The sequence below is a fragment of the Ambystoma mexicanum genome, chromosome 11, assembly GCF_040938575.1.
Source record: "Ambystoma mexicanum isolate Mex_15411 chromosome 11, UKY_AmexF1_1, whole genome shotgun sequence".
In the NCBI taxonomy this organism is placed as follows: Eukaryota; Metazoa; Chordata; class Amphibia; order Caudata; family Ambystomatidae; genus Ambystoma; species Ambystoma mexicanum.
In genome coordinates, this window is record NC_090934.1 from 71,981,559 (window position 1) to 72,053,647 (window position 72,089).

Below are 72,089 nucleotides of genomic sequence, written 5' to 3' on the forward strand. Positions count from 1 at the left end.
TCTGATAGCCAACATAATACATGATATGATATGATATGATATGGCATTTGTAACGCGCCTATACACAAGTGTTTCAAGGCGCGACGAGGCAGGGAGGGGGGAACAAGGGGAAGACAGACAACGATCCTACTATGCCAGGACACAGCCTACCTGAACACATCTCCAAGAGCCAACATAATACATCAGCATGTCCTACCTGGGCACATCTCCGAGAGCCTGCATAACCACATCAGTCTGTCCTACCTGAACACATCTCCAAGAGCCAACATAATACATCAGCATGTCCTACCTGGGCACATCTCCGAGAGCCTGCATAACCACATCAGTCTGTCCTGCCTGAGCACATCTCCGAGAGCCAACACAACACATCATCTGTCCTGCCTGAGCACATCTCCGAGAGCCTGCATACCACATCAGTCTGTCCTGCCTGAGCATATCTCCGAGAGCCTGCATAACCACATCAGTCTGTCCTGCCTGAGCACATCTCCGAGAGCCAACACAACACATCATCTGTCCTGCCTGAGCACATCTCCGAGAGCCTGCATACCACATCAGTCTGTCCTGCCTGAGCATATCTCCGAGAGCCTGCATACCACATCAGTCTGTCCTGCCTGAGCACATCTCCAAGAGACCGCATACCACATCAGTCTGTCCTGCCTGAGCACATCTCCGAGAGCCTGCGTACCACATCAGTCTGTCCTGCCTGAGCACATCTCCGAGAGCCTGCATACCACATCAGTCTGTCCTGCCTGAGCACATCCCCGAGAGCCTGCATACCACATCAGTCTGTCCTGCCTGAGCATATCTCCGAGAGCCTGCATACCACATCAGTCTGTCCTGCCTGAGCACATCTCCAAGAGACTGCATACCACATCAGTCTGTCCTGCCTGAGCACATCTCCGAGAGCCTGCGTACCACATCAGTCTGTCCTGCCTGAGCACATCTCCGAGAGCCTGCATACCACATCAGTCTGTCCTGCCTGATCACATCTCCGAGAGCCTGCATACCACATCAATCTGTCCTGCCTGAGCACATCTCCGAGAGCCTTCATATCACATCCGTCTGTCCTGCCTGAGCAAATCTCCGAGAGCCTGCATGTCACTTCAGTCTGTCCTGCATGAGCACATCTCAAAAAGCCAACATAATAGATCAGTCTGTCCTACCTGAGCACATCTCTGAGGGTCTACAGAACACATCAGTCTGTCCTGCCCGAGCACATCTCAGAGTGCCTATGGAACACATCAGTCTGTCCTACCTGAGCACATCTCTGATGGCCTACAGAACACATCAGTCTGTCCTACATGGGCACATCTCTGAGAGCCAACATAATACATCAGTCTGTCCTACCTGAACACATCTCCAAGAGCCAACATAATACATCAGTCTGTCCTACCTGAGCACATCTCTGAGGGTCTACAGAACACATCAGTCTGTCCTACCTGAGCACATCGCTGAGGGCCTACATGCCACATCAGTCTGTCCTAACTGAGCACATCTCTGAGAGCCTGCATGCCACTTCAGTCTGTCCTACCTGAGCACATCTCTGACAGCCAACATAATACATCAGTCTGTCCTACCTGAACACATCTCCAAGAGCCAACATAATACATCAGTCTGTCCTACCTGAGCACATCTCCAAGAGCCAACACACCACATCAGTCTGTCCTACGTGAGCATATCTCTGAGAGCCTGCATACCACATCAGTCCTTCCTACCTAAGCACATCTCTGAGAGCCAACATAATACACCAGTCTGTCCTACCTGAGAACATCTCCGAGAGCCAACATAATACACCAGTCTGCCTACCTGAGCACATCTCCGAGAGCCAACATAATACATCAGTCTATCCTACCTGAGCACATCTCCGAGAGCCAACATAATACATCAGTCTGTCCTACCTGAGCACATCTCCAAGAGCCAACACACCACATCAGTCTGTCCTACGTGAGCATATCTCTGAGAGCCTGCATACCACATCAGTCCTTCCTACCTAAGCACATCTCTGAGAGCCAACATAATACATCAGTCTGTCCTACCTGAGCACATCTCCGAGAGCCAACATAATACACCAGTCTGTCCTACCTGAGCACATCTCCGAGAGCCAACATAATACATCAGTCTGACCTACCTGAGCACATCTCCGAGAGCCAACATAATACACCAGTCTGTCCTACCTAAGCACATCTCCGAGAGCCAACATAATACACCAGTCTGTCCTACCTAAGCACATCTCCGCGGGTCTATGGAACACATCAGTCTGTACTACCTAACAACATCTCAGAGAGCCAACATGCCACATCAGTCTGTCCTACCTGAGCACATCTCAGAGGGCCTAGATGCCACATCAGTCTGTCCTACCTGAGCATATCTCTGAGAGCCAACATAATACACCAGTCTGTCCTACCTGAGCATATCTTTCAGAGCCTGCATACGACATCAGTCTGTCCTACCTGAGCACATGTGTGAGGGCCTGCATGCCACATCAGTCTGTCCTACCAGAACACTTCTCTGAGCGTCAACAGAACACAACAGTCTGTTCTACTAGAACACACCTCTGAGAGCTTACAGAACATATCTCTCTGTTCGATCTGAACCCATCTCTGAGAGCCTACAGAACACACCGTTTTGTCCTACCAGACCCATCTCTGAGCGCCTACAGAACACACCAGTCTGTGCTACCTGAACACATCTTTGGAGCCTACAGAACACACCAGTCTGTGCTACCTGAACACATCTTTGGAGCCTACAGAACACATCTGTCTGTCCTACCGGAACACTTATCTAAGGTCCTACATGTCATATCAGTCTGCCCTACCTGAACACATCTCTGAGGGCCTATAGAGCACACCTGTCTGTCCTACCTGAACACATCTCAAAGAGCCAACATAATACATCAGTCTGTCCTACCTGAGCACATCTCCGAGAGCCAACACAACACATCAGTCCGTCCTGCTGAACACAACTCCGAGCGCCAAAATAATACATCATTCCATCCTACCTGAGCACATATCCAAGAGTCAACCTACCACATCATCTGTCCTATCTGAGCACATCTCTGAGAGCCTACAGAACACATCAGTCTGTCCTAGCTGAACACATCTCTCAGAACCTACAGAACACACATGTCTGTCCTACCAGAACACTTCTCTGAGCGTCAACAGAACGCACCAGTCTGCCCATCTGAGCACATCTATGAGGGCCTACAGAGCACATCTGTCTGTCCTACCTGAACCCAACTCCGAGAGCATACCGAACACATCAGTCTGTCCTACCTGAAACCAACACCGAGAGCCTACAGATTACACCAGTCTGCCCATCTGAACACATCTCTGAGGGTAAACAGAGCACATCTCTCTGTCCTTCCTGAACCCCACTCTGAGAGCCTACAGAACACACCAGTCCGTCCTACCTGTACCCATCTCTGAGAGCCTACAGAACACACCTGTCTGCCCATCTGAACACATCTCTGTGGTCCTACAGAACACACCTGTCTGTCCTACCTGAACACATCTCCCAGAGCCTACAGAACACATCAGTCTGTCCAACGAGAAGACATCTCTGAGAGCCTACAGAACACATCTCTCTGTTTGTTTGACCTGAACCCAACTCTGAGAGCATACAGAACACACCAGTCCATCCTACCTGAACCCATCTTTGAGCGCCTAGAGAACACGCAAGTCTGTCCCATATGAACACATCTCTGAGAGCTAATAGGATACAATAGTCTGTCCTATCTCAACACATCTCTCAGATCCCACAGAACACATCAGTCTGTCCCATCTGCGTACATCTATGAGAGCCAACATAACACATCAATCGGTCCAATCAACACGTCTTTGAAAGCCTAAAGAACACACAGTAACCAGTGAATGTATCGAAAGACATTACAGAGTGGTGCATTTCACTGCTGACTATAACACAGAAAAGCACTGAACACATTAAACAGATATATATAAAGGGTAGTGGGGTAGGGGGTTAAAATGGGTCGGGGTGGGGTTGGTGTTATAAGAGTGAAAAATCGGGGGATTTGGGGGTACTCCCCAAATAAAATAAAATAAACAAATCAGTGTTTTTACTGTGTTTTGACTGCAATGACATTTCCCACTTTGTAATGCCCGTCGGTAAAATCACATACAACCGAATGCACTATTCTGCTCTGTATGAACCGATTTCTGAGGCCCCACAGAACACATCAACCTGTCTTACATCAGCACATCTCTGGAAGCCTACAGAGCCCTTTAAAGTACCAATGAGTGTGTGGATGGGAGAATACATATTTGTTCTTGAACAGTACAGCCGTTTGATCTTCGAGGAAACGGCCTTGTGAGGACCTGGACAACGGACAGAAAGGAAACAAATGTTGGAGCATTGGCAGGCCTGCTGGCTTAAAAACAGCAGTGTGGACTATGGAGGGTGGGATTAAAAAGTTAACATCCAGAGTTGCCATCGCACTCTCTGCTCCGGAAGGCTGTGTCCTCCTTGGCTCAGCGGGAAGGTCGTCCTTTGCTTTTCTGATAGCATCGGTATGGAAGTCTTGCAATTATATGGCTTCCCAGACAGTATCTCAACAGATTCATTTTACCAGCCCGGCTCTGAATTTTGTGATTTTTATTTTCTCCATCAAATGAAATGCTTCTTTTTTGGCGGAATGCCACAATTAATGAGGAGCCTAACGCCGCTTGGCCTTTTAGCAAGCCTGACTTTTTTTTGCGTGCCTTTTTTTCCTCCTTGAGGTTGGATTCTAGTTCGCACATGCCAAGAAAACACTCTTCCCCTTTCGCCCGGAGTCGCGGAAGAGAATATTAATTCTCAGGGATAAAGTCAGGTGTCCCTTCCTCCCTCCCCCAGGGAATAATAGCCATTCTGGGCATCAGCGCTTGACACTGCGCCAGCTCCAATGCAGCTAAAGTCATGTTCCCTGTCAGGTCCCATAAAATTGCAGATCTATCAACGGCGCGTTTTTAGGAGCCTTCATTATCAAAGAAGTGATTACAATTTGTCCATGATTCCGAGAGTGTTACCCGGATAATGCACCCGCGCGGCCGGGCTCATGGTGAGACAAAATTCATCCCCTGACCTCAGCAAGCTCGGAGTGCAAGGCAAGCTTTCTGAAGAGCAATACCGAGGCCACGAGGCGCGCTCTTTAAGCTCCTTGAAAGTACTTTGCAAAGGATAGCAACGGATCCATTTTAGGTACACTTTCAAAAACTGCTGAGCAACCATTGACTCAGCAGGCTCAGGGACTGTAAGCCTAGCCCGAATTTCGCTCAGAGTCCGTCTCCACTTCATCTAAGGGACTACCAAAGCTTGTGATTATTCTTCTGCATAAGAAGTCTCCTGCATGTACGGGGGCCATTTGGGACATAATTCAATATTCATAAATAGTGAAATGTGTACATGATATGCTGCGATATATACCAATCATATAATGAGGTGCACACAATATACGCTGGAATATACACACTGTGTGCTGAGATACATACATTGCATACATTGAAACGTATGTACTGTACGTTGAGGTACAGGCGTAGCTCAGTATATAACGCATACATTTCACTATGCAGTATATGCATTTATGATTCTTTAATTATGTCCCAAATGGACCCCCATATAGATGTGGGTTTTCGATTTTTTTTTTTAATGTGTCGGCCATATTGGATGCCCTAAAGAGGGCTCAATTGGACATGACGCCAACAATAGCTTAAAGAGCATTGCGAGGGATTACATTAGTCACAGGCTGTATCTATGGCTTAGATTTGCATTGTATTTTTTCTGAGTTTTGCATATAAATGTCCAGTTTTGGGGAGTCTGATATGATATGTTATTTATGACACGCTTAATACCCAGAGGTTTCTAAGCGCAGACCCGGGGATCGAACCAGTGGTGCTTGGTGTCGTCTTGCTTCCAAGGCGAGCACCTTGCCCCTGAGCTATCCTCCCCAGACTGGGGGCGTATGGGTTGACGTATGAATGTCTTCCTGGCTTCATTAACTACAAGATTAACTGCAAGAACACAGCACCCGTTGGTAGATTTCAGCCTCTTCCTTATATGTGCTTGTCACTACGGTGTCCGGACATGTCATCGACAACAATTGGTCGACAGGACATTTGGTCGACATAATTTCGTCGAAAACCAAATGGTCGACTTTTAAAAAAAATATATATTTATTTTTAAGGTTGTAATTTAGGGAAAAAAAGGGTTTTTTAGTAAAAAAACGGGGTTGGGGGGGACCCCCCCCCAAAAAAAAGGGTACAAATAAAAAAAAACATTTGGTTTACGACGAAATTGGTTCGACCATTTGTCCAGTCAACCATTTTTTTTCGATGAAATGTCTGGTAACCTGTCACTACCAGTGTGCTGTCTGCATTATCGCTTCTGACCACTTAAACATAGTGTATGGTCACTAATGGAATTTGCACAGCGACGACCCGATTCAAAGGACTGTGTGAAAATAGAAATGTGTTCTTCCAAACAGAAACAACACATTTCTTAAAGGCACCATATCTGACAAAGAAAGAATATGCTCTGGGGAGATGAAAGCCTCAGGGTTTGCATGTGCCGATTTATAGCCTGACAATGGCCCTGGTAACTAGGTAACCATCAGGAATGCAGTGCCCTGCTTTTGCTTTTGCTTTTATTTTTTTTTGCATGTCAAAAAAAAAAAAAAAAAAACACGAGTTAAAATATGACACTTGTGAGGAGCAGTTAACATTGAGTGCCCATGTCTGCCCTTGTTAATGAAGACATTTCCCAGACTCCAGGACCACCTTTCTAATTTACTGAAAGCTTAAGGAACCTTTCGGAAATTTGAAAAGTGTGCATCTTTTAAGAAATGTGTGCAATGGTTACTGCTGCACACGCTAGCCCCACCATGAGGGATTTTAGCAGCTGTTTCATATGGAAAGCATGATATCTCCTCTCCAGTCTTGCCACGCACCTCAGAATGGTGGTGCTGAAAACTGGAGGGTTGAATGCCCGCATTCTACACCACTTTTAACCACAGCTCAGAATCGTCTGTTAATCTACTCCCTACCATCATCGTTCCTGTTTTTATGACTTTGTGTTGGTGCAGATAAGGCCAGAGACGCGTAAGATCATGCTCCCGCCTGTACCCAAACGGCAGCGCACATATAGAATAAGGTCATTAGAATAAGGTGTTAATTTGTGCATGCCACCGCCATGTAGAATGTAACACACGCAGAATTGAGTTCGTTTTGCCACACTATCGGGAGCTACTTCGCCTCAGAATAGGAAAGGTTAGGTTGCTGAATACCCAGAGAGGGAATGCAGTCAATGTTGGTATTCACAGTCAGGTATGGTATATATTTAACGCAACACGATAAATGGCAAGAGAAACGCCATTTTCCCTTTTTACGAGGACCTGCACAGCACATGGGTAAAAAAATCACAGCATTGCAGATTAAATGGCTCAATAGGGATTTGTTTTGGTTCATGATGGTGTCCAGACTCGAGGTACCAAGGCTGAGAGAAAGGGAGGATAGCTGAAACTGCACGAGTAGACCTTTCCCATGGTTACAGTTTTAGAAAAGCAACAATGTGTTTATTTTCTTGCTAGAGGACAGAAATATCCAAGTTTTGTACTACAATGAATGAGCTATGCATGTCATGACCCAATTAGATCAAAGCACTGCAAGTAGCAGTATGTTATAGAAGTGAGTACAGGATGAGCTGTCCAAGTTTGCGCAAACGCTGGAAAGTTGTGGGATGAGATGGGAGTATGTTTGATCGTTTGTTTGGACAAGGCAGCGTTTCGATCTCCCCTTTCCCACCAGAAGTTAATTGGACTGTCTGTTCTGGATGAATGTAACACCCAAGGCCCCCTCAGTAGCAGGCACTAGCAATGTAACTGTGTCAGCCGCTTATGGTGCCAACCAATCTGAGTATTGTCGGCAGATGTTCGAGACATGACGTCTTGTATAATGGGATAGACCCTGGACTGGCTTGAATCTAACGATTGCCCAATTGAAAGAAGTAATATACAGAGCACTGTAAGCAACTTATTTTAACAACCAATATTAGCATGTAAATAGAGTTGTTTATGAATATCAGTCAGTCAAATAACTTTATTCGGCCGTCAGGACATCAAAGTTCATCCTAGCACAATATAACAGTTACTTTAACTTAACAATTGATTAAGAATATAACATTGGAACATAACCCCTTGGCTACCAGGAAGTAACTGAGAATGTCTGTGGATCTTCTTCCAGCCAAATTATTAATAAAGTTGGCTTCTTCGTGAACATTGGTTTGCTCCCTTATTATGGTTGGTGTGGATTATTGGGAGCGGGTTTACAACTTCTTCCTTCCCCCATCATGATGCGTCATATCCCATCCTCTTCCCAACTGCTCGCTCCCTACTCTTCTCTTGAGTACTTCATGCATATCCCTACAATGTTCCCACACTACCGCTACCTACATTATTCCCCCACCCTACCTGTTCCCTCTACAACTGTCCCGAATCCCTGTGTGACCAGCAGCCCCACACCCACTTCATCTATCTCATCCTACCCTTAAATCGACCACCCTTAGCTCCACCTACTCCTGACACACCACAGATCTTCCCGGGAACTCTCAAATGCCTGCCTAATCCACATGCATCAAGATATATTGTCACAATTTCCATTTTGACTCTCACCAACTTCAACTCTCCATCATGGTCATTGTGGCAACACACAACTGCAACCATTGCTCCTCTACACAACTCTTTATAAACAGCTGGAACAGCTTTTCAGCAGCTGTTCCTGCACTGCAGCAGGTGGTTCTGCCTTACAATCACTGGTCCAGCATTTCAACAGCTGTTCCATCATTTCAACTGCTGGCTAAATACTGCAGCATCTTGGTCCTGCCTTACAATACCTAGCTCATTCTCTGAATTTCGAGCTAAGCAATTATAATAGCAAGCTGGTCCCATTTTACAGGACACAGCCATTCCTTTCTGTAGCAGTGTTATGGCTTGCATTAATTGGCCTCCCCTTAAAATAGTGTAGCCTAATCAGGATAGGGGGCTGCATATGATCCCGTGTGTGGCACGCCTAAGGAGCAGGCAATAGCTGCAAGCACTGCATAAGCAATGATTCATTACCAGGGCCATTGCAATATTCCAAGAACAGACACTGCATAACAATAGCAGCCCCTCTTTAACCCGGGCCGGCCCAGTTATTACAGAGCTGGTCAGAGATATCATTAGCTCCCATAGACAATAGCTGTGGGCTGCTGCTATTATTCCTCAAGCGCCGACGTTGCGCCGCGGCGCGCCACCGAAGGTTTGTGCTAATTAGATGGTTGGAAAGGGCAATGAATTACACCTGTGCAGAAACAAAAATATTTATATTGTGTGAGTGCAGGATGGCTTCTGTGTCTGCCAGTTCAATTATATTAGCAAATTGAGGTCTGGCAGCCCCGACACGACATTAGCGAATATTAATGCCTGCTGACATAGGGTGAGCGTCATGCGCACCAGTTCCTAGGTTCAGCTGGTAAAGAATGAGCCTGTAATTAAGGCAGTTAGAGCTAGCTGTACTGACGGGAGAGCCCACGGAATACAATCCCATTAAGCTCATCATAATCCTGTGCCTTGCTAAGCGCTGTCACAGCCACAGCCAATCAGTGATGACCCTCAGTCATATACTTCATGTTCCGGAAGCTCCTCCCCATCAGCACCAGACTCACCCCTTTGCTTCTACGTTTCATGAAGGAGCTCAAGACCCTCCTCTTCATGGAACAGCTCCTCCTTCACATGTAGGGTCAAACATAATTTGCTCCCCACTTAACCAGAGAGTGAGGGCGATCTGCGTCCCATATTTCCTCCCCTGGTTGCTTGTAGACCTCTTGCTGCCAAATTGCTCATCCTCACCGTCCCCCAATGTTAGCTCACCACTCTCTTGCATCAATCCCTTGCATCAATCCCTTGCAATCTGCTTTCCTCACCATGCATTGCCCCCAATAACTTGGAAAGCACTTCTTTGCTTCCCGAAGATAGGTCTCCCCTCAATAAATGTCATAATACTAGTGATCATTTTAGGTACTGTGTTCAGAAGAGGTGAGCCTTCGATGAGTCATATAGGGTCCTTCCAGAAAGCAGGGTACTGAATGCAGCCATCAAGGGACGTGGGATGATGTGGAAGGAGATGTGAATGCAATTAAACACGTGATGGGTTGTCCCAATGCACTATGGGAGGAAGTCTTTGGAAGAGCATAAAGGAAGACTCCCTGCAGACTCTGGCAGTGCCAGACCCTGGTGCAGGGGTATATCTCCTTAGGCTCCCCAGAAATGTTGGACTACAAGTCCCTTTGGGCTTATCCAGCCTAGTCAATGGAGAGGGATCATGGGAGTCATAGTCCAAAATAGCCGGTGGGCAAAGGATGCAGGCCCATACCTTAGCAACAGGAAAGCGGGCTTGGAAAATCCATCCTCAGCAGGCAGGTGAGGAGAAGGCTCTTCTTAATGACTTGCGGCAGCAACATCAATGACTGTCAAACCAGGGCATGTGAGTTTAAATCCCAGCTTCCCCACTTGCCCAAACTGGAGAAGCTGATCCTCGGCGAAATCCATGTATGTCCCTGGTACACAGTAGAGTGATCTGACAAACATTGGGTGATTTTCTAAAAAAAACGGGACGCTGAAGTGTCTGATGCACTTGGGAACATATATACAGTATTTCTTGCTTGTGTATTTAATTTATTGCATGCACAAATATTCACAGCTGAGTTTGGCCATTGAAAGGACATGCCTTTTTGCCGTGTAGTGAGTAAAGATTAACGGCACCTCCCCCACCTGCACTTCCCAAACTACCCTCCCACACCAGTTCCCTCCTCAACAACCCATACTGTAAGTTTGCACCGTGGGGACCACCTGAAACCCTGATGGTGATTTGATTTAGTTTTTTTTAATTTTTTTTATTTTAGTTTGGCAAGCCTGCACAAGCTATTTTTCTTTTTTTTATCGAGCAGGCAGCCCCCACTTCGGCTTGAAATATATTTTTCAGTTTAATTTGCAAGTGCACTTGAAAAATAGCAATCCCACTCTGTCCTACAGGCAATTACAACTAGCTTGCCTGCCCATCACTCCTGCCCGGATTCTGGCTTCGGTGAATCTCACACTAGCTCTCCTGCCCAGGATCATGGCTACAGTGAATCTCAGACTAGCTCTCATGCCTAGGATCCTGGCTACAGTGAATCTCAGACTAGCTCTCATGCCTAGGATCCTGGCTACGGGGAATCTCAGACTAGCTCTCCTGCCCAGGATCCTGGCTACGGTGAATCTCAGACTAGCTATCCTGCCCAGGATCATGGCTACAGTGAATCTCAGACTAGCTCTCATGCCCAGGATCCTGGCTACGGGGAATCTGAGACTAGCTCTCCTCCACAGGATTCTTGCTACAGTGAATCTCAATCTCAGACTAGCTCTCCCGCCCAGGATCCTGGCTACAGTGAATCTCAGACTAGCTATCCTGCCCAGGATCCTGGCTTTGGGAAATCTCAGACTAGCTCTCCTGTCCAGGATCCTGGCTTTGGGAAATCTCAGACTAGCTCTCCTGCCCAGGATCCTGTCTTTGGTGAATATCAGACTTGCTCTCCTGCCCAGGATTCTGGTTTTGGGGAATCTCAGACTAGCTCTCCTGCCCAGGATCATGGCTACAGTGAATCTCAGACTAGCTCTCATGCCCAGGATCCTGGCTACAGTGAATCTCAGACTAGCTCTCCTGCCCAGGATCCTGGCTTCGGGGAATCTCAGACTAGCTCTCCTGCCCAGGATTCTGGCTTTGGGGAATCTCAATCTCATACTAGTTCTCCCACCCAGGATCCTGGAAACAGTACATCTCAGACTAGCTATCCTGCCCAGGATCCTGGCTTTGGGAAATCTCAGACTAACTCTCCTGCCCAGGAGCCTGACTACAGTGAATCTCAAACTAGCTCCCCTGCCCAGGATCCTGGCTTTGGGGAATCTCACACTTGCTCTCCTGCCCATGATTCTGGCTTTGGGGAATCTCAGACTAGCACTCCTGCCCAGGATACTGGCTACAGTGAATCTCAGACTAGGTCTCCTGCCCAGGATCCTGGCTATGGTGGATCTCAGACCAGTTCTACTGGCCAGGATCCTGGCTTTGGGGAATCTCAGACTAGCTCTCCAGCCTAGGATTCTGGCTTTGGGGAATCTCATACCAGCTCTCCTGCCCAGAATCCTGGATTTCGGGAATCTCAGAATAGCTCTCCTGCTCAGGATTCTGGCTTTGGGGAATCTCAGAATAGCTCTCCTGCCCAGGATGCTGGCTTTGGGGAATCGCAGACTAGCTCTCCTGCCCAGTATCCTGGCTTTGGGGAATCTCAGACTAGCTCTCCTGCCCTGGATCCTGGCTACTGTGAATCTCAGTGTTGTTCAGCTACATTTCTGAAAAAGTACAACGCTTCCAGGGGTCTAACCTCACCCAAATGTGGATAGATTCCCTCAAGTTAGTTCGCCTAAGACTTATTGTAAAACAGGAATGATATGTGTAGTATCAGGCCACCTATTGTAAAAATATGATAAGCTATTTAAGACAGAACAAGACATTGCACGACCATCTGGAAGCCCCACTCCCTCATCCATCCTAGCTCTTTTGCGTTCCCTGCACCTTTAATTATAAACCCTTGGGTGCACCCCTTACAAGCAGAACTCTATTGATAACTAGCTAAGTGTGTGCATTATAAATAACATGTATATATATATTCAGTAAAAAAAAGTTGTTAAAGGGATGTTATGGTTAAGTTGCGCTACTAAAAACCTATGAAATTCAGTGAAAAACACTTTGTTAAAGGGACGTTATGGTTCCAAGTAAAACCGAAAAACCCCTGAAAATCGCGAGTTATGGTAAGCTAAGCAACCATAACTCGCGCCACCACCGTGCACTGCTAAGACTAACACCCAGGACATCAAAGATGACATCACAAATGTCATTGATGACATCACTGATGACATCACATGTGTTTTTACTTTTCATGAAAAGTCTGTACAAGGGATTCTTATTGTAATGTTGATAACAAAAAAGTGTCAAGGATCATTGGAATAAATATCATGAGGTACGTAGTGCCTGAAGCAATACAGTGATACAAATAGCATTCTATTATGAAATTCTTTCCAGTATATAAAGATACACATGTAGAAACATAGGCATTTTGTGGAGCATACTTGATGGAGGTGCAATATTAATAATCTTGCCATGTTGAATACTAAAATGATAAATGCTTTCTTTATTAGAGTTTTCCATTCTGTGAAACATTTAATAAGTAGGTAATAAAACCCAATTACTACATAATTGCATTATTGCAAACAAAACAGAAACAGACAACACATACAAATATGAGCATATACAGGGAAAACAAAGTAAACAAAAAAAGAGCAGTATTACAAGACAATGTTCATAACCTAACTGATTTCCTTCATGTACAGAAATTATTGTTCTGCTTTAAAGCTACTACTTCCCTATATACAAATATCACAAAATGGGACTGGACCCTAAGGAAAGTAGTGTAAATACAATGTATACAAATATGAGCATATAAAGTGAAAGTACATTAATAAAAAAACAGCAGAACCATAAAAAAGTGTTGATAACCTTACTGATCATCTTCATACCTATAAAGCATTGCTGTCTTCCTAGTCTGTGTTTTCCCCTATGTATATGTTTCAAATGCTGTGAGTGAACCCCAAGTGAATTACTGTAAGACCATATTTGAAGTAAGTCTACACATATAGTACTGTTTTAAATTTTTAGTTCCTGACTGTTACTGGCCTAGATATGTCAGTAAAGGAAAAAAGAGGAAGTCAGACATGTGATGTCATCAGTGATGTCATCAATGACATTTGTGATGTCATCTTTGATGTCCTGGGTGTTGGTCTTAGCAGTGCACAGTGGTGGTGCAAGTTATGGTTGCTTAGCTTACGATAACTGGCGAATTTCAGGGGGTTTTCAGTTTTTGCTTGGAATTATAACGTCGCTTTAACAATGCTTTTTTCACTGAATTTCTTAGGTTTTTAGTCGCGCAAATGAAACATAATGTCGCTTTAACAACAATTTTTTACTGAATTTCAAAGTTTTTTTTGAAGCGCACCTTAACCATAACGTTCCTGTGACAAAGTTTTTTCACTGAATATAGATATATAGATAATGTACATTTGATAAATGTTCACTAGGATGCCCTTAGTTTATATACATATAACATAGAACATGCTGAACCCTCTACCTACACTAGTGGGTCTGATATGCATAGACCATGCACCTGTTCGCGGACGGACTCGGACAACATCAACACTATCAAAAAACACAGGGGATATCTTACATTGTTATATCATCCCAAAAAACACTAAACATGTTCAAAAAGCAGCACATAAATACATTACATTCAAAAATAAATAAGAAGTAAAACTGTGTGTGTAAGACACTAACAGTCCAATTACATAGCGTATGCAATATAGTGAAATATACCAAAACACAATAAATATGTCTCCAACAGAATTACCTCACAGAATCTGCACAGCAAAAATCAACAGGACACCTATGCAGCAGTAACAACAACACGTAGCAAGAAACTAGTGAGTACACTACATTTCTTTTATATATTTATAAAGTTTCTGTATTAGGTACACTAAAACTAATATTGTTTTTTTTTTTTTTGTACACAGAAATGTCCAGTACTTAGGAATGACTGGAAGAAAATGTTCGGGATGAAATGAGTGAATACAGTGATACTAATTGTAAACACTACACTTCTCTATATAATCCAATTAACAACCATTACTTTATGTGTACTTAACATTTTTTTTAACAAACCGTACAGAAATTAAAAACAATATACCAAGAGAGATGTGAGAAAATCCTCCACAGCGAATGGAGCTAAAAATTGATCTGGTAATGAAAAATGTAATTCTTTTAAAACACTTTGTGGAGGACCATGTAAAAGAAAACATTAAATATCACTGTCCCACATGTACCTGTTCCCCCTCTCCATGTTCTAGCCAACTATCCCCAAAACCTCCCCAGCAAGAAAAACGGTATGATGAGACTTCAATCCCTTCCTTCCCTACCATCCATCACGTCCAAACCCATAATTCCCTGTATTTGTTTCAGTTTCTGGTTCCCCCTCTCTTTCATAATGTGTACACTTTTATACAATAATGAAATATTAAGTGTGTTGTTAGTATATTCCTCTGTGTCTTATTTTTTAAAAAAAGGGCAGTTAGGGTGTCCGCGGACAGCGCGGCAGTCCGGGATGTCCTCAATTAACCAAAATGGGGGTGTCCTAAGGACACTATACCTTTTCGTATTGTTGGCAATCAAAATGGAGATGTCCTTAGGACACACAAGATGTCTGCCTGTCCTCAATTAACCAAAATGGGGGTCTCCTAAGGACACTATACCTGTTCACACTGTCCTCAATCAAGATGGGAGTGTCCTTAGGACACACAAGATGTCCGCTTGTCTGTAATTAACCAAAATGGGGGTATCCTAAGGACACTCTACCTGTTCAAATTGGCGCAGTCAGAATGGGGGTCCGCATGTTCGTAGCTATGCAAAATAAAGTGTCCTAAGAACATTCCCCCTGTTCGCATTATCCGTAACCAGAATGCATATTTCCGTAGAACACATAGGCCGTCCACCTGTCTGCAAAGTTGTGATGCACATTTATTTTGTTTGGGGACCTGAACACTGTCTGTAGAACACCCACACGCATGCCCACATGCATGCGTAGCACACCCATCCCCCTACGAACATCGTGGCTGTCAGCAACTGACCGCCGCACGTGTGTCACACTTTTAATTAGTTCGTGGAATGGAACACTATCACTAGAACACCCGCACACATGCGTAGATCCGACCCTGCGTTTTTGGTGTCCTACGGACAGCCGTCCCATTGGCCAACATGTCCTCTACGTCATCATGTAACCGCTCCCGCGCTAAGAGTAACAAACACTGTCTGGGCCCCTGGACACCTAAAAAGTGTTCTTTTCAGCAATCCAAGATATTTTCCTGGGTATGTTCACCCTTGCACATGTCCCACACTATGTCCCTGGCGATCTGCATACTTTTTGGATTTTTTTGAGCTCTGTCTTGGTGTTTGAAATGTTCGAGAACAGCACGTGTGTCCAGGAAGCGTGCCCCAGCACCCCTATAAAAGGCCACACCCCAGAGCTGCTCCTTATTCTGTTTTTGGGCTTCCAGGACAGAGACTGCTCTTTGTTGCATTGGATTGCTCTTGCTCTTTGAAACAGCTGTCCTGATGGCATCCATGGCTGCTGCTGGTGCTACTGCTGTCTCAGCAGCACCCCCACCCCCTCCACCACCAACACCTCCCAGAGGGCCTGCCAAGGGGAACAGACGTCAGGGTACAGAGGAGAATGATGAAGAGGATGAAGACGATGAGGTAGTGGAAGTCCCTACTACTAGTTCTCACCATGAATCTTGGGTGTGGAGGTTATTTACCACTGTTGATGGAGTACCAAAAGCACGTTCACACAAGGTGACCTGCAATCAGTTCAAGATGGTGCTGAGTCGTGGGAAACTGGGTTTGTACAGCTATGGTACTACCTCAATGAAGCGACACCTAAAATCGTTCCACGGTGGGGTTATTCGTAAGGTTGTACCTTGCGATAAACGTAGTAGGTTGAGTTCCCCTGCAGCATCCTCCATTTCCCCTCCTGCCACCACAAGAGACACTCCTGTGGGGCGCGCATCCCTCCAGCTGCCTCGCAGGCCATACATGATGCTGTTGATCCTTACCTTTTGAGGGTCACAGTATTGTGCATGTACTGCGACACAGTACTCTGCAGGGGGGAGAACCTTTGAAGTGCTTTCAAGACTGTGCTCAAGGAGCATGAGAAGAACTGCTACCTACCGGAATAAGGCCCACCCTACATCTTCCTCTCTCCACCTGCCATTTCTTATTCCCATGCTTGGTGTCCCTTCCTTACCCTCATTTCCCTTCCTTTCCTTGTGTGTCATGTTTACAAAACCCAAAAGAATATTTAAAAAAAGGCTCTTTTCAGAGCCGCTTTCACAGTTCAAAAAGATAAGTATCAATGAAATGCGCAGGGCCCTGTGCATTTTTACAAGTCAACAGTCTGTCCGCGGACCTCTAGAATCTTTGCAGTGCTGCCCTGTCACGACCATTTCACTTGTCTCTGGGAGGAAGTGGTGGCTCTGAAAAGAGGATTTTTGTGTTTTTTTGTGTGTTTTGAAAACTTCAAATGGTCAACACCTACTGCAAAATGGATTGCTGTAATTCTAAAAAAGGTTGCAATGCATTTTGTATATTTCCCAGAAAAATCTGATTACCGGCATAATTAATATTTACTCCATCTCAGAGAAAAATGTGTGTACTAGGAAACATAATGTTTTCATTGTGAAAAGAGGACATACCAACTTCTCTCAAAAAGGCACAAACAGCCTTTTTAACATTGTGCCTTGCTTTCTCCATTTGTGGACAAAATGAAGAAGAACATAGCCACATTTGTCTATGAGCAATGCGGGATAAAATACTCTGGAGTTTGGATACATGTCCATGACTTTCCCAAGTCCTTCTATCATTGCAAATTGCAAAGAGATTCCAGAAACATGTCCTAAACTGTTCCCTCCACAATTAATAATATTAATGTCTGGATGACACTGTGTCATCAAAGTAGCACAAAGAGGTACCAAATCCAGCCACTTCATTCCATGAACTCCAACTGCATGCACCTCCAACCAATTTATCCACAAATCTCCCAAAATCCAGACAATCTGCTTTCTGAAACACACAGCCATAGCTATCTCCTCTCCTCTCATGAAAAAATACTTTCTGACAAACTCTCTGCTCACACATCACACCCAGTAAACAATATTGACCAATCCTTTGCTGTGCTATGTCTCATTTGCATCCTCCTCAACCTCAAAAATCCTGTATGTAATCTGTTCTGTCCGCGGACAACTTCGGTGTACGTGGACATATCGTAAAATTTGAGTGTGGGGAATTAAAATGTAAATAGTGTGCCCCATTTCCCCTTTGAGGTTGGCTCTGAAAAGAGCCTTTTTTTGGATTTGTTTGCAGAGCCTTCAGAAACACCTTTTATTTTGTATTCTTTGTGGGTTTTTTTTTTACTTATTTACCTCCAAAAATCTTCACATTAGCTTCTCCAAAACAACCCTTATGTTCCAAAACAGAATGGAATTTCCCACAAAGATAAGGACATGCCATCTTCTTTAAAGTAATCAACATTACCAGAGTCAATGTTGTCATTGTTGCAAAAGAACATGCAAGCTCTAAGCATTAAAGCAAACATGCCTCGGTTGATTAAACACCTAGCAATATTTTGCTGAGGACAAAAAACAGAACTTTTGTCCCATATTGCCCTAGGTACCAAACCAGAAAATAATACCTTGGCATTTGGAAGTAGTTGCATTACTGCCTGAACCAAGTGTTCTAGATCTTTTAACAAAGCACTGAAATAACCCAAATGCAAAGCACCACAGTGCAGGAAAACCACATGTGGACTGTTAACTCTAACCATATCTTGGCAAACTTCTATCATTGCCTGCAAATTGAAACCAGGCACAGTGCTACGCACCACCTCCACTCCTTTTACATCAAAATTTGTACCCACATTCCTACATTTTGCATACTGCTCCAAACCATTCACAAACATATCTCCAAGCACCACCACCCTGACTTTCTCCACCTCCACCATCTTCACTACACACAGCCTCTCTCAATACGAAGCAGAACCTCAACACCTTATTGGCTAATCATCACAATACACTCCCATTTCATGCTTGGAAGCCCCGGATGTGCCATGTCCTGTCTGCGAACAGCCGCGCTACCCTTGGTGCATGTAAGTAACACTAGAGCAGCCCTTCTACCCTTTCCACTTCACTCTCTGCACCATTCCCTCATTGGCTACTGTTAAGCAGTCACACAACCATCCACCAATCACGGGCAAGACCTCTACATCTAACGCCATCATCACAATTCAGCACTTTGGATGTACTGTTGATCACTCCGAGTAAAATTGCACAGTGACTGCAAAGCACCTAGAGTAACTACTAGTAAACTGTCCAACATTTCGACTTGCAGATTCATGCACATCCACATGCATGAACACAAAGTACAGGTATGAATATTTTTTGCACATCATACATGCCAACATTGCAACCCACCTGGGAGGGACATTTCCTCCAGAGAATCGGGAGACAACATTTGTGTCATAAGAATGCATTGGTCAAAGATGTATTTTAACATGGAAACATGTGGAGTCTCCCGCCGAAAACAGGAGGATTGGCATGTATGGGACATGTACATCTCTTGTATAAATGCATATAAACAGAGTAACTCCCACTTACCCTGTGTAACCTGAAAAACAAGTTTACTGTCATTTCTCCCATCTGCTATGATGAAGTGTCACTTGCAAAGTTCTCTGCGCTCCAAATTTGTATTTACCCATATTATTAACTGCAATCTGCAAACTGTTATTTTCTTCATTCATTCTATCATTTCTGTAACCACTGCCACAATTGAACCACATTTCAACTATGATAGCATTTAATACATTGTAGTGCATAAAATGTACATACAATTTCCTTTCTATACATTCTGCATATTTCACATACATTCTTTCATGTCAACTTCCTTTACAAATGAATATATTAGTAATCGGACACAACACACACAGCTATCTAACAAAGTGCCATTTCATGTTAAAAGATGGGAGAAATAACAATATAATTATGGAAAAAGGCTTTCTAGTGTGTTACGCAGCCAGGATGAGTACATGCATCTTTATTTATGAACACAGATAGCCAGTATCATTTGAAAGGCTCCCAGCTGAAACACCACCAATGCCTCTACAACTACTCATCCAATCTAGACAACTCTCTCATTCCAGCTGGTTGCCTATTCCGTGCTAGATTTCACAACAGCATTCGTCTATGCACAGGTGCAGGCATATCTATCACATCATCTACAACTGTGTACAGTGTTGTAAAGCAAGGCATACATCCTCCCCCTTCCCTTCAGTCTGCAACACAAGCACCAGGTCCTTCCTTGCAACCATTACTTTATTTCAGACTCTCCCATCTCCAAACACCACAGAATCAACCAGTACTTTAGTAATCACCAACTGATTAATAAACTGCTGACCCCATCAAATCCTTCTGATTTATTTCCCACACCTTCACAAATATTTCTTCTATCTCTTAACATCCAATAACACCGCCTTACGAAGCCAAGTGTGCCCTGTGTGCTTACTATTGTACTCATTTCTAAAGCACATTCAACTATCAGATTCTAAATAAAATATACAGAATGCACGTAGTCAAAGAACTTATCAGAAAGCACTACCACTGCACAAACAAGAAATCCATGTCTATATTAACAGCGTCTGAAGAAGGAACGAGAACCCAGAAGAAACCTACTCTTTCCATCCAAAAAAGTATGTGCTTCCCATCACCAATCCACACATCATCTCACTATCCTATAAACACTATTACACTACTACCAATCAGTACTCACATTTTTGAAAACATATTCCCTAAGCATCCCACATACCACAATCAAAATGTTTGGTACATTGTAGAGTTATGCTGTGGTGGTTGTGGCCAGGGCCTAGAGTCTTGGGTGCATGGCCTACGCCCTACGGCCTTTGGCCATGGCCCAAGACTCTAGGCCCTGGCCACAACCACCACAGCATAACACACCCATAGGAACAAACACCTACCAAATAACCACAACCCAAAAACCTAATACATCCACCTCAAAACTGTACAATTCAATTAACATTCAAAAAAATAATTACAACCAACGTACACACTCTTCAATACATACCCTCTTCACCCAATGCTATTCTAACAACCCAAAACCAACATCATACTAAACTAAAATAGCCAGTAGTGTGGCTACCGCAGTGATCGCGGACGCTGCAAACACATCACGGCTTTCTCCCACCTAAACAAATACAGAATTTGACCCATCTCTTACTCCCCTACCCTGTCCAAGCACTCATACTCACCAACACACTCCTCAAAATTGGATTTATGCTCACTTCCAGCGCATATCCGCGCATCCAATATGGCGGGCGCATCGAAACAATTTGACACACCTCATGCCTCATCCCAGCCAATCAGAGAACACGTTTCATGTCCACGGACATGACGCAAGCTGATCCAACCGTTTTTCTGTCCATGGAGCGAACAGGGAAGTGTTTCCGCGGAGCAGACATAGATATCACACATTTTTTGAGACTTAAAATTTGGTCGTTTAAAAAAAAAAAAAAAAGATTGGATGGATTTTTGCGCTTTCAGTTCCAAGCCGTCGCTCCTGCCCCAAATTTGGTGAAAATCCATCCAACGGTTTGGGCTGTAGGCGCGACAGAAATTTGTTCTCCGTTCAGTCTATGGAAAAAAAATACATTTTTGGACCCCCCCTATAACTTTGACACCCTTGGACCAAACCTCACCAGACTTTGCAAAAAACTTCAAAGTGGGACATATACTTTATCTCCAAAGTTTGGCGAGGATTCCTCCAGGAGGAGCAAAGTTATAACTGGCCAAAAAAAAGTGTTCTTCCTATGGGTTTAACAACTTAACCATAACATTCAGGGGGCCTCAGATACCCCAGATGGGTGTTCATCTATAGAGACTACCTTCTTGAACCTGGGTTCCGCAAACACAGTCTGGCCTCATTGCAACCATTTCGGCCGACCCCATGAGTAGTCTTTTGGACCATATGCACTGGAGACTCCATGTTACAGCATCAATGTCACGAGAGGTGAGGTCCTGACTCGGGGGGAGGGTCTTTAGAATGATGCTCCTCGGTTTAGAAATGGGAATGGAACCTTCCTCTCCTAGGTTTCAGTACCTTCTGCTTGCCCTACCTCCATTCCTCCATGAGGATTTATAGGTCAAAAGGTGAGGCAAGGTGTGGACATGGCCAGCCCTCTGCCATCCTCATCTTCATACTATTTGCCCTTCTTCCCTACACCACCCTCAATACAACCCATAACATCTCCCACAACATTCCCCGTCTACCCTACAACATGAGGGGGGTAAAGTAAAAAAAGACCAGGTGTGTCTGGTCTCTACAGGACTGGCATCTAGAACCCTCCGCTTCAAACTTGAGCCTGTCCATCTTCCTCCACCTCAAAGCGTGATCTAGACCAGGGATCTGCCATCGTTGGATCTCTAGATGTTTTTGACTATAACTCCCATGACCCCAAACCAGCATAGTCAATAGCCAGATATCATGGGAATTGTAGTCTTTTGAAGAGCTTTAGACCAGAGGTGTAATCGTGACAACAGACAGGGAAATGGCGAGGCATTTGTGTCCTGTGGTCCTTATTTTGATTACATGTGTTTTTGCCTCCCCTTTTTCACTCCAGACTTCATCAGAAGATGTGTTATCACATTTTGTCTGCAAAATCTGGGGTGGACACTGCATAGACACCCTACAGCGTCCCATTAATCTCCCACGCCCCCACCAACCAATAGCGAACCAATATGACCTCCAAACCAACCTTAGTTTGTTTTAATTTGTTTTATATTCATTGCTATTTAAACGGAGTATTCAGCAGTAGAATCACTGGACACACTTATTTTCTACCACGGTGCAAGACTGAATGGATGAATGCATGGATGAAGGAAGGAATAAAGGAACAAGGAAACCAACTAACACATTTCAAAATTGTATAGAACACACAAAGTGGAACAACACAAAGATTGGATTGTCAAGGAAATATTTGCGTGGAAATTGGGCACTTGTGCGCCAAACTCCGTGCAAATCCGCATTTGTCAATTCATGCAATTGAAAGTGCAGTATACTTTTCCTGGACTTGCATGGAGTGCACACAGGTTTGGCAGGTCGCTGCAATCCATCGAGGGCCTTGCGCGAGACTCCATGCAGAGCGTGGGTGTGGCTTGCGTAAAGGGCTCAAAGGGGCGGAACACCAAAAATGGGGAAGAACTTGCTAAAAACTGACTGTTCCAAGGGGCAGCCTGCAGGCAGTCCCTCACATGCCAACAATTGCAGGGCACGAGATGCATTCATGGATTCGCTCACGCAACCTCTCGGCCGGGAAATGGCCACGAAGGTCCATCACACTATCTGCCACCCAAAGACAGGCCTAAGTACTCTTGTGCATAGGAATCACAGCGCGGAGGTGGGTGTGCATGTCAGCTTTCAGGGTGCGTGTATGCAACAGGGATTTCAATCCAACTTACGTGTGTGCGTATGCAGTGTAGCGAGGTGTAGGAACGTCTTACGGGAGTTTGCACGCACATATTTTGGAGATTTCAACTGAGTTATTATTTTTCATACGCATGTTGTCGGGGTGACGTATACAGTTATGGGGGACCCTAAGCCGGGGGCCTGCTTGCAAGAAGCCCTACACACTGTTTGAAGGGTGCGTATAGTCGTGCCCGGGGGAGAACGCAAAGGTAGCTATCCTGGCTGTTTTTGCATTGCATGGGGGCGTAAGGAGAGCTTTCTGGAAGCGCGACTTGTGAACATGGTTACTTTGCACAGTAAATTCCATGAATACGCTGGGCGCACATTTTTTTATTTGTGTGCAGACTCGTGCAGTGTCCTTCTCGGCGCATGACTCCTGCGGGATATCTGCGCACATTTGCATGAATCGTGCCCTATGAGTTTGGCAACAGACCACACAATGATTTAAGGCAACACTAACTCAAGAAAGAAAACCAATTCAGGTAACAGCATCAGATCCTGGTGCACGCCTCCATCACTCCTAGAGATCAGGACTTGCCTATCAATACTCGCTCATAGTGCAGATTGACGCAGTAAAGCCTTCGACCTCCCCCGGGGCTTACTCCTCTGGGGACACACTTGCAAATCAGATCTGATGCAGACACGGAATTATTCACAGTGCGGAGACGGACCAGGAACCTTCTGCACATTCGCTTTCCAGGGATATCCAATTTTCTGACAGGCGTCTTCAAGCAGCGCAGCTGTCACGCGGCCTCCGGGTGCACAAGGACCGGCCGCATGCGTCAGCATGACAGTGATGTGGCGGCAGTACATGGCAGAACATTACAGGGGATTTGGCATTAGATCGAGTTCTGACAGGGCTTATGAGCAAGGCTCAGAGATTCACGTGAAGCATGCGGAAGCCATCAAGGCTGGTGTCCACCGAGAGATCCGTGACACGTGGAGAGGCGAGAGCGATCAAATCCCAACAGACTTGAAACCTGGAGTGAGGCTAACCACGACTCACCCGTGATAGATATGCCTATAGACAGTGGCACTACAAAATGAGCCGGGTCTCATCAAGGGGCCCTAGCCTAATGGTGGGGTCTCCTGCTGGCTCATTAGGCCACTCCCCCTTGACGGCCCCAGCTCAATGGTCTACAGGCACCATCGCTAGGCAGTCTTTTGTAGAGATCAGCACCCTCTCCCCATAGGGGAGAGGATGCTGATCTCTGCATTTATTTTCTATAGGCTTGCCGGGCAGTGGACCACGCCTCATCTATTCAGCCTCAATGGTGGTGCTGCCCCTCGCCAGCTGGGGAGGGGCAGCGTCACCATTAAGGCTGAAAGGGTGAGGCCACTGGAAGCGGAGGCCTTTTCCCTAAAGACTGAAACTCCTGCAAAAAGCTAAAGGTCTTGCACACGAGCGAGAGCTTCAGGCTTTAGAAAAAATCCTTTTCATGCAGTGGCCGTGTCTGCCAGGGGAGATTAGTGACAACCGGCACGGCCCCGGCCCATGTAAAGACTAACCGGTAGACGTTTCAGACACTGTCGGCAGAGCCGGCCTTAGGGGGGGGCAGGCCGGGGCAATCGCCCAGGGCACCATGTCCCCCATGGCGCCATTACCCCCCTGCCACGTAGGGTCAGGGGAGTCTTTTAAGGGCTCCCCCAAGCTGGCGTAGTGAGAAAAGGTGCAGCAGGTGCCCTTTTGTTATTAAATGCGCCCGCGGCGGTGGGGCGCATTTAATAACAGTAGGATGCTGATGCAGAGCATTAGCACCCTTTTCACATGATGATTACCTCCCTGCTCTGACGCGGGAGCCAGGAGGGTTTCATTGGACTAGGGCGCTCATTCACGCCCTACACCAGTGCTTAACCCCTTGCGAGGCGCCGGAGCAGGGAGGGACAAAACAAATGTGGCACTCCTAACCCCGCCCGCCCCGTCTCTCCCCCTTACGCCCACGGGAGCCAATTTGCACAGGGCGCTGCTGCCTCTAAGGTCGGCCCTGACTGTCGACGTTGCCGCTCATTGCCTTGACCTTGCTCCTGCAGACTCTATGGTTGCAAGTCTTCACGGTCAATCGCCACACCCCTTCTGGGCGTTGGGCAAGTCTCCACGGTCAATCGCCACGCCCCTTCTGGGCGTTGGGCAGCATATATTTTTAATTATTATTATTTTTTTTTCTAGTAGTTGTATTGAGGACCGGAACGCTTAGGTCTATGTTTGAACTCTCAAAAACGTTTTCTTCTACCTTTCTTTTAATTTATTTTCCCCGTCCCGGCTCTTTAGATTTTTTTGCGAATTTGTGAATCGGTCTCTCCACTCAGCTCCTCCTCACTGGTGACTCAACCCTCCCCTTGAGTGAGCCAAGAACTTGCATCGACGAACCCTCTGCATAGCCCCTAGGATGAAAAGGGAAATATTGCAGTACAACTAGGTACATTTTGTCTCATGCATGCCTAGGTAGCGACTAAGCTTACAGAATTCCATCTCTGATGCCCATATTGTACCTTTGGATTGAAATAAAAATCCCCCACAAAGGGAATTACTTCATGTGAATGATGTGTGGAGCTTTGGGACACTGGTGCTCTCGGCACTGGAAATCTGAAATTAACAATTTGTTTTGTTGATCGGTAGCATGTTGTGTGCACTTTGAGAGTTTTTTTAAACACGTTGCTGGACATTTAAAATTGATGGTGTGCTTTTTCGTTGTGAGTTCAAATTTGCGTCACGATGGTGGGCCTGCCTCTGCTCCGGCGTCATGCAATCCACTATTGCATTTGCATTTAGCATGGTGATGAGACCCACACTGATCATTGCGCGCAAGCGCAACCTTATTGTCCCCTCTTGCTGTGCAGCTGCCTGGCCGCCCCGCACACTTTGATATTAAATTCAATGTCTTTACCCCATCTTGGTCTCTATCCCCCTAAACCTCATACTGGGATCCCGCTACCCCGAATTGGGATAATTTCCCCCTTGGACACAGGACCAAAAATGTTCACATGTTTCCCATCCAGCCAGGATCCAAATCCATGGACTGGATAACAGGAAGCCTTACCATTCTTGCCCCCCTAAAAATCAAGTGATCTACAGCTGATCTTAAAGAGTGGACGATCCAAAAACTAACACAGGAATGAAAATCGAGCCATCCTCTTGAGAAACTTTCTGGACAACATCTCAAACCCCATAATACAACCTATAAACTCGCTACTGCCAATGTAAAAAAGCACACCACGGTGCAAAAGGCACTCGGCTGACCACTATTCAAATACATATTCTCTATTACAGGAGAGTTAACCAACTCCACCTTGACAGAAAATCTTCTGTACGCATTAGCCGACCTTTACAACCATGTGGCTTCTTGGTCCTGGTGCAAAATCCTAAACATCTAAAATACAGTATCAGTCTCAAGAGCCCTAATTAGCCGTATTATAACCTGCCTTTGAACCCACCACTGGATCAATGACTTAATGACTTTCTGCTCCTCTCTGCATTGGCAAATAATTCCCCTCCCCACAGACCCAATCATTAAGAATCATATTGTTACTGAGAGAAAGCTGAAGAGCAACATGCTCATCTTGGGAGAAGGGCGATGCCATACAACATGGCTTCGATACCCAGGTGTGCAAACTCCGCCCTTCATACTCTGAAGTCCATACATTTAGTACGAAAGATGAGTGGCTAAAACCGTTGACACCAATTATTTCATATATATTATAGTTAAGGTGAGTGCCTTGAGTCATAGGCAATCCGAAAACTCTATTGTTAATAACTTTCGACTTTCATGATGGCATTTTCCAAACAAAAGCTTGGTCACAATCCCCACAGACTAGACATTTTGGGAACGATTTGTTAAAAAATGGAAAAAAAAAGGTTATAGAGAAAGCAAAACATCGGGAGAATGGCGTTGCGCAATATGCGCAGGCCATCTTCTGAAGAAAATAAAGAAACCATGTACACCCTTGATGAATCTCAGGGTGTGTGTAAATAGCAATCACCACCTTGTCGTGGGGGGGGGGCAGTCATGGCCGATAACGGCCCATAGCCCTTACCAAAGCTTATATTTCACTTGACCCTGTCTACGCTTGGGCTGGCAGCCCGTTGCCGGCCATGTCCACCCCCCAACAGTTGGGTGATTGCCATATTATGTTCATTTTTATAATGCACAAGCCACGACTTTAGTGGTTTAACAGTACTGACCCTTGTCTGAAGAGTGCAGTATTTTGCACCCCAACAGGCGTATCCAGATTCGTTAGCGAGATAACAGAAAAGGGGAGCAGACGAGGGGAAAGGAGCAAAGAGGGGAAACAAGGTTGAAAGCACATGAAATTCTTATAGAGCTAAGAAAGATAGGGATGGAATTTGTAATAGTATCAATGCCTCTAGAATCAGACACAACAATCAAAGCATAGAACTAATCAGATACGGGCAATTTGATTACTCTCCAGTGAACACGATACACCTGCGATGGCAGTTTCTAGTACTTCCCAGAAAGTACTTAGGGCCTGATTCATGGAACGTTTTCCTATGGGATTGCGCCATTATAAAACACTTCAATTAATCAGACCCTTAGTTAGTCAAGGAATGGTTGCTTGATGTGCATGCTCCAATGTATCCTTGAAGTGTGCTGGATTGTTTGTCTGTTAGGTGTTACCGCAATCTGACAACACCCAGAGAGATATATCTCGGATTGCCCAGCCGACTGTTAGAAGTGACAGAGCCCAGAGAGCACTGCGTGTACAGTGACTGAGGCGGTTGCACAGGGAAAGCTACATCAGGTACTTGCAAAACCAGATACTGTGGGACAGGTGCAGTTGGAGGGCACCATGTAATATTCTTATAATATAGTGTGAGGTGTTGTCTGAGAGTGCAATCGCTAGCCAGCTCAGAGCTCAATTTGATGGCGAGGAACAGCTAGGTTGTCTTTGTAGCTACAGGCAAATAATATAAGTGTCTGGGGTCACAAAGTTCTGCTGTGGAGGGCCCTTAAGTCCCGATTGTTTGTTTGTTTGTTTTTATTATTTGCAATGCGAGAGCGTACCCGAGGTATCAGGGCGCAGCCTTTTCAAGTATTTTCGAAGCTTGGTTACAGTACAATACAATACAAGGAATATGCATAATACAAGAATAAAGTACAACAGTGATATATACAATCAGCAGTAGGGCCAACAGGCCAATATATATAGGACACGAGTAAGGTGCAACAGTGTTATATACAGGTCAGCAGTGAGGCCAACCGGCCAATATTCCAAGACAGGAGTAATGTGCACCAGAGTTATATACAAATCAACAGCAAGGCCAACAAGCCTTTATAAGCAGGTGGGCAGGAGGACATAGGTGGTTACAGTTTGCGCTGGGCACTTCATGGTCTTAGTGGGTCTCTAGTTTCAGCCAGGAGACTACCAAGTAGCGGAAGTTCAGATAGGGCAAGTCTGCTCTGAAGTTAGGAGGCAGGGAATTCCACAGCTTGGCAGCTTTTACCGGAAAGCTATTGCCCCCTATGGTGGCCCGTTTGTAGTGAGGAACAGAGAGAAAGTTTTTGTATGCAGTTCTAGTAGGTCTTAATGAGGACTGTCTGTGGAATCTGTTGTTCAGGTAAATTAAGGGACTTATATGTAATTGATGCCGTTTTTAATAGAATTTTATCTCTAGTGGAGAGCCAGTTGTTCTGTTGGCTGAGTCCTGTTATGTGTTCTCTTCTGGAAATGCCCAGAGCTGCTCTGAGAGCATTGTTCTGAAGGGTTTGCAGTTTACTGGTGGTGGCCTTAGTGGATCCGAGGTAGAGGGCATTGCAATAGTCGAGGCGAGACAATATGAGAGCTCTGGCGAGAGTCAAGCAGCTAGAGTCTGACAGGAAAGGTTTAGCTGCACGGATTAATTTGCATGTATACGCCGTGGAGGATGCAAGGGAGCTCACTTGTCTTTTGAGGGAAAAATTGGAGTCTAGATAGAATCCCAATGTTTTGACCTCCTGTCTAACTTTGATGTTGTTTCCGTCAATCATGAAGGAATTGTAGGCCGGGCCGAGTTTCTTTATGGTGAGTGTCGTGCCTAGGATGATAAGTTCTGTTTTATCATCATTCAGGCGTAGTCCATGAGTGGCCATCCATGCCTGGATGATGATATACACCCTATTTAACAAGGCCAAATCCTTTATCCATAATCTCCAGAAAGCGGAAGGAGGATCTGAGTATCATCTGTATAGTTAGTGTAGGTGATACCGAGATGATCCAAATCATCGAAAAGGGGCTTGGTAAATATGTTGTATAGTGTAGGGGAGACACAAGAGCCCTGAGGAACGCTACATGTGATGGGTATGGGGTTTGCTGCATCCGTGGGAGAGAAGACCCTCATAGTCCTGCCGTTAAGGAAGGATGTGATCCAGGTGATGGCCTCTGTGGAAAAGTGAGCTGAAGTGTGGAGGTGTGAACATAGGACCGAGTGATCACCAAATCGAAGGCAGCAGATAGGTCAAGGAGGAGGAGTAGGGTGGCTTGCCCATTGTCTCTGAGTGAATCGATCTGCGCTTTCAAGTCAATGAGAGCGGTTTCAGTCCCGTGTTGGGGACGAAACCCAGATTGCCTAGATCCTAAGAGGTTGTGTTCTTCCAGGTGCTTCTGTATTTGTACATAGGCAACCGTGTCCAAAATTTTTTGTAGAAAGGGAACAGTCATTATGGTTTGGTAATTTGTGGGTATGGCTGGGTCGAGAGTAGGTTTTTTCAGTAATGGGAGTACCCAGGATTGTTTTAGGTTAGTAGGGATAGATCCAGTAGCGAAGGAGGCATTAATCAATTTTGTGATGAAAGGGGAGAGGTCACGGGCAGCATCTTTAATGAGCTCTGCTGGGCACAGATCTCCCTTGCAATTGGACAGTTTCAGAGACAAGATAATTTTTTCAACTTCCAATGTGTTGAATTTAGAGAACTGGAAGCGGGCTAGATCAGCAGGCATTGGCTTGTCTGGAATTTTTAGGTTGAGGGTGTCATTCAAGGAGGCTCTTTTACTGGAGATTTTATTTTGAAGAGTCACGATCTTATTTGCTAGGGCATTTTGAATTTCTGAGCACTAATTGTTATCTTTGGTACAAGTGTCAAGGGGTGCTATGGGGGGTTTCTATTTCTTTGAGGATTGAAAAGAGTTCTTTCATGTTAGACTTAGCTTGGGATATACGAGAATCAAATGAAGCCCGTTTGGCCAGGCAGATTTCTTTTTTGTAGAGTTAGGCTAGTTTGGAGAGTTTGAGTTTGTTTGAGACTGAAGGGGATTTTTTCCAAGTTGCCTCGCAGTTTCTTTTTTGCTGCCTTAGTTTTTTGAGGAATGGTGTGTACCATTTGTTGAGGTGCATTTTCGGTTTACTGGATCTAAGTTTAAGGGGGGTGTTGCGGTCCAGTGAAGTGGCCATGATCTTGTTATATTCTTCAACCAGGGACTCAGGGTCCAGGTTATCGGGCAGTGTGTTGAGAGTGGGGAGTAAGTTAGGGATAAGTCTTTCTGCTGTCATGTTTTTCTTGTTTCTTGTAAGAGTGGGTGGGGCCTTAATGGTGGGCGGGGGTGGAGTCTGTCTGTGGATAGCATGAATGATACCAGGTAGTGGTCAGTCCAGGCTAGAGGTGAGATATTTGTGATATTCGCTAGGCAGTTATAGTCGGCCACCCAGTCAAGTGTTCTACCTTTTGTATGTGTTGGTAGCTTGTATCTTTGTGCGAAACCTAATTCAGTGATAGTATTGCCTATGGTTCTGGCGGGATGGTCTTCTGGGTCGTTGTAGCCTAGGTTGAGGTCTCCTAGGGTAAGTGCTTGAGTGGAACTTTTGAGGTTGCTAGATAGAATAGCGTTAAGGTCTTCATTGAAGGTGCCAATGGGGCTTGGCGAGCGGTAGATCAGGTAGATGTTAAGAGTTTGGGTATTAGTGAGAGGTAATTTGACTGCTAATATTTCACAAGAGGGGGCGTCAATGGAGGTAGCTAGTCTCATGGTAAGACTGCATTTATGGATGATGGCGACACCACCTCCTCTGGAATTGGGACGGTCTTGTCTCAGGATAGAGTAGTTGTCTGGGACTGCCAACATGAGCATGGGGCCTGCTGCTGGGTGTAACCAGGTCTCAATGATGGCGAGGAAGTCACGGTCTTCTGTAAGGATTAGGTCTGCAATTTCAGTAGCATGGGCTACTAATGATCTGGCATTGATCAAGGCTCCATTAATTTTAGGACTAACTACATTTTTAGGAGTGGTGGCTATGTTTTTTGGAGTGGTAGTATGGCGCTTGTCATGTGTGGGTTCAGGAGTGCCCTGATTGAGGGAGTTATGAAGGGGTGTAGGGTAACATTTCTGTAAAGGGTTACTAGTTTGTAAAGATGGATTAAGTCGGAGTGTCAACGTTCTAGAGTTTTGTGTAGGCAGTGAGCGGGCAAGGGGCTCATAGATTTTGGCTAGTCTGGCTCAAAGTCCTAAGTTCCTTTCTATGGTAGTGCATGGGTGACTGGAAGGGAGCAGTGCCTGAGGCTCGCTTAAATCTAAGTAAGGTACTTGGTCATTGGGATCAGGTAGGGCTGGCATGTTAAGTAGTTGTGGAGCCACCTTGGTCAAGGAAACAGTAACAAGGCTGATCAGGAAATAGGCCAGCAGGTTAGTGGTGAGTAGATGCCTGCTAGATGGTGCGGTCAAAGGTGTTGTGAGGCCCTAAGTAATACCTGAATTTAGGTGACCACAAGAGGTAGTGATGGGCTACGTTAAACCTAGATAAGGGTAGTTGATATGGCTCAGATGCCGGAAGTGGCCTCGGTTTGAGGTGTAGGGCTAAACAGCTAGGTTCAAGATGGAGGCTGTTTGGTGGAAAGCATGGGTGACCAGCTAGATTCAAATCAATAATGCGTGGGTAAAACAACTACTAAATTCAAAATCAAGAGTGCATGGATAGAACAGCTTCAATCAAGGTGAGGTAGTTTGGCAAAATGCATGGCCGAGCAGCTAGGTACAAGTCGATAATGCGTGGGTAAAACAACTACTAAATTCAAAATCAAGAGTGCATGGATAGAACAGCTACAATCAAGGTGAGGTAGTTTGGCAAAATGCAAGGGCGAGCAGCTAGGTACAAATCAATAATGCGTGGGTAAAACAACTACTAAATTCAAAATCAAGAGTGCATGGATAGAACAGCTACAATCAATGTGAGGTAGTTTGGCAAAATGCATGGGCGAGCAGCTAGGTACAAATCAATAATGCGTGGGTAAAATTGGCCATGAATGGCCACTGCTATAGTAATACTTCCAGGTTAGGGCAGACTTCAATATGCAGGCAACTGCTTGAGCAGTCATTGGGTCCATGCCAACATGACTATGAGTATTCCAGTGGCATTGTGGAGACTTGGCCCCTTTTAGGTAGTTGAGAATAATATGCATGAATACAACCCCTTTTCAACAAACTTACTGTGTTGCAGGGCCTCGATAGTATTACAGGAGGCGGTATGATGAACCCAGATCGTTTTGGGAACACAACTCAGTTTGCGGCACAACATGCTCATTCTACAGAGGTGAACTGGCACAACACGAGTCTGGTTGGGTGGAAGAGTAAAATTAGTAAGAGAAGTGGTGTTGGAAGGATACAACATCCAAACTTACTTGGCCACAATTGATAAACACACTCACCAATGATTGGGTTTGGTGTATTAGACTAAATCACTGAGAGAATTTGTGATAATGCACAACACTTTTCTTTATCTAAATGTTCTTCCTTCTTGGAAAGAATCATGCACAGATACAAAGCAATGGCAGGTTTCTTCTATGAGCACCAAGGCAATGGGCCTCATTACGAGGTTGGAGGTAAGGGGTTACCGGCACCGGTAAGGATGCCGGTGCCAGTAACCCCTTACCTCTGTATTCCGAGGTCCCTTAGCGGGAGCCGCTAAGGGACCAGGGAGCTAATAACGTGCAAGCTATTAGCTCCATCCCCATTCCTATTGAGTCCTATGGGGGCTCGATTGGGAATGGGGAATGGTTCTCAGAATGGGGACTTACCAGGTCCTCCAAGGTTGGAATGACCCGGTAAATCCTTATTCTGAGAACCCGGACCAAGCATGCGGTAACGGGGTAGCCATGGTGCTATTGTGCTAATAGCACCATGGCTACCTCCTACCTCGTAATGAGGCCCAATGTGTAAGTTTGCATTCTGGCCACTGAGTTGCTGGTTGTGTTGCAGAATGTGTGCATTCTTTAGAGTATGCACAACAGTATTATTCAAAAATAAACAGAAAGTAACAAGCACAGTCGCAGGCTCTCTCTTCCAGCCTTGTTCTCTGGTCCCTTAGAAGTCTTATCCCCACAGACTCGCACCGATACTTTCAACATCTTAGTACACAACAAAGATAAGGAAATACAGCCATAGTGTGATGGTGACATTCCTGTAGGACAAACGCAAGGACAGTGTATCTCTCTCAATACTGGGCTAGTCCTCACCTCGAAGAATGCCCCTATCACTGCGGCACTCATTCTACATTGTAACCATACAGATACAGCAACTACCCCTTCAAGATATGTGTGTGTTTTCTCTGGTTGCACTGCTGTCACAAACAGTTGGGATCGGATGGCTCTAGCTTACGCACACCTGACAACAAATATGTGTCCCTGACAGATAGGGACAGGGACAGATAGGGAGTGGAGCAAAGAGAAGAAGAGAGCAGAAAGAAAGAGAGAGAGAGAGAGAGAGAGAGAGGGCGAGATACATTGGCTTACACTATGCTCTGTACAGCTAGTTGTTATTGTTATTATCCCGGCGATAATTCATTTATCCAATGGTAGCCTTCCGATTGAGCACATCGGTGTCATTACTTGTAGGTATGCATGGGTGGGGCAGTCTTAAATAAGCCACGATCACACATATTTTCAAGACAAAACATGCAGAATCCAAAAATACTGAATTTTGGGACCCCCATTTCCCTGCATAGTGGAGGGGGCGGGAAAAGTGAATACAACATGTGAAGGGATATGGGGGTAGGGAGGGGCCTGCCCCACGTATATGTGGTGAAATGGGGAAACCAAAATAAATAAATGGTATTTTATTTTCAACACTATCACGTAGATTCGAAAAGTCAAACCTAGAACTGGATAATCCTGTAGTTGTCTTTCTGTTCCTTTTGTTTCCATAGTGACTAAGGTCCAGAAGAGAAATCCATTACACACTCAATGCATGCCTTTATAGAGAAGAGCGTGTTTCTTCACAGCCAGCAAAAAAGGTGTTTTCCCAGCTGTGCCTGCTCTGGGCACAGGGAAAAGGACGATGACCTGCAACATGGGTTCAATACCCAGATGGGCAAACCCAGCCCTTCCTACTCTGAAGTCCATACATTTAGTATAAGTGGGGAATACTGTCGACAGCAATTATTTTATATTTATTGTAGTTAATGTGATTACCTTGAGTCACAGGAAATCCAAACGTGCTATTGGTAATAACTACCGACTTGCATGATGGATATGGATGAGATTTTCCAAACTAAAAGTTTGTCATGACCCTCGCAATCCCCAGACTGGACATTTTGGGAACAATTTGTTAAAAAATGAAAAAGATAATTTGAAAGCAAAAAAAGTGTTGTTTTCAGCCTGTCCCATGCATTTTCCTATGGAGTAAAAGCTCAAATTTGGTAAAGCCGAAGCGTAAACAATGCTGGGTGGGTTTGTACGAGATAAGAAACGACTTGGGCATGAAGTATTGACTTAATTTCCAGGACAGGTTTGGGGTAAATCTGTCCAATAGTTCAAAAAAGATTTCATGGGGTGGATATATCTCCCATGCTGCTTTGCTGCCTGCTGTCTGTTACTCATTGGTGTGATCATATCTGGTAAAATGGGCCTACGTGAAATTACAAAAAGATCAAATTTTCTTAGATCTGTTATGATATGATAAGGCATTTATAATGTGCCTATACAGAAGTGTTTCATGGCGCGACGAGGCAAGGGAGGGGGAACAGAGGGAAGACAGACAACGATCCTACTAGGCCAAGCGTCATTCAGATCGTGCAAGTGCAGGGGAAGGAGACAGTGCAATACATGAGATAATAGAATAAATAACAAAATTAAGTATGGCCAGCTGGTGACAAGTGCAAGGGAGAAGGGTAAGTGCAGGCATCAGGTGTCAGTTGCTAGTGGTAGGACACTAGGGATACAGAAAACAGTCCCCAAATGCGGGGGTTTCCAGGAGGGCAGTGCAGGTGTGCGAATGGTGGAGGGGCGGGGGGACCTGGGCCCGAGATCAGAGGGTGGCCAGGTAAACCAGAGCAGTTTCAGTATAAGCCAGGAAATCAGCAGGGGAGAGGAGGAGAAAAAGCAGAAGCAATGAAAAAGGTTTTAAGGTGCTTCCGGAACCGGAGATGGTTCTCCTCAAGTTTCAGGGGGCAGGGAGGCTGTTCCAGAGGGAGGCCCCAGCCGAAGAAAGTGATCTACCACCAACTCTTTGCTTGGAGAAGCGACTGACACTGAGGAAGTTGGAGGTGGATGAGCGAAGAGCTTGAGAAGGGAGATATTTAGGAAGAGAAAGTTGAAGGTATTGAGGTCCTTGGCCCCAGAAGGACTTGTGTACGATGCAGAGGGTTTTGAACTTAATCCTCGCAGCCACTGGGAGTCAGTGCAGAGATTTCAGTCCTGGAGAGATACGATCCCTGGGCTTGAGGCCAAGGACACGTCTGGATGAGCTGCAGAGGGCACAGGGTAGAAGCAGGGAGATTTAGAAAGAGGCTGTTGCAATAGTCCATCCTAGTGAGAACCAGAGCTCAATGGGCATCATTAAGACCCTGGCGCTAAGGGGTTAACGGTGCCGTAAAAGGCTGCGGCGCTGTTAACCCCTTAGCACCTAATTACGAGGTCCCTTTGCGGCTCCCGACCTTAACGGCTGGTCTGGACCAGCCATTAAAGTAGGGACCCGCAAAGGGACCTTGAAGGTAATAACTTACTGCAATTTGCGGTACCGTAATTACCGTCTTCTCCATTCCCATTGAGCCCTATGGGGCAAAAATGGGAATGGGGAAGGGCCAATGGTGCATGGGGAATTACCGCCCCCCAGCCTTGGAATAGGGTGGTAATTCCCCATTGCACCATGGCGGACTCGTTACAATACCAGCAGCAACCATGGTGCTAATAGCCTCATTGGTTACCGCCAGTGTTGTAATGAGGGCCAGTGAGCTTCTGGGGTAAGCATAGGAAAGGTAGAATACCTCTGAGAAGGTTCAGCTGGTAGTGTGAGTTCTTAGAGATATCAGAGATGTGAGGAGAGAAGGAAAGTGTGGCATCGAAGATGACCCCGAGGATTTTAGCCCCACAGGTGGGAGCAGGGAGATGGCCAAGAGAGGCCGGCCAGAGAGTGACAGGAAAGGAGGGTGTGGGTGTGCCAATGAGGAGAAACTCAGTCTTGCTGGCATTCCCACAGCACCTATGTTAGGATACTAATATACAGAGTATCTTACTAAGATACATAGTGCCCCATTGCTGCATTGTGCTGGTGATGCCCTGCTATTACTGTGAAGAGGAATAGATCCCCCCTCTCTTTGGTACCAGACAAGTGAACATGTCAATTAAGGGCATGTGTTCTGCCCTCCTGTCAAACATTGTAAAGGTCAGATACACTGTTCATTGAGGCAGCCAGGCTGCCCTTATTGAAGAGAGGTACATTAGGAAATTGGTGACACTGCACTTATTTATTTAAGACAACATAAACAAAGGGATGCTTACATTGCTCACACCCTAATTAGCACAGAGTATAGATTTCTGATATAGAATATAGGTCAGCAAAATAATCCATTCCTTTCAGAATTAATGCAACATCATGGGCCTCATTACGACCCTGGCGGAAAGGGGTTTGCGGCAGCGTTAGCTGCGCCAACCCCTTTCCGCCAATTCCGAGTTCCCTTTCCGCCATGGCGGTTTTTACACCTGCTTTTAGCAGGTGTAAAAAACCATGGCGGTAAGGGACCTTGGCGTTAATTACGCCACCGTAATTTACGGTGGCGTAATTAACGCCTTCCCCACTCCCATTATGCCCTATGGGGCAAAAATGGGAATGGGGAAGGGTAAATGGGGATTGGGGATTTACCGCCCCGCCAAGGTCGGAATGGGGCAGTAAATCCCCTTACCGCCATGGCGTAAACGTAGTTTGCGCCATGGCGGTAAAGTCACGGCCCTGGCGGTAACTTACCGCCAGGGTCGTAATGAGGCTACATGTATTATAAATGGCTAAATCCACTTGAAGATTTAGAAGTGTTGAGCAAACAGACTATATAGTGTAGTGTGTAATGGGAGTGCATTGGGAAAGAGCCTGTATGCAGTGATTCAGCAGTTTAAATTGTAGGAATATACAGTTTATTACAGTGATGTTCACAGGTTTTTTATGAATAAAATGTGGCTGTGGACTGAAGCAGATAAGTAAGGCAGGGTGACCTGGGACAGTATGTGATTGAAACCTGGAAACCTGAGTCATTTCTAGAACCTGTTTTTTCCAGTTTTAAGGTTGTGAAATATATCTCATGGTTTAGAGAAATTTGGAAAAAAAATAGTCATGATCATGTGTTTCAGGAGGTGTTCATGTCCAATGGAAGCCAAGTCATGTATTTGACTTTTGATTAAATTGGGCTATCAAAATAGAAGGGTGAAATGAGCATACAATTATTGTGTTGTTTTTGCCACACTATAAGTGTTGTCTAAAATGTAAGAAAAGTTGAGATATTCTGTGTACACCCTGTAAAATGGGTGATTAAAACAACATACACCCGGCTAGTAGTTATCTGTGTCTGTTTTTTTCACATTGTGGGCAGGGAGGCCGCTAACAGAAAATGATCCTAAGAAATTGACTGAGTGATCAGGCCGATCAATCCCAAAATGAATGTAGCGAATAAACAACTTTGTGGAGTCTCTGACTACAAATGTAACGTTGACAAGTCTGAGGCTATGCCACTCTCACGTATCTGCTGTAGTGGACACATGGAGCCTCATCATGAGTTTGAAAGTAGGGCAGTGGTATTTCTGCCAAACTACCACCAAAATCAATTACTGTTATCACCCCTTGGACCATTCGTTTACCACAGTATTACAAGTGACAGTATGAGGATGTAAATCCCTGTTTTCGGATTCCATATGAGCCAATGGGTCTTTTGGCCATAGTTCTGTCACAATGATTCCACTGAAAATTGGCTATAGGCAGTTGGAATTACCTCCAGCTGTTTGTTGGAAGTAAATCTGGCCTCCTACCACCAATCCTGTAATTCAGCAGTGCAGGAATGTGACAGCAATGAGATTACAGCTGCATTCCAGATGTGTTTTCAGCACCGCCAACCTTGTAATGATGCCCATGGAAAGAAGTGGCTTCTGGGGGAGCAATAACAGATTCAGATACCTTGGAGTACACTTCAGAAAAGACGTGAAGATGAGGCTGTTACACCTAATGGGCATTTTTGGAGGGAATAAAGCCTAGTTTTACAAGATGCTTGCTATTGAACTTTAAATTCAAGGCAAGATTGGCAATGTCCAAGCATATTTTCTGCAAAAGATATTGCACTTCTTTAGATGCATCCGATTTAAGGTTATAAGGAAGCAATAGAGTGCTTTTTACAAAGAAATTGGCAATATTTCTGTGGAGACAGAGTAAGGGTCTCAGTTTTTTTGTGTGCATTCTTTTGAGTCAGCTCTCAGAGGGTATAAGTGGAGAGAGAGAGGTGAATCTACTAGATTAACCAGGCTGGAAAGGGGTTATGCTAACAGAGGAACCAGTCTCAGGAAAGTTCATACGCAGTGCCACGAAAAAAGGAATTGGAGCTTAACAAAGAGCTTAGAAGGATGCAGATAAACTAGGGTCGTGCCAGCCCATGTTGAAAGTGTGGGACATTCAAAGAACATGATCAAAATATATTCACAGAGTCATTGGATCCAAGGTGGTATAATTACAGTGGATGCAATTTGGCGATTCATGGGTGTGTTATGTTTTCAATATCTGAGGTACTGAAATGAAGTATAAAGAAGAAAGTGGCGTACACATCTTAAAATAGGAGGATAGCTCAGCGGCAACATGCTCGCCTTGGAAGCAAGACGACACGAAACAATACAGGTTTGATCCCTGGGTCCGCGCTTAGAAACCTCTGGGTATTTAAGCGTGTTATAAAAACGCAACTAAGACCAAAAAAACAATTATGCAACTAAAAAAAAAAAACAATTCCTGTAACAGCGCCTCATTGCACGCGGGCTTTGAGATCACTTTAAAAATGCAAACATAAAAACAACCTACTTAGTTTCCTACTTTAAGACAAAATCAGAGCACGGTAGGGAAATAAATGACTGGTTCAAGTCAATCAAGGGAAGATGAGCATAGCAGTAGGAAACCAGAGCAGCGGAGAAACATGAGTGACTCTCTCACACCTGCATCAAGGGAAGTACAGCATAGCTGTGTGTTTGGTATGAAACCAGAGCTGGTGAGGGAAACAAGTGACTTGCTCACTACTGCATCAACAGAAGATCAGCATAGACTTAGGAAACCTGAGCAGGGGAGGGAAATGAGTGACTTGCTCACGACTGCATCAAGGGAAGATCGGCATCGCCATAAGAAACCTGAGCCGGGGAGGGAAATTAGTGACTTTCTCACGACTGAATCAAGGGAAGATCGGCATCGCCATAAGAAACCTGAGCCGGGGAGGGAAATGAGTGACTTGCTCATGACCTGCATCAGGGGAAGATCGGCATCGCTATAAGAAACCTGAGCCGGTGAGGGAAATGAGTGACTTGCTCACGACTGCATCAAGGGAAGATCGGCATCGCCATAAGAAACCTGAGCCGGGGAGGTAAATGAGTGACTTGCTCACGACTGCATCAAGGGAAGATCAGCGTAACCGTAAGAAACCTGAGCTGGGGAGGTAAATGAATGACTTGCTCATGACTGCATCAAGGGAAGATTGGCATCGCCATAAGAAACCTGAGCTCACGACTACATCAAGGGAAGATCGGCATCGCCATAAGAAACCTGAGCCAGGAGGGAAATGAGTGACTTTCTCACGACTACATCAAGGGAAGATCGGCATCGCCATAAGAAACCTGAGCCGGGGAGGGAAATGAGTGACTTGCTCACAACTGCATCAAGGGAAGATCAGCATAGCCGTAAGAAACCTGAGCCGGGGAGGGAAATTAGTGAATTGCTCACGACTGCATCAAGAGAAGATCAGCATAGCCATAAGAAACCTGAGCCGGGGAGGGAAATGAGTGACTTGCTCACGACTGCATCAAGGGAAGATCGGCATCGCCATAAGAAACCTGAGCCGGGGAGGTAAATGAGTGACTTGCTCATGACTGCATCAAGGGAAGATCAGCGTAGCCGTAAGAAACCTGAGCCGGGGAGGGAAATGAGTGACTTGCTCACGACTGCATCAAGGGAAGATTGGCATCGCCATAAGAAACCTGAGCTCACGACTGCATCAAGGGAAGATCGGCATCGCCATAAGAAACCTGAGCTGGGAGGGAAATGAGTGACTTTCTCACGACTGCATCAAGGGAAGATCGGCATCGCCATAAGAAACCTGAGCCGGGGAGGGAAATGAGTGACTTGCTCATGACCTGCATCAGGGGAAGATCGGCATTGCTATAAGAAACCTGAGCCGGGGAGGGAAATGAGTGACTTGCTCACGACTGCATCAAGGGAAGATCGGCATCGCCATAAGAAACCTGAGCCGGGGAGGTAAATGAGTGACTTGCTCACAACTGCATCAAAGGAAGATCATCATACCCTTAAGAAACCTGAGCCGGGGAGGGAAATGAGTGAATTGCTCACGACTGCATCAAGGGAAGATCAGCATAGCCGTAAGAAATCTGAGCCGGGGAGGGAAATGAGTGACTTGCTCACGACTGCATCAAGGGAAGATCAGCATAGCCGTAAGAAACCTGAGCCGGGGAGGGAAATGAGTGAATTGCTCACAACTGCATCAAGGGAAGATCAGCATAGCCGTAAGAAACCTGAGCCGGGAAGGGAAATGAGTGACTTGCTCACGACTGCATCAAGGGAAGATCAGCATAGCCGTAAGAAACCTGAGCCGGGGAGGGAAATGAGTGAATTGCTCACGACTGCATCAAGGGAAGATTGGCATCGCCATAAGAAACCTGAGCTCACGACTGCATCAAGGGAAGATCGGCATCACCATAAGAAACCTGAGCCGGGGAGGGAAATGTGTGACTTGCTCACGACTGCATCAAGGGAAGATCAGCATAGCTGTAAGAAACCTGAGCCGGGGAGGGAAATTAGTGACTTTTTCACAATTGCATCAAGGGAAGATCAGCATAGCCGTAAGAAACCTGATCCGGGGAGGGAAATGAGTGACTTGCTCACGACTGCATCAAGGGAAGATCAGCATAGCCGTAAGAAACCTGAGCCGGGGAGGGAAATTAGTGAATTGCTCACGACTGCATCAAGGGAAGATCAGCATAGCCGTAAGAAACCTGAGCCGGGGAGGGAAATGAGTGACTTGCTCACGACTGCATCAAGGGAAGATCAGCATAGCCGTAAGAAACCTGGGCCGGGGAGGGAAATGAGTGAATTGCTCACGACTGCATCAAGGGAAGATCAGCATAGCCGTAAGAAACCTGAGCCAGGGAGGGAAATGAGTGACTTGCTCACGACTGCATCAAGGGAAGATTGGCATCGCCATAAGAAACCTGAGCTCACGACTGCATCAAGGGAAGATCGGCATCGCCATAAGAAACCTGAGCCGGGGAGGGAAATGTGTGACTTGCTCACGACTGCATCAAGGGAAGATCAGCATCGCCATAAGAAACCTGAGCCGGGGAGGGAAATTAATGAATTACTCACGACTGCATCAAGGAAAGATCAGCATAGCCGTAAGAAACCTGAGCCGGGGAGGGAAATGAGTGACTTGCTCACGACTGCATCAAGGGAAGATTGGCATCGCCATAAGAAACCTGAGCTCACGACTGCATCAAGGGAAGATCGGCATCGCCATAAGAAACCTGAGCCGGGGAGGTAAATGAGTGACTTGCTCACGACTGCATCAAGGGAAGATCGGCATCGCCATAAGAAACCTGAGCCGGGGAGGGAAATGAGTGACTTGCTCATGACCTGCATCAGGGGAAGATTGGCATCGCTATAAGAAACCTGAGCCGGGGAGGGAAATGAGTGACTTGCTCACGACTGCATCAAGGGAAGATCGGCATTGCCATAAGAAACCTGAGCCGGGGAGGTAAATGAGTGACTTGCTCACAACTGCATCAAGGGAAGATCAGCATAGCCGTAAGAAACCTGAGCCGGGGAGGGAAATGAGTGAATTGCTCACGACTGCATCAAGGGATGATCAGCATAGCCGTAAGAAACCTGAGCCGGGGAGGGAAATTAGTGACTTGCTCACGACTGCATCAAGGGAAGGTTGGCATCGCCATAAGAAACCTGAGCTCACGACTGCATCAAGGGAAGATCGGCATCGCCATAAGAAATCTGAGCCGGGGAGGGAAATGTGTGACTTGTTCACGACTGCATCAAGGGAAGATCAGCATAGCTGTAAGAAACCTGAGCCGGGGAGGGAAATTAGTGACTTTTTCACAATTGCATCAAGGGAAGATCGGCATCGCCATAAGAAACCTGAGCCGGGGAGGGAAATGAGTGACTTGCTCACGACTGCATCAAGGGAAGATTGGCATCGCCATAAGAAACCTGAGCTCACGACTGCATCAAGGGAAGGTCGGCATCGCCATAAGAAACCTGAGCCGGGGAGGTAAATGAGTGACTTGCTCACGACTGCATCAAGGGAAGATCGGCATCGCCATAAGAAACCTGAGCCGGGGAGGGAAATGAGTGACTTGCTCATGACCTGCATTAGGGGAAGATTGGCATCGCTATAAGAAACCTGAGCCGGGGAGGGAAATGAGTGACTTGCTCACGACTGCATCAAGGGAAGGTTGGCATCGCCATAAGAAACCTGAGCTCACGACTGCATCAAGGGAAGATCGGCATCGCCATAAGAAATCTGAGCCGGGGAGGGAAATGTGTGACTTGTTCACGACTGCATCAAGGGAAGATCAGCATAGCTGTAAGAAACCTGAGCCGGGGAGGGAAATTAGTGACTTTTTCACAATTGCATCAAGGGAAGATCGGCATCGCCATAAGAAACCTGAGCCGGGGAGGGAAATGAGTGACTTGCTCACGACTGCATCAAGGGAAGATCAGCATAGCCGTAAGAAATCTGAGCCGGGGAAGGAAATTAGTTACTTGCTCCCTACTACATCAAGGGAAGATCAGCATAGCTGTAGGCTACACATTGCTTGGATCAAGGGGAGAAGCAACAGGCCTTACTAGATGCTGTCCTCTGAAGTGGGAGGTAGAATTGGGTGGATCTCTAATAGAAGAAGATGATAAAATGGTATTAATGACCAGTTTTTGACTCAATATGCATCAGCCTTGGACCTTTGCACAACATTTGTCATATGTTCTGGACATCTGATCATCTGTACAACTGTTGGCTTAGAGACAATAAGAATCTCTGGGCATGGGGGGACCCTGGGGAGAATGATGCACACATGTTCTCATCCTGTTAAATAGTTTAGACCCCCCCCCCCTATCATGGAATGATAACAATATTGAGCTTTATGTTAAAGGTACCAGTAGACATATCAGGCCCAGCATTGACACTGCTATGGGCTATAGGACTCTCGGATACTGCCTGGGAAATGACTTTCTTGCAAGGAGACGTGTGATGGGGAAAATCATGCTTTTGAAGGTTGGGAAAGGGACTGCCCTTTCCTAGATACTGGGTTGGACCGAATACAGTCTGCTGTTCTAAGCCTAATACAGTGTGGCTGTATCCATGATACATTCAGTACTGAACATTTGTGATTACTTAAGCTTTTGTTTTAACATTTATTTAAATAATTTGATTGAATACCCAATGTTTTACAGTATAAAATGGTCATTAGTTGTGTGCACTGTTTAATGAACATGTGCAGGTCTTCCGACCCATAGGAAAGACTTTCATTCCACTGAATCACTTTAGTCAAGTCCAGTATTTAGAGGACTCTGCATCCCAACCTCCACTCGGGCTCTCGGATGCATGATGTTACAGGAGACAGAGAGTCCGCAGGTCACATTGGACTTGCTTTAGCCTAATCTCTCAATGCTGCTGTTCTAAGTCTAATATTGGTTTCTTTGCATCCACAATACTTTCAGAATTGATTTACAGAATCTTATTGAATAATGTTTCTTACACTATAGGTCGATACTTGCCTCATTAGAAGTTGGGCGGTATGTGGTAAAAGTGGCAGAAATGGAATTACTCCCACTTTTACCACACCGCTGAAAAAGGGCTCCATGGAAATGGGTGCTAATTCCACTGCTGGAATTAGCGCCAGCGGAATTAACGCTAGGTAAGTATTGCAAACATCTGATGGAATAAGCATCAGCACTAATTCCACCAGAGGAATTACCACCAATATGCCAAATGGTATTTCCGTCATATAGAAATACTTACCGAAATACTGCCAAGAAATGGGCGGAAATTTCACTGAAAAATACAGTGCAGATACCTCTACAAAAGGTGGAGGTAAATGGATACCGGTGATGGAAGCAAGTCTCAGGTGTACCCGATCCACTCAGGAGGAGTACATAAGGGCCACACGCCTGCCCCAAACACACCTGCCAACACCATGCTGCCACAAGCAGTCGCAAATTAAGAGATGTGGCACCTCCTGCTCCACATTAAACTGCAGAGGGAGGAACATCAGCACGGGCCACAAAGCGCAGAGAAGAAGAGGAGACAACACCATGCAAGGCGAGCGCACATTCCCCGTATCTGGCCCTCACCCTGGGCATTGACTGTTGCCCAGCTGATTATCCTGTACCGGCTGAACAGGGAGGCACTTGCAGATGTACTGGCCATGCTCAATGACTACATATAGAGTAGGATCAATATCAGGACTGCCCTGACCACTCTGCCGAAGGTAGTGTTGGTGCTACATTTTCAGGCCAGTAGCAACTTCGAGCACACTGTGTGCATGCTGCATGCATGACATGTCCCAACCCCCTTTTTCATTTGTGCTTGAGCAGGTGCTGGAGACACTCTTGTGCTATGTATCCCGGCACATCTCCCTGACCACCACCCTGGCACAGATAAATGCCACACAGGCACACTTCTTTGAAGCAAATTACAATGCTCGACTGCTCCCATGTGGCGTTGGTTGTCTTCAAGGCATCCTCATAGGCATTCAACAACAGGAAGCACTTCCACTCCATGAACGTGTAGGTCACACACACTGCTGGCCTGACCATTACACACTGCTGTGTATTCATTTATGGATCTACCTACGATGCCATGGTCATGTGCAATAGCACCCTGTCAGCATACATGGCGAGGTACAGGGGCCAATGCACATGGATTCTGGGGCCAATGCACATGGATTCTGGTTGAGTACAAGTGCCGTCACTCAATGCTGTCTCGCAGCACCAGTAGAATGTCATGTGAAGGGGTGCGGACATTACAACTAAATATCAATGCATGCCCAGTCAAGGCACCGTACATGCACTACATGCCCTCTCACCCTGCAAATGACATCCACCAACACACAGGACTATGCAGTAGAATGCCAACAATGCATATTGCACCAACATCTAACTCATACACAAACAGGGAACTACAGGAACCGCAATGCATAGGGCATGCATACCTACACAGCTAAAGGAACAGTTAAAAATGCTAAATATCAATTCGACACTGCCAGACAGTGATGTCGTCCATACTGCAAACCATGTATGTGAATCCATTGTGGCAGGAATACAAACACCACAAAGAAGCACAATAACAACCAACCACCCAGCAGGGCCCATGCTTGTTAGCACAGAACATCCTCAACAGAGATATCGTGCATGTTGAAAATACTGTCACAGGTCATGTCTGGCACAACTGGTGTGTGATCTGTGTGCAAAGGGTATCTCATAGTGACAATGCATGTGTACCCCTGTTAGTACATCACACTTCATGTAATTACTGGAAATAGAAATAGTTATGTACAAATCCATCATAACTGCATCAAGAGAATGTCCATCAACAAGCCACATGGCTGACACCTGTCTCTGATGTTCTTGCAGGCGACTCTGGTTACACACAGCTCCCATGGCTGATGACAGATGGATGTGGAGTATCAACGTACGCCACAGAAGGTGGGCTACAATGAAGCACATATCGGACCAGGCTCAGCATTGAGAGGACCTTTAGCCTACTGTATGCACGTTTCAGGGACCGTAGGGGCCTCATGTACAGGCCTGAAAAGGTTGCCCAGATATTTGTGTCCTTGCCCTGCTGCACAACATCTCCCTCAGGCATAATGTCCCCCTGCCCCATGATCTGGACATGCCTCCCCCTGAACAGACTATGATGCACTGTCGGCTGACGCAATTCTGCCTCAAACTCAACCAGAGGAAGCCAGGGATGGATGCGTGGTGTGTCAATAACTCATTGAACATTATTTCTAGTCGCTTCAATGTACCCATGCCTTGGTATATGCTCGATGAATGACCATTGGACACTGTATGAAGGATACACCAATATATGACACACGTGTGGAATATCCGTTTAAGGTTACGTATGGCCATTGCCGGAGTCGAAAAAGGACAGAGAGGTCCATTTTTGAAGTTGCTGTAAGTATTTTCTTGGTCCTGGCCATTGAAACTGATCAACGCTTTTCAAATGGAAATCCTTTTAATTAAGTCAGAATACCATGGCCATTTGTTGTGTTTGTCTTTCTTGTTACTGGGTGCTGTTGATGCGTGTGTATACACACACCTGACTCACAACTTCAAGCACACTGCGGTGTGGGAGAATACACACAGAAATAAACACAGAAATCCTCATTGGAATTCTGTGTCGGAGAGTTTTGGGGCACCGGTCCCATGTTTTTAATAAAGGTGTTCTTAACAGTGTGTGATAGTTTGTCAACCTCTGCAGTGATTTTACTAATATGTTCTCATATGTGGATACATGTTGTGAGTTGTAGCTTTGTTGAGGGACATTTTTTTTTTCTTTCCCTTTTTTCACCATTCCCCAGGGTCAGATTTCTCCTGGGGCAGCAGTGTGCTTCCTACTCAGGAACAATATTAGTTTATTGGCAAATGATTGACTCAATTGGTGAATTGCTTTGACTGCCATCAGTCCCACTGGTGCTTAAAATGGCTGTCTGCCACATGTGGTCAGGGGTTGTCACGGGGCATATGGGTGGGCACAGATGTTGTGCCATGTGTGACAATGGCATCATATCGTTACACTGGGAACACAACAGGACGCAGTGTCATCTGCAGTGCTGGTGGAGGCGCCACTGGCCAAACTTGACATGGCTAACATGGGGCAAGTGTGATGTGACCTTGATCTCTTCCTCCTGCTTTTCCTCCTGGTACTTCCATGGCCAGCCTGTGCAGGGGTGGATGTAGGTGCTGTGTCTGACTCGCTCTTTTTTCCTTTAGTGATATATCTTGACCAGTAATAGTTAGGAACACAGAAATCAAAAAGTACTATATTTGCAGACTTATACTTCAAATATGTTCTTACAATAATTCACTTAGGGTCCACTCACAGCATATGTAACATATACATAGGAAAAATACACACTGAAAAGATAGCAATGCTTTCTGTGTATGAAGACAATCAGTAAGGTTATCAACACTTTCCTATTGTTCTGCTGTTTTTTTATTACTTCTCTGGATATGCTCATATTAATAAAAAAATATTTGTATTTGCATTACTTTATTTAGGGTGCAGTCACATCATGTGATATGTGTACATAGGGAAGTAGTAGGTTTGAAGCACAGCAATCATGTCTGTGCATAAAGATAATCAGTAAGGTTGTGAACACCTTCAGCTTCTACTGCTGCTTTTTTGCGTACTTCACTTTCTCTACATATACTCATATTTGTATGTGTTGTGTCTTTGTGTTTTGTATGTAATAATGAAATTATGTAGTAAGTAGTTTTATTAGCTATTTATTACATGTTGCATAGTACACAAAACTCTAATAAGAAAGCATTTATCATTTCACTATTTAACATGGTAAGATTATGAATATTGCACCTCCATCATGTATGCTGCGCACAATGCTTATGTGTATACATGAGTAGCTTACTATACTGTAAAGAGCTTCATACTAGAATGCCAATTATATCAATGCATTGCTTAAAACTCTACATAGCTCATGATATTTATTCCAATGATCCTTGACACTTTTTGGTCAACATAATAATAAGAATCCCTTGTACAGACTTTTCATGAAAAGTAAATGTGCATGTGATGTCATCAGTGATGTCATCAATGACATTTGTGATGTCATCTTTGATGTCCTGGGTGTTAGTCTTAGCAATGTACGGTGGTGGTGCGAGTTATGGTTGCTTAGCTTACCATAACTGGTGAATTTCAGGGGTTTTTCAGTTTTACTTGGAACCATAACGTCCCTTTAACAAAGTTATTTTACTGAATTTCATAGGTTTTTAGTACCGCATCTTAACCATAACGTCCCTCTAACAAAGTTTTTTTTACTGAATTTCATAGGTTTTAGTAGCGCAACTTAACCATACAAACTTTTTTTTACTAAATATACATTTTCAAATTTGTGGCTGTGTTCTTCTTCATTTGGTCCACAAATGGAGAAAGCGAGGCGCAATGTCTATAAGGCTGTTTGTGCCTTTCTAAAAGATGTTGGCATGTCATCTTTCCACAATGAAAATATTATGTTTCGCAGCACATTCATTTTTCGCAGAGATGGAGTCCATCTTACATATGCTGGCAATCAGATGTTTATTTGAAATGTACAAAATGCATTGCGGCCTTTGGAAGTATAGCCATCTATTTTGCACTACACGTTGACAAATCCAAGTTTTTGAAACACACAAAACACCACTAAAAGCCTCTTTTCAGAGCAACCACTTACTCCCAGAGAAAAGTTCATTGGTTTTGCTAGGGTTGCACCCCAACATTTTATCTGTCCTAGGACTGTCCGCAGACTTTTAAAAAATGTACGGGGTCCTGCCCAGTCCTACCCAGTTTACATCATAGTTCTATTTTTAAACTGAGATAGGCGGCTCTGAAAATAACCTTTTTTTGTTTTATATATTTTTTGTTGCTCTTTGTACACCCGACACACTAGGAGAGGAGAGGAAAGGAGGGTAAGGAAGGGACACCAACCACGGGGATAAGAAAGGGCAGGTGGAGAGAAGAAGATGTAGGGTGGGCCTTATTTAGGTAGGTAGCAGCTCTTCTGGTGCTCCTTGACCATAGTCTCGAAAGCACTTTGAAGACTCTCCCCCCTGCAGAGTACTGCGTCGCAATACATACACAATATTGTGACCCTTGAAAGGTAAGGGTCAACAGCATCGCGAATGGCCTGTGAAGTAGCTGGAGGGATGCGCTCTCCCACATGAGTGTCTCTTGTGATGAGAGGATCGTAAACGAAGGATGCTGCGGAGGAAATCAACCTACTACGTTCTTTACATGGTACAATCTTGCGAATGTCTGCACCATGGAACGAAGTTAGGTGTCGCTTCATGGACGTCGTACCAAGCTGTACGAACCAAGTCTCCCACGACTCAGCACTAATTTGCACTGGTTACAAGTGACCTTGTCCGCACGTGCTTTTGGTACGTTACCATAAACGGTAAACAACCGGCACACCCACGACTCCCGGCGAGTGCTGGTAGTAGGGAGTTCCTTGACCTCATTCTCTTCATCCTCTTCATCCTCGTTCTCTACATCCTCAAGCATATTCCCCCCTGCAGGCCCTTGGGGAGGTGGTGGAGGGTTTGGGGGTGGTGCTGAGGCTGATGTAGCAACAGCAGTCATGGATGCCATTACGGTTGGTAAGGTAATCTGCAATAGCCAGAGTACAATAAAGTACAATGAAGATGAGCTCTGGGGTGTGGCCTTTTATAGGGTTTGAGGGGTGTGCCTCGTGAACATATCGATCACTCAAAATCGATCAAAAAGTTCCAAAAAACTGTGGAAAGCTAGGGCCAATGTCTGGAACATGTGAAATGGTGATTTTTACTGTACAATAATTTGAATTGTCTGCATAAGTTCTTTTACAATGTTGGGGAAGCGGACAAAGTGCACAAATTAGGACACACGCTCAGCGTGGGTGCGGTCACATGATGACATTGTGAACACGCCCACGAAGGATATGGTTGTCCGCAGGATACCAAATGCACAGGAACGGTCATGCGCATTCGCACGGGTGTTCTACGGACAGTGTTTGGGTCCCGAAACTAACTAAAAGTGCAACACAAGTGACATGGACAGTTATGGACAGGCGCGATGTTCCCAGGAGTTATGGGTATGGTGCGCATGTGTGTAGATGTTCTGCAGACTGTACGGCCAGGTACAGTGTCCTTAGGACACCTCCATTTTGTTTGACTACGGACATCTTGGCCACCGTGTCTGTTCTACGGACATTTCCATTTTGGTTGCGAACGGTACGGATAGGTATAATGTCCTTAGTGCACCCCCATTTTGTTATTTTACGGACACCCCGGACATCTGGTGTGTTCTAAGAACAGTTTCATCTTGGTTGCGAATGCTACGGAGAGGTATAGTGTCCTTAGGACACCCTATTTTGTTTATTTACGGACATCCGGGACAGCTGGTGTGTTGTAAAAACAGCTTCATCTTGGTTGCGTATGGTACGGATAGGTGTAGTGTGTTTAAGACATCCATATTTTGTTAATTACAGACAGGGCAGACAGGTGCGCTGTCCGCGGACATTTTAACAGTTTTTAAAAAGAAAATAGACACAAACAATTTCATTACAACTAACATAACATTTATTTTATTATACACATGCACAGCATTTAAGACAGAGAGGGGGAAGTAGAAACTGAAACAAATATAGGAGAATTAGGGTTTTCCAGAGGATGGTTGTGAGGGGATGAAGGGATGAAAAGTGTGTCGAAACGTTTATCTTGTTCATGGGGGTGTGGGGATACTTCACTGGGACATGGTGAGGGGGGACAGGTACAGGTATTACAGTGATATCTAATTTTGATGTGTTCCTCCAAAAATTGCCTTAAACCATTGAAATTTTCTTTGAGCATGTCCACTTTCTGCTCTATGCATTGCAAGCTGTCTTGCATTGTGTCTTTTGGTGGAATGTCTTCAATCTTTGCACGGTCTGTTAAAAATAACAATAAAATAAACATATATATGTGTAGTATACATAAAGTACTGACTATTAATTTGCTTATGCAGAGAATTGTGTACCATTATTATCGCTATCTTCCAACATTTCATCTTGCGGAAAATTCTCCTCGAGCCACTCCAAAGTACTGCATATTTCTGTGTGAAAAACACAAATATATTAATTGTTCTGTACCTCATACAAAAAATATGCAACTATACAAGAAAAATGAAGTTTACTTACTAGTTTCTGGTAATTTGTATTTGTTGTGCTGTGTTTGTGTACTGTTGCTTCTAGCTCTGCAGTTTCTGTGAGGTAAATATGTTGGAGGCATATCTTTTTAGTTATGGTATAATCCATTTCATTACATATGGTATTTAAATGGATGGTTGATGTGTTAGACGTATAAGTTGCACTGTTTATTTATAATTACTTACAATGTGTTAAACTTGTGCAGTTTTTCTATGGTATGATAGAACAATTTCAGATACCCCCTGAGTGTTTGGGTAGTGTTTGGGTCCGTGCCCGTCTGCGGACATACGCACAGTCCGTGGCCTTCAAAAATCATTAGCGCAGGGGTTTGGTATGTTCTATGTTTTATGTATATAAAGTAAGGGAATTCTAGTAAACATCCCCCAAATTCACATGATGCAGATGTATATTCAGTAAAAAAACTTTGTTAAATGGATGTTATGGTTAAGTTGCGCTACTAAAAACCTATGAAATTCAGTAAAACAACTTTGTTAAAGGGACGTTATTGGTCCAAGTAAAACCGAAAAACCCATGAAATTCACCAGTTATGGTAAGCTAAGCAACCATAACTCGTGCCACCACCGTGCACTGCTAAGACTAACACCCAGGACATTAAAGATGACATCACAAATGTCATTGATGACATCACTGATGGCATCACATGTGCATTTACTTTTCATGCAGAGCCTCCGCAAGGGATTGTCATTATAATATTGGCAGAAACGTATCACAGATCATTGAAGAACTAATAGTTCATTAAGAAATGCATTGCTAAAAAATTCTATTCATTACTGAGTTCTTTCAGTACATGAACGCACTCATGAAGAAACAAAGGCATTGTCTGCAGCATGCGCTATCGAGGTGCAATATTTGAAATCTTCCCATGTTGGATACTAAATTGATAAATGCTTCCATTACAGAATTTTGCATTCTGTGAAACATAAGTATCTGAGAATGCTTACTTTACTGCATAGTTGTACTATTACACACAAAACATAAAGAGACCACAATGCATACAAATAGAAGCATATACAGCAAACGTAAAGTAAGCAAAAAAAACAAAAAACTGCAGTATTACCAGAAAGTGTTCATAACAGAACTAATTAACTTCATGCACTGAAAAGATTTTTGTGTTTCAGGATTCCTTCTTCCTTCTTCTCCTGTGTTTTTTCTGAATTTCATAGGTTTTTAGTAGCACAACTTAATCATATCGTCCCTTTAACAAAGTTTTTTTTTACTGAATATATACATATAACTGTGAGCAAGCCACTAGGCTGTGGCGAAATGCATCAGGCTGCCGTCTGGCTAATGATATTAATGGGAAACTTTCCTTTTTAAAGAAACTGCTATGAATTAATAAAGGCTTTTTAAATGCATACAACCGGTGCAGTTTCTTTGTAATGAGGTAAACTTGGAACCTCTTGCTTGGAACTGGATGGTGAGGAGTGCAGCTCGAGGGAATAGCATTTTCCATGGTATTCTAAACAAAAAGAAATAAATATATGTATATATATATATATATATATATATATATATATATATGGAGGAAGAGGTTCAAAAAAGTAGGGAGGCGGGTGGGATGGGGTTAAAAACATAGGGAATGGGCGCTTGGGTGGGGTGACTCCCCCAATTAAAGAAAATACTATTCAATGTTTTTTTAATGGATTTATTCAGTGAACATCCATTAGAAAAAAAGTTTCAGGAAAAATCAGTGAACCACTACGCCATGAGCCCAGGCTTCTGCTTTGTAGCTGACCTCGCTGCTGACTGTTCTCGTCTCTGGGACTTTTAAGGGAGTGTAGGTACATCGCTATCTTCAGTTGAAACTTAATGAATAGGTCTTGTTTTCAAGTCTTGCACCACCTGTCGGTAGACCAGAAATGTGTACATTTTTACCTTTTATTTACCGCTATTTGATTTAATTATGCTGGGTGTTATTACTCCTTATGACCTCTAGACATGTGGTTGCTCTATGTTTTGTATGCTTTTTGCATATTTAATTGTTCGATACTTGGCACTTGCAAATGTTTTCACTTCTGATTAATCTAAGAGAAATATGTCTTTCATTCATAGCTTATCCATGCTGACTCCCTCTGTCTCAGCCAAACAGGTATCCTTTGTTCCTTGCACAAAACTTTCTTCAGCGTCTTTCAGCCTTGCAACCTTGGTTTGTCTTCTGAGGGAGTTTTGACATGATCCGATGTCCATCTTAACATCATGGCCAATTTCCTCCTGTTTATAGTTTTTTTTTTTTGTTGCAGCAGGCCTCTATATATCTTATCTACCTTGTGTTTCTGCATATGTACATTTACTACTCCTCTTTTCATGTATCTTATTAGTTTATATGATTTCTTCATCTCTGCACATATGTTTCACCTGTTAGTTCACTTAGATTATCATTCTTTAGGTATCTGCATATCGTTTTAGTGCGTCTTAGTGTCTTCTCTTCATGATGTCACTTTACTCTGATCTGATTTCACTTACAGCTCTTCTAAGTCCAGTGGTTTATGCTGACATTCGTCCCCACATCAATGCGAGTATATATTTGATAACAGTTGTCTGAGAACATAATGGGCCTCATTACATGGATGGTAGTAAGGGTTTACCGGTACCGGTAAGGGTACCAGTGCCGGTAAACCATTACCGCCTTACTATGAGGTCCCTTTGTGGGACCCTACCTTAATGGCTGGTTTTACCAGCCGTTAAGGACGGGACCCAAAAAGGGACCTAGGAGGTAATTACGGTACCACAATTTGCGGTACCGTAATTACCACCTTCCCCATTCCCATTGAGCCCTATGGGGGCAAAAATGGGAATGGGGAAGTGCCATGGTGAATGGGGAATTACCGCCCCCACACACCTTGGAATAGGGCAGTAATTCCGCCATTCACCATGGCGGACTCCGTAAAATACCGCCGGCAACCATGGCGCCAATAGCGCCATGGTTACCGCTGTCCGTGTAATGAGGCCCAATGTCTCTCTAATTTCCAATGCAGTATTGGGATAATACCTGCTGTCATGCATAGAGTCTTCCTGCTATTCTTGCAGTATGACAGATGTGAGGGGACGGGCAGTAGAGATGACATTATTTGCTTCTCTACAGTGCACTGCCAATAAGGCTCAGGACACATTGTGGGAAAGGAACAGTTTATTCTCTGCTCAAGGAGCAGGGTTCATAGCAGCAGCCTCTGCCATCTGGCACTCCATGGAACCCGGAACCCTCCCTGCACTCCAAACCACCAAGAGTTTCCAGGTTCCATGTGATGGTTTATGCAATGGCGGAAAAACATAGAACAGTGGTGAATGACACCAACACTGTATGTACACTATTAACACAACATGTGCTCCTACCGCTATTATGATTCTTCCTAACTGAGGTCCCCTTCTGTTCAGCCTGAGTTGTCTGTGAACAAATTGGGTTGATAATTACATGCTGCCAGTCATCATGCATACTAGTAAGTGGGCTAGCAAGACACTCATGCAAAAAAGAATTGTGATCCTACACACATTTTGCCTAATGGGTAGGGTTGCTTGCAGAACAAAGAGTACAGCTAATACAAAGTGGGTGTAGTGTCTGCTGAGGGTGTATTAGGCACATGCATGGGCACATTTCCTGTTGACCTGCTAATGTGACTTGTTGTTGTGGTGGCACCGGGTTCACTCTGCAACATGGACTTTCACAGAACACAGGGGTGCTTCTCCTGATTCCATGGTTTCACATGCACATTTCCTCTATGAGCATGTGTATTACAACTGCATCCCACCTTCCCTGGCACATGCATGTAGTCTCTGTGACTCTGCACAGATTGCGATATGGTTGCTAATTTCGCTGACCATTGGGCTCATCTATGCTGGGGGACACATTATTTTGGCCAGTGCATTCACACCGGCATCTCTTTGCCTGCTTGCTCTCACTTCGGCATGTAGAGTTAAGCGGGCCTTTTCCTCCAATGGAGTCAGGGCGAGTGGTTTGATGGTGCCGCTACCTTTGGTGGAAGTCTCGTGCCTGTGAATGCAAATGAGGCTGTGATTTCTGGGCTTCAGTTCATTCCACCTTTTGCGGCAGTCCTCCCTGTTCCTCGCAACTATTGTATTTGGATGGCGGCTGGATGCTTCCCGTTCCTGCGATAGTGCTGTTTCTCGCAGTGCAATTACACTGAGTTGGCTGGTGGTAATGGTAACTCCACTCATGGAAAGCAAAATTATGTCTAAAACCAATTTATGGTGGACATTCTGCCAGACAGAATTACTGTTACCATCAGTGGTGTGTGTGCGCTCCTGACTACTTGTAATGCAGGGGTAATTCCACCGCACACCACAGTAGTAATGATAATTCCAGCCAATTACTGCTGTATTACCACCCAACTCGTAATAAAGTCTTTATTTAGTTACACTGTTTAATGAGCCCGTGCAGACGGTCCGACCCACAGAAAAGACTTTCCTTGCAATAAAATGTACTCTAGTCAAGTGGGGCATTTAGCGGACTACCGTTCCGACCTTCAGTCTCAGTTGCAGATTTGTGAGGTTTCAGGAGAGTGCCAGCAGGCTATACAGGACTGACGTAAAGACTGCTTGACCTGTTCAGCCTGGAGCCTATGGCCGGCGGGTCGCGCAGCATGTTTTTTTCACTGCGCAGACCTTTGTCAGGTAAAGAGTTCTTTAGTATTTCTGCTCTCTGCACTTTATTATGGGTGTCTATTAAGAACTTGTTATTATCGTTCAATAACAATGCAGGGTCCATGTCCTCTACTGCATGTGACACAATGTCCTCCTTTTACATCGAGGCCCTATTTACCAGTGTATCTGCCGGCCCCTCTAATAGCCACACAACTATTTCTGGGAAACGGAATCATTATTTTGTATGTGGACTTATCAAAGTTGTTAAAAGGATGTTATGGTTAACTTGCACTACTAAAAATAAAACTGTGAAATTCAATGGAAAAACGTTGTTACAGGGACGTTATGGTTACAGGTAAAACAGAAAAACCCCAGAAATTCACCAGTTATGGTAAGTTAAGCAACCATAACTCGCGCTACCACTCTGCACTGCTAAGCCTAACACCCATGACATCAAAGATAACATCACAAATGTCATTGATGATATCACTGATGACATCACATGTGTGGCTCCCTCTTTTTTTGTACACAGTGACATATGTACACCGGGTGCTTTTCTTCACTGAGAATCTGGAACTAAACATTCAAAAGGTACTATATTTGTAGACCTTACCCTGCTCATATGGTTTTACACAATTTTCCTTAGGGATCAGGCACATCATATGATACATATACATAGGGGAAGAAGCAAGCCTGAAACACAGCATGATTTCCATACATGAAGATAATCAGTTAGGTTATGAACACTTGCTGGTATTACTGCTACTTTTTTGGCTTACTTTCCTTTCCTTGCACATGCTCATATTTGTATGTGTTGTGGTCTCTTTATGTGTTGTGTATAGTAGCACAATGATGTAGTAGGTGAGACATTTTTAGCTACTTATTACATGTTGCACAGTACACAAAACTTTGAAACGAAAGCATTCATCATTTTGCTATCCAACATAGGAAGATTCATGCTGCAGACAATGCCTACGTTTCTACATGAGTTGGGTCATGTACTGGAAAGAACTCTGTAATGCAATGGTGTTTATAGCAATGCATTGGTTAATGAACTGTTTATCTGATGATAGTTCTCGCAATGATCTCTGATATTTTTCTGCCAACATTAAAATGAAAATCCCTTGTGGAGGGTTTTCATGAAAAATAAATACACATGTGATGTAATCAGTCATGTCATCAATGACATTTGTGATGTCATCTTTGATGTCATGGGTGTTAGTGCTTGCATTGCACAGTGGTAGCGCGAGTTATGGTTGCTTAGCTTACCATAACTGACGAATTTCTGGGGGTTTTCGGTTTTACTTGAAACCATAATGTCCCTGTAACAATGTTTTTACATTGAATTTCATATGTTTTTTTAGTAGTGCAACTTAACTATAACGTCGCTTTAAAAACGTTGATTCAGTGAATTGCATAGGTTTTTACCAGGATACCCTAAGTTTTTAAAGATGTACTGTACAACATACTGAACCTGCTGACACCACGTTAATGTACACAAGAGTCGCGGACTATGCGTCTGGTTGCAGACATCGGGAGGCATCCAACCTGCTCAGAAAGGCAGGGGCTCTCTTACATAGTGGTAACATTCAGTAAACACAAGGAACATATACACACAGCACTATGTACATGAATTACAAAGGAAAATAGAGTAGGTCTGCAAACAATGTACTTATGAAACAAACAGGACAAAGGCATAGGGAGGGCACTATAACACAATGCAACAACAGGAAAAGTGACGTCTGCCTTCAACAATCTTATAGCACTGCTAATTTACATGGGAACAAAGAAAAAATGGCCCAAGTAAGGACTGAAAAGTACGAAGACCAGAACGTCACTACAATATAGTAAGCACACTAAAGTTTGTCTGATAATTGCACAAGTGGTGCAGTATCAAATAGTAGAGAAGTATAACGTTTCTTTTTTTTTATGCAGCAATGGCAAGCACCTTAGAGTCTCTGGAAGAAAATGTGCCTCATGACGCAATGACTTACGATGGTATGCACCACAGTCTGAAAAGTAAACTATTTGATATTTCTTGCTTCATGTACACCTAACAGAGGTATTCTTCTTTAATAGGACATGTCAGAAAGAAAAGCACAAGCAGCACCCATTCCAAAAAAGCATACAGGCACAGGAAAGGATAAAAAAACTCTGTAAATAGCAAACTGGACAGCCTGGAAGTCACAATGGAAGAATTGGTGAACAATGTTGCAGTCTTAAAAGATTACGAACAAAGACATATTATGAACAAAATAAAATACCACTGCCCGACCTGCACGTGTACCCCTTCCCCATTTCACAGCCCGCCATCCTCTCAAAATCCATGTGAACAGAGACTTCCTCCCCTCACAACCAACTTGTGCAAATCACCAATTCCCCACAATAAGTCTACACTTCTGCTACCCCTTCCCTTTCCTAATGGTATGTTTGATTGTGTGGAAGTACATGTTGATATTTAAATTGCTGCTGAGTGTATATGTGACTTTTCCTTGGCTTTTAAAATGCTGTTATGACTGAGCAGCCCACAGTACTGGTGGAAATGACCGCAATGAAAGAAAAGGGAGGTGTCCTATGGAAACCACACCTGCAATCACAATAGAGGCACCTGTAGGATGCCAGTACTACCCACCTGTCCGCATCTTGTGAAACACGTATAATTAGTTGTGGGAGCAGACGTGAGTCTGATGCACAAGTACACACATGCATATCTTTTCCTCTGTCTCCTGGTGACACCACCCTTGTGCAGCATATCAGAACAAACTTGTGGCAAACTTTGAGGTGCTCACCTTCCTCCTGTGGAAACAGAGAAATTGATATGAGGCCGGGAAGCCCAAAAGGAAACACACCAACACAGGTTACAAAGGACATACAAAGTGCTTTATTTCAAAGTTACAAAGTTACCAAAAGTCAATTGACATACGGATAGCTATTCGGCCCTCAGACTAACAAAGCGAACCATCAACGTAGTTCGCCTTGGGAGTGGGAGAGACCGATCATCGGGATGCTTGAGTTTTTATACTTTTCGTCCAGCATTGGCCAGCCCTCTCACAAGTTAACCATTCTCGAAACAGAACTTAGGGTTCGTAGCCAGGTCAAACACATAATTTATGCACTTTGATCAGTTCCGCTGATACAGTTATACATTTACACATGGGTCAGAGAGAGGACAAGGTCTTAGTTCGCGACCCTAACAAGTGGCCTGCGGACATATTATTTATTCACGTGTGCGGAGGTCACAGCGGCCAGAATCTCACTCGAAATGTCATTCGGCCTCCATTTTGTTGTTCAGGGTGACTTCCACACTGCAAGAGTACCTAAAATGGCGGCTTAATCCAAGATGGCGGTTTGCACAATACATTAAGGTCAAGACCTTGCCGCGGAACCTATGTACACGATGTTCTTTAGACAGCTTGGCATAGGCCAACATACAATTAAACAATGCGATTAGAGGTGCACTATTATTTCGATTTCCACAGACCCTCCTTTTGGCCTATGCCAAGTGCTAAAACATCTTTTCTAATACTTTCGAAAACGACTGAAGGTATCATCTATAGGTTCTGCATCATTGTCTGTAATGTCGATAGCCATAAGGTAATTCATAAGAACCTCTTGCAACATGAACTCTTTAGATGCTGTCTTCGGGGTATATACTTAAGCCCTATTGCACTCACTACCTGAGCACAACACCCTCCCATCATTCCACATATACTCGGGAGGCATTGAAAACAACAACAAAGAAATAACAGGATCCCTAAAATAACCAGAATGACAGAAAGCACCTTCCAACCCCAAGATCGCAAAGAATCCCAAAACCAAGTACTAAGGTTCCAGTCTCCTACAGGGATATGGACTTCAGAACTGAGAGTATGCAAGTTCTGAATTGCTTTGAAAATTGTTGGCGAGGAGTCTGGTACGAAAACACAACAAGCGGACCCCACTAATTTACATACTCCACCTCGATCTGCCAAGATGACATCTAATGCCATCCGATTTTGAAGCGCTACCAATCTTCTCGCCTTTTGCTCTAAGGTCATATTGTAGAGTATGTCCGTGGTCCGGTTGATCGTTCTCTCCAATACCCTCGCTAATCCCCTAATATTTTCTGAATTTGCTATTTGTCCCCAAAAGGGCACAACTGATTTGGCTATATCCCCAAACACTTGCCCAGGGGTATCTCCATTGTTGTCTCGTCGTGGGCGAGCCTTAGATACCTCCAAGGTGCTGGCTATAAATACCCAGGGTAACAATATTCCTAAATAACAAGTCCCTTGCCAATCCTTGGGCAACCAGGGAAATGCTAGACTACCACAAACAAAATAAACGGGTCCACCTACATACAGAGGCCTATTTTCCCCAGTCAAGTTTACAATATTTTTACAAGTTTCAAAGTCTCCCATTGGCCTAGTGCCATTTCTCTGTACACAAAAGGGAACCGAATCAGGACTATGATTCACAGAATAAGAAGGAGGCATGGCATCCTTATTGCCTATCGGAGCCATCTTAAAGGAAACCAGATTTTGAAAAGGAAGAGATAGTCTGTCAGACGGCCTAATAGAAGCAACGTTAGGTTTACTTCTATTTGCGAAAAGCGAGCATCCCAGGGGAGTCAATTCACGTTTCTCAAATTCATTTAAATTAGTCCCATCGAAGTTCCCTGAGATGCTATCATTCCATCGGCCAAAGAATAGTGCTCTAAGAGAGGCGTAGCAAGAAGTCGTTAGAGGTAGAGGATGTATATACCACCCTAGTCCTTTGTTCCCATGTTGCGGTAAGTGAGTGCAAATCCAACAATTACTCTTATTAAAAAGGGCATGAGTAGCATTCATCACTATCATTAGGGTATTATTATAATACTTTTGTCTATGTTGGGAGTCTCTAGGGGACGGAGTGTGAAGGTGTACAGAGGGAGTCAAAACAGTTGGTACAATTTTGGTCGGTAACAAAGGTTTCAAAGGATAGATTTCTTCGAAATACCAAAGTCCTACAGCAGCAGTTGCAAAAATAACAATAATCAAAATGAAAGCACAACAGTACGTTTTCGGGGCCCAGGCACATTGTTCATTGTTCGATTTGGTCACCCCCTTATCTAATAGTCCAGTGCAGGGAGCAGCGGTGAAGGCGGCAGGCATCGTAGTTTCTCGATCGACGGCCCCAATGTTCGTTGCTGGCGACACTTCGGTCGCGTGATTTCTTAGTCCTTCCCAACCCTAGCCAGCAGAACCCTCCTTGTGTTAAACAAAACAAGACAATTTTCCAATCACTTCTTCCTCCAGATGCACGATACTCGTGCTATGGTTCTATTTCCGTGGTCGAAGGTTGTACCTGATGGTACCCAAATTTGTCTGATCCAAAAGCAAAGTGTCGTCACTTCCTGAGGGAAGCGAGGTGTCGGTGGCGACGGAAGTCGCAGAGCTTGAAACAAGGTTTTCCGGAAGTGATTGATCAAAAGAGTGCGAGACGAAATGGACGGTTCCCCAAGCTCCTCAGGCTCAGAGGACTTCTCCGACGCACTCACAGCGTTGTTTGCTTCTCCGGGATCAGAGACTGTAGCATCAGCGAGGGGTTCTGCTTCTTCTGTAGCGTGTGGCGTCGGGTGAGGAAGTTTCTTGACGTGCGTCGCTTGAATCCAGTTCTTCTTTCCATCCACCCGCACTGCTGAACTGGTGACCAACAGCACCTGGTAGGGTCCACGCCAGCGAGGCGCAAGACAGGAAGACCTCTCGTAGGCCTTTACAAGGACCCAACTACCGGGCTGTGTATCGTGTCCTGGGCCCGTGAACCGTACAGGTAAAGCAGCATTCACCTGGTGGTAAATGAAATACAGATTTTTAGTTAACTGGTTACAGTAGTCTACGAGCAATACATTTTCCACCTCCCTCAGGGCTTTAGGTTTAGGGAGACCCCAGATATTAGCATGTCTTCCCATTACCACCTCAAATGGAGAAAGCCCAGTTCTAGTCTGGGGTGTGGTGCGCATAGCTAACAACACAATAGGCAAAGCGTCTGGCCATTTTAGTTTAGTATCGGTACATGTTTTCGCAAGTTTGTTCTTCAGAATACCGTTGTGTCTTTCCACCAACCCAGCACTTTGAGGATGTCTAGCTGAATGAAATCGTTTCTCAATCCCTAAGGCGGCACAAATTTGCAAAATTACTGCTGCGATAAAATGAGGACCATTGTCCGACCAAATTATCCTCGGGAGCCCAAATCGAGGAAAAAGCTCCTTTACCAGGATCTTTGCAGTGGTCATGGCGGTAGCATCTTTGACGGGGAAAGCCTCGACCCATTTACTAAAAGCACAAATAATGACAAGAACATATTTCAAATTATTACATCGCTCCATTTCAATAAAATCAAAGTGAATGGTTTCAAAAGGGACAGAGGGGGGCCCAAAACTTCCCCTTGGAGTCACTGTCCCTTTACCCACGTTATGCTGTAGGCAAATCATGCAGTTCTGAATATGTCTCTTCGCAGTTTCCAGAATTTTATCATTCACCCAAACCTGGTGCAATATCTTCGAAATTTGCTGGGCACACACATGCGTAGGACCGTGTGCCATCGTAACCATTGCTAATACATAAGAATCAGGAAGCAACCATTTCCCTTGGGATGTATCCACCCAACACCCTTCGTCATCCAATTTTCCCATACCTTCAGCCCACTTTCTAGATTCTTCCATCGAGGAATCAGTCTGAATATCTCATACAGACCCAATGCCTTCATCCATTATGCAAACATCTCTCACTTCCCTCGAGGTATACATGTCTGTGCTAAGGTCTGTGGCCGTTTGTCTGGCTATCAAATCTGCAAAAGCATTCCCTCTGCCCACATCATCTGTGACCTTACGATGTGCTGCACATTTCATGATCGCTAATCGTTTAGGGAGTGAGAGCGCTGAAAGTAGTTGTACTATTAAGGGACCGTGCTGAATCTTGGTCCCATGTGAGGTCAGAAACCCTCTTTCTGACCAAAGTTTTCCGAAATTGTGAGCCACCCCAAAGGCGCACTGACTGTCGGTATATATATTTACTTTCCGCCCTTGGGACTGTTCACATGCTCGGGTCAATGCTATAAACTCCGCGGCCTGCGCGGAGTTATACGAAATTCTCTTAGTTTCAACAATTTTGCTCAATGTGGTAACTGCATAAGCAGCTGTAGATGTACCATTCGAAAGTTTGAAGCAGGAGCCATCACAAAACAGCTCCCCTTCTGCATTCTCCAAAGGAGTATCTAAGAGGTCTATCCTGCCCTTTGTTTCTTGCTCGGTGGTATTCAGGCAGTCATGTGATCCTTTGTCACCGCAAACAGTATCTTGCGGGACAGGTAAAAGTTCAGCCGGATTGAGAACACAACACCTCTTAATTTGGATATGAGGGGCAAACACAATTAGTTCGTACCTTGTCAACCGAGCAGAGGTGAGGTGTTGCGTTTGTTTTTTTTTCAATAGAATATCAACAGAGTGAGGTACCATCAAAATCAAATCATGGCCTAGGACCATCCCCTCACTCTGTTTTACAGACGCAGCAGCAGCAGCAACAGCGCGCAAACATTTTGGCAAAGCGCATGCAACAGGATCAAGGGCGGAGGAGTAGTAGCCGCACGGCCTATTCTTCCCTCCATGTTCGAGTGTTAACACAGCCAAAGCACATCCATCACATTCATGCACAAACAACACAAAGGCCTTGTCATAACTTGGTGTACCCAGAACCGGTGCCGAACATAGCGCGGTTTTGAGAAGCTCAAATGATCGTTGATGTACCGATTCCCATGGCAGTGGCAGAGAAATGCCCTTCTTCGTCAAAGCCAACATCGGTTTTACCACTAGTGCGAAATTCGGGATCCACAACCTACAGTAGGACGCCATCCCTATCAGGGCTCTGACCTCCTTCTGCGTCTTTGGGACAGACATGCCAGAAATGTGCTTTATTCTTTCAGGTGTCAATCTTCTCCCCTCCTTTGACAGGAGGTAGCCTAAATAGGCAACCTCCTGACAACAATATTGAAATTTTTTAAGCAAAGCTTTGTGACCATTCTGAGCTAGATGAATAAGCAACAATATAGTGCCTTCTTTACAGGCTTTCTCAGAGTCTGCAGCTAAAAGCAAATCGTCAACATATTGAAGCAGCGTGCAAGTAGGTGGCAATTCAAGGGTGTCGAGCTGCTCCTTTAAAGCTCTACTGTAAATACTAGGACTTTCAGTATACCTTTGAGGTGCCCTTGTAAATGTAAATGAGCGTCCCTCCAAGGTGAACGCGAACAAATACCTGCTTTCTTTATGTATCGGAATACTAAAGAAAGCGTTTCTCAGATCCACAACACTAAAGTGCGTAGCCGTAGCAGGGATCATTGTTATTATCGTCGTCACATCGGGCACAATTGGAAATTGTGGTGCAACCACTCGGTTAATAGCACGAAGATCTATTATAAACCGGTACGGAATTGCATTGTTGCCTTTCTTATATATTGGTAAGATCGGGCTGTTACACAAACTACCTGTAATCTCTTCGATCACCCCACGATGTAGAAAATCGGAGACAATGCATTTCAAAGCACGCTCACCCTCAGCTGATATTTTATATTGCGGAATGCGTGGCAGTATTACCCCATGTTTCAGGACTATCTTAACGGGCTCAATGTGAAATACTCCGACATCATTGTCGTCCATGGCCCACAGACATTCCGGAACAATGCTAAACTCGGGAGGGAGAGGTCGAATCAGGTACTGGGAGTTAAAAGGTTGCTGTGGTGAAACCGTTAGCCTTATTCCATCAGAGGAACAATGAATGACTGCGTTCAATTTCTTCAACAAATTCAACCCCAGCAAATTTTCTCCACAGTTCGAAGTGAGAAGAAAAGGGCAATGGTCCGTGAAGGGACCCAAAGAAACAGGTACCGACGCAGAAACCGGACAGACGGTTGGTATACCAGAAAACCCTACAGAAACATTTGTTTGCCCTGACAGTGGGATGTTTGGAACCCTAGAATGATCAATGGAGCACTTCTGTGCCCCGGTGTCAATCAAAAACTGGTGTTTCCTATTCCCCACTAATAATTCAACGTAGGGGCCTTTTTGAATAACGGGAATAGGCAAAGGTTCCAAACACTGCTTCGGGCAATCCTAATAAAACAGAACCTCATCAGAAAGAAGTTCTTCAGAAAGATAGGCAGCAGAAGGGTGATCAAATATGTTTCTCGAGTCCATACTCGAGGTCTGATTTTCCCGTGAAAAAGGTTGCTGGGGATCTTGCAGAAGCTGACCTCTATCAGGGCCCCCTGCTCCAGGGTGGCCCCTAGGTCGCCTAACCATACCTCCAAACGTACCACTTGACCTCTGACGAAGGGCAGGGCACTGTGCTCGCCAATGACCTTCCTGACGGCAATAAGCACATTGATTAATATTTATAGAACTTGGAGGAGTATTTCCTCTTGGAATGTACTGACCTCTAGTCTGTGTCATACCTCCTCTGGGGTTTCTAACAATTTGCTGCAACAATACCTTAGTCTTCAAGTCGCCCTTTCTCTTTTCAATTTTCTCTTTTTCATTATTAACACGGTTCTCATAGTATTGAGCCATGTGCAAAACCTCAGATTGAGATTTTGCCTGCCAAGCGCTCTCAGAGGACATCATTTGTGACTGGATGTCAGGTAACAATCCAAGCACAAATTTGTCCACAAACAACCTCTTTCCTGACTCTGTACCTAAATCCTGTCCACTGAAGTCAGAAAATACCTGCTCGAACCTATTGAAGAATTCGGTAGCACCTTCAGTTTTCCCTTGGACACAGGCCGTAAGATTGTCCCAAATAATCCTTTTTTCTGGAATTATAGTTTTTAATTTAACAACAATCCTATCAGGTAAAGTAAGTATTACCTGGGGCGGTTTCTCACCAGCTGGTCTTTCTCCATCAATTCTAGTTAGATTCACCCACGTATCGCCCAACCCCGGCACATCATCTACTGTCCGTACCTGTTTCCATACATCTGCAGGTAGAAGCACAGGAAACAACAAGTCAATGTCACTCAAGGTGAACACAGAGGACTGTAAGGCGGACTCTATTTCTTTGTAGAACCCCGTCGGGTTTTTCCTAATATCGGGAACTGTCTGTCTAATCGTGTTCACTTCCTGTCGCGAGAACGGGACGTGAACAAACTGCGATACATAATGTGCAGGGATATCCACCGCGGGGGCACCAGTCGCCGCGTTGGCGGGGATTTCAACCTTTGGGACGAAGGTCGGAGGAACCTCTCTCATAGGCAACTGAGATATAGGTGCCTCCGGCCGCTTAGTAAGCAATAAAGCCAGATCGAGCGCTAAGGCAGCTGTAGAAGTGTCGGGCGAAAAAGCCCTTTTACAAATACCCAATAATTCTATGGGGCAACTAACCTTCTTCCTTATACATTCCTCTTGTAAGTGCTGTACCATCACTTGGATTACTTTCCTTTGCATCTCTACTGTGTATTGACTGTATGTGTCGTACACTTAGTCTGGCGGTATCGACGAATCCAAGATCCATCGAACCGCATCTTTGATACAAATTCGTACTTCCTCAGGTGCTGTTTTCTGGCACGAAAGGAACCGTTTCTGTACATATATCCTATCGTCCTCATCATCCTCATCTCGTGATTTTTCAAAGTCTCTCCTAAACTCAAACAATCTTTCAACATGTCCATATACTTTCTGTTCTGTATCCCTCGAAAGGGCCAAAGCATTCAGATCTCTCACCCCTTGTGGAAAATCTGAATTTTGCAATCTACCCCACATCACACACAAATGAGTCCCCAACACTTCGATAAAAACATTCTTCTCGGGAAAACTATCCAGATTGGCTAATGTAGAAAATACATCAGTTTGATCACCTTTCTCCATGCAATGCTTAGCCCACGCAAATAGTTCCTGTTTCCTGCCCGCAGGAACAGTACTACGAGTCACGATTTTTGACCCTGCACCAGGATCTACTTCAATCAATACGGGGCTACTCGGGAGCGGAGGTGAAGGTGAGCTTAACAAGGGTGTAGGTGCAGGGGGAAGGGGCAGTGCGATAGGCGGAGGAATGACAACCAGAGAACTAGGAACAGTAGGCTGTGCACGGGGAGCAGGAATAGCAACGGGAACAACAGCAGGAACGGGCAAGGCGCCCAAGACAGGAGCATACGGAGGTGGCGCTGAGGAATCGGACCTCCGTTCATTCAACAATTTCTCAATAAATTCCTCAGAAACATGGAAATCTTTAGAGGGGTAAATTTTCTGGACCCCAAGTGAAAAGGCTCTATCCATATTCTGAACTACTTCTAACCGTTTTTCTTTATCATACAACAATGCCTTTTCAGCATTCGTTTTGTGACGACGTGCATGTTTATCCCTACTTTTATGCTGCTGCAATGCTTCTTTCTTCCAATTTTGTAACACATCAAAAGCTGCTGGCCTAGCCTGTTTCTTTAACAAGATCGACTCTAAGTATTCAATACGGGGGATCTCAAAACTACCATTGATTGGCCACTGAAATTCGGAGGCATGTCTGGTCTGTCTGTGCCAAATGTCATTAAATACAATACTACCAATGCCATACTTACAGTACATAGTACACGCCGGTGACCCCTCCTGTGCTGCTGGACGGCTAAATTCCAAATATTGTCGATCGCTGCGGGACAGAGCCCTGAAACACTAGACAATTTCCCAGGCATTTCTCAAAGAATTGGTGTTACCTGGTCCAATAATTGTGTCTGCAGATACAATACGCCAAATTCCAATTGTCAAGGTTAAATTAAGAGCCGGGTCACGACTGCACCTGACCAAACCTAAGGAGGACCGTACGGTTTACAAAGGACTTAGCTAACAAATTTTACCTGCGTTCAGTGGTTTCGGCAAATCTGCCCGCCTCGAAATTGGACCCTTGTCAAGATGCCGTGTCAGACCAAACGACTATCATCCAAGGATCGGATCGTGCAGCGCTGCCGAGGTATCGCTTCTCGATCGGTCGGGCCCGCAGAATCACACCGTCCGATCCCGGTTCGATAGTCTGCATCAACCTTCAATGATCCGGCATCAATCCTGAGGGTCCCTATTTGGGCGCCAACTGTGGAAACAGAGAAATTGATATGAGGCCGGGAAGCCCAAAAGGAAACACACCAACACAGGTTACAAAGGACATACAAAGTGCTTTATTTCAAAGTTACAAAGTTACCAAAAGTCAATTGACATACGGATAGCTATTCGGCCCTCAGACTATCAAAGTGAACCATCAACATAGTTCGCCTTGGGAGTGGGAGAGACCGATCATCGGGATGCTTGAGTTTTTATACTTTTCGTCCAGCATTGGCCAGCCCTCTCACAAGTTAACCATTCTCGAAACAGAACCTAGGGTTCGTAGCCAGGTAAAACACATAATTTATGCACTTTGATCAGTTCCGCTGATATAGTTATACATTTACACATGGGTCAGAGAGAATACAAGGTCTTAGTTCGCGACCCTAACAAGTGGCCTGCGGACATATTATTTATTCACGTGTGCGGAGGTCACAGCGGCCAGAATCTCACTCGAAATGTCATTCGGCCTCCATTTTGTTGTTCAGGGTGACTTCCACACTGCAAGAGTACCTAAAATGGCGGCTTAATCCAAGATGGCGGTTTGCACAATACATTAAGGTCAAGACCTTGCCGCGGAAACTATGTGCACAATGTTCTTTAGACAGCTTGGCGTAGGCCAACATACATTTAAACAATGCGATTAGAGGTGCACTATTATTTCGATTTCCACACTCCTACAGGTAGCTGTACACATAAACACCCTGCCTGATATACCCTATAAACACCCAGCTTGTCCCAAAATGGTCAGCACACATATGTGGCATTATTAATCAGTCCAAAAATCCCAGCGGTGTCCATGCGCACAAAGTATTTCACCCAAGACACGTTCTGCAGACAGCCGTTCCAATCGAGAACATTTGCGATGTCCCCATGTGACGGCATGGGCCCTTATTTTGCCCTTATTTTGCAGACACAATACAGACACTCGGACAGTGGAAAAGTACAGTGTTCTGCAATCTACGGAGTGTTATTGTGAAAGTACATGCTTACAAACACCACACAATGTATGTATTTGTATGAACGATGTAGGCCTGTTTTCTGGGTGAAAGTTCTCCACAGCTGCCCTACCAAAACGCCACACCCCAGAGTTGATCTGCAATCTGTTTGTAGCTTCTCAGAACAGAGTAGCGGCCCACATAGCTTTGAGCTGTAATTGATGTCGGACCAAATCTGCTGTGCTACATTACCTTTGCAAGTAATGGCAACCATGTCAGCCCGGCTCACTATGCACAGTAATGGAGAAAAGCATTAATGTACCTTCCTGTGAACTACACCCTCAGTACCGATAGTCCCCACTGCCCCATTCCCATGAGCAGCATGCTGAAAACGGTACTATGTGGCACGTGCGCTTCCCCAAGTACGATAAGGGCCCCACCCCAATAAATCAGAAACAGTCCTTCTTCCCCTTCCACTATCTTCTTTCCAGCATGCCCTCATTGGGTACTGTTAATAGTCACACATGGATCCACCAATCACATTGAAGAGCTCTACGTGTAACAGTATCAGTTCTGTACAACAGTCCTCTGCGTACACACCACACCCAGAAACGTTATTGTGCTATTCCTTAGCATCCACAATTCTATGTCCATGCCCACCCGGATGTGGCTTTCGTGCTGTGTGCAGGCGTGTGGAAATAAATTGCAACCAGGTTAGGGGATTTCATCTTTAGTGGTGGCTCTAGAGAAACACATTTTTTTCATTTTTATAGGATTTTGTGTTTTCTTCTCCTCACATTCTTACAGTAAACTCTTCAATGCATCCTGTAGATGGGCAAACAAAACAGCATGACTAATGGCCGTCTGTAAAATGTAATTTGCATAGAAAAACTATGCATTTCGACAACTAATGAGGTCATTGTTGCAGAAGAACATCCCACCAGCGGACAAACAATTGCACATGCTTCTGTTGATGAGATACCTTCTAACCTCTGGCTGGGAACAAAATACATTAGCATTGCCCCATACTCTTCCTGGTGCTATGGATAAGAAAAGCACCCGGGCAGTGGGAGAAAGCCTCTTCACTGCATTCAGCAACCTCTTCAGTCGATGGAACAAACTGGAACAATTCACAAAAACTAAATGCATGCCACTGTCACTGTAGTGCATGACAAGATGAACAGTAGCGAAACTGCCCACTTGTCTGCAAAGTGCATACATATCGGCAAAACTGCGGTCATGGACAGCGCACCACAATGCATCCACTCCTTTCAAATCAAAGTGTCTTTCATGGGCATACTTGTGCAGATCTATCACAAAGACATCACACAAAATCAAGACAGTGCGTTTCTCCATGTCAGCCCGCCTCACTACACAGAGTAATGAAAAAACAGTATCACCTTCCCTTCCTGTGAACCACACCCTCAGTACCTGATTGGATTATCCCCACAGTCCCATATCCATTGGCCAGCATGGTGAGAAGCGCACAATGTGGCACGTGTGCTTCCCCAAGTACAGCGAGGGCCGTGCGCCAGTAAAGCAGGAGCAGTCCTTCTTCCCTTTCCACAATTGTCTGTCCAGCAATACCTCATTGGGTACTGTTAAATAGTCACACACGCATCCACCAATCCCATCCAAGACGTCAGCATCTAACACTATCAGTTCTGTACAACTCTTCATATGTACCGTTAAACGTGCAGACTGCAAGTGTCGTGTCATTCGAAAGCACATCCAGTAGAAAGTTTGGTAAAACTATGCGAGATTTCTGCATCCACATGAACACCTATCACCACAAAGTAGAGGTATGAATACTTTTTCTGCAGTATGTTTACAACTCTGTTATAAGTGCCTCTGAGCACGGTATCTGCCACCGAACGTCCATTACGTACTTAAAAAACATAGGGCCTCATTACACGGTAGGCGGTAAGGGTTAATGGTCACCGGTAATGGTACCAGTGACTGTTAACCCTTACCGCCTTACTACGATGTCCCTTAGCAGGTTGGTACTTTAACACCTGCTTTTAGCAGGCGTTAAAAACCAACCCGCTAAGGGACCTTGGTGCTAATTACGGCACCGCAAATTTGCGGTGCTGTAATTAGCACCTTCCCCATTCCCATTATGCCCTATGGGGTAAAAATGGGAATGGGGAAGGGCAATGGTGGAAGGGGAATTACCGCCCTGCCAACCTTGGAATAGGGTGGTAATTCCCCTTTCCACCAAGGCGGTGCCAGTATTTTACCGGCATGGACCAAGGTGCTATTAGCACCTTGGTCCACCGCCTACCGTGTAATGAGGCCCATAGTATTTTCTCCCATCAGCTACCATCAAGTGGCATTTCAATGGGATATGATTTCAACTTTTTCATTTACCCATATCACACATTGTAATATCGAAACAGGAACAATCTTCTTTCCTTCCGACAATGCTACAAATTATTTTCCGCACTAACCCATCTCCTACATAAATCATAAAAATATGGCACCATAACCAGCACTGAATGTATCTTATCAACCTAAACCAAGTTCTCAAAAGCTGACTGTCTCGACAGCTGTGGTTCTCTCTAGGTTGGACTATTGCAACAGCCTCTTTCTAAATCTGCCTGCTTCTGCTCTCTGCCCTCTGCAACTCATCCAGAACAGGACTGCATGACTTGTCCTTTGCCTCAAGCCCAGGGATCGTATCTCTCTGGGACTGAAATGTCTGCACTAGCTCGAGTGGCTGTGAGGATTGAGGTCAAAACCCTCTGCATTATCTACACGGCCTTCTGGGCTCTGGGGCCTCAATATCTTCAACTCTCACTTCCTAAAT

At 44.8% G+C, this 72,089-nt stretch overlaps 1 protein-coding gene across 1 annotated transcript; it reads left to right on the forward strand.

Moving 5' to 3' along the window:
• The first annotated feature begins 40,926 nt into the window (after positions 1-40,926).
• On the forward strand, positions 40,927-42,222 carry LOC138504918 (trichohyalin-like). Its single transcript, XM_069625318.1, has one exon. It carries the CDS (start codon positions 40,927-40,929, stop codon positions 42,220-42,222), a length of 1,296 nt encoding a protein of 431 aa, XP_069481419.1.
• Positions 42,223-72,089: the final 29,867 nt, after the last annotated feature.

Excerpts from the sequence above, each read along its gene's own strand:
- LOC138504918 (XM_069625318.1), top strand. The coding sequence starts at position 40,927 with ATGAGTGACTTGCTCACAACTGCATCAAAGGAAGATCATCATACCCTT.